This window comes from Puma concolor, chromosome C1 (genome assembly GCF_028749965.1).
Source record: "Puma concolor isolate L17-30 chromosome C1, mPumCon1.1.hap2, whole genome shotgun sequence".
In the NCBI taxonomy this organism is placed as follows: domain Eukaryota; kingdom Metazoa; phylum Chordata; class Mammalia; order Carnivora; family Felidae; genus Puma; species Puma concolor.
In genome coordinates, this window is record NC_141674.1 from 120,011,488 (window position 1) to 120,082,727 (window position 71,240).

Below are 71,240 nucleotides of genomic sequence, written 5' to 3' on the forward strand. Positions count from 1 at the left end.
GGGGCGCCCAGAGGATGGTGACGCTGCAGGGGTGGACGAGGGGCCGGCAGCAGGGTCCTCACCAGAGGGACAGAGCGGTGGCGGTGCAGGGAGGGGAGGGGCCACAGCGACCGGGCTGCACGTGCATGCGTAGCACCCCGCTCCTGCTCACCTCACTACCATAGAAATAGCAAAGTCCTCTAAGATGATTCAAGCTTTACTGAAGGATGACAACACACACACGTCACTCACTCGCATTTTCTCTCTTCCTCTTCCCCCTCCTCTTCTTCATCTGCTTTGGAGGTGGCTTTGGGAGGACGCAGATAGAGTTGGGGTGATCACCCCCAGCCACCACGTGGCACCATTCCTACCAAAGAACGTATGGACAGTGAAGCAAGAGGGAGTGAATATCAGTTTTTCAGGGCCAAACAGAAGAGAAAGAAGCTGGGGAGGAAGGCTGAAGGGGGGGCGGGGGTCAGGGAGACAGCAGGGTAAAGCTCCAAAAAAGTTTGAGAAAATGAAGGAGAGACAATGTTTCGAAAAACACATAATGCATTTTGAATTTAAAACACATTTTTTTTTGAAAGGAGGCAATGGTTAACAGTGTCAGCTATCTCCTCTCTCTCTCTCTCTCTCTCTCTCTCTCTCTCTCACCTATCTATCCATTGATCCATCTGTCTAATCTGTAGATACCTAAGGCATGTCTACTAAGCACAAGGCATTATGGAAGAATCTTTAGGCAACGCTGTTAAAGTACCTATACTCTAGTTGGGTGACAATTGAAAACTAGCCATAAAATATTGAAGTGGCAGCTTACCCCCGAAGCCACAAAGGAAAAGATGGATAAATCTGACTACACACAAAAAATGAAAAGCTTTAGTCCAAAAAAACCCAAAAAAACAAAAAACCAAACCCTTCAGTACACACTGCAGAGGTATTTGGAATGCATGTGACGGTCGGCCCATTTCCCTAATTTACATTGAAAGAATCGTTGAAAGACCCCAAATGAGCAGATGTGAACAGGAAGCTCTTGTAAACGAAAGCCAATAGGAAAAGTAGTCTCAACTTAACTCATAATTAAAAGAACGTGATTTAAAACAGCAAGGAGACTTCAATAATTGCACCTCCAGCTTGGCAAATCTTAAAATGCTCATTACTATCAAGTGTTGTCCAGGGTTGGGGGAAATAGGTACCCTCTCACTCCCGGTGGCAAGTCAACTGGGAAACCATTTTTGGAAGCGCCTTTAGGACTATGTCAGCATTTAGAACACATACCCCATTCGACTCAGCAATTCCACCACCACGTATGCAAGGTATACCAGTAGGAACACTCAGGGAAGCACCGGTTGAAGACCGCAAACTACCTAATATCCATCGACTGGGGACGGGAGGGATAAGTCATTTTGCATCTCTATTGTGGAATATCGTGTTAGCCCTTAGGAAGGATGGGGTATAATAGAGAACAGTGTGTCTAGAATTATGCCATTATGTTGATAAAAAGCTTAGGCAGTAAGCTATATGTGGATTACACTCAATTTGTTTTGGAAGGATACATGTGAAACTGGTAACCGTTTCTGTCTTAAAACACTGTATGAATGGTTACTCCATTGGGCCAGATGAGAAATGCAGGAGCAGGTCTTTGGATGGAAATCATGAGTCTGGCTTTTGACTGTTGAGTTTAAGGCATATTTAGGGGGAAGACAGAGAGGGGCTCAGTGCAGACAGAAAGTCACTGCTATTATCTACTTTATGTTTTCAAGTACTATTTCAACTTTCTACTGTGTGCGTGTATTACTGTTGTCTTGTAACAGATTTTAGGTAAAATTACATAGTAAGGCAATTATGGAGTAGTTGGCCCAAGGCCGCATGTGAGAAACATTCAATTGCTCAGCCAACAGGGGCTGGGATGGGAGGGCTGTCTGGTCACCCCTCTGTGCCATGTTGTTTTTCTGTTTTGTGAAGTCCTTATGTTACTGCATATTGTTCATGGAGACCCTCAGGAAAAGCCCCCGCAAGATGCCCGAGATGTTCCCCCACCACCATTAGCAGCCCCCGCCATCTTGCCCCAAGATACAGACATGGCAGGTTTGTTCTGAGCAACTTCCGTTGCATGGTGATCCTTACATGTCCAAGTATTGTTTCGGCCAAAGACAAAATGAGTCACTAACTTGGGTAACTGTGTGTGTGTGTGTGTGTGTGTGTGTGTGTGTGTGTCCCAAGGTGGCACAGCTCGGTGAGTGGAAGGAGCCCTGAACTGAGGACAAGGAAACTTGGGTTCTAATCCAACTCAGCAGTTAACCCAGCTGTGTCTCAGTGCCGATCTCATTGCCTCTCTGGATCTCCCTCACTTGCCTATAAAATGAAAGAATCCAATTCAAGTCACGCCCTACAAAGCTCCTCATAGCCCAGACATTCTGGTTTTGCCACATTTCTTTCTAGACCCCATTGCAAGCCTTGGTTATATTTTCCTCCATTTCTCTACTTTCCCATAGAGCCTCCTGTAGAGCTGAGCCAACAGAGGGCTGGAGTGGTTGGCATCCTAGGGTGGAGAGTTTGCGCCTCGAGTCAGTCACATGTCCTCGGATTGGGACTCCGTTTCTGCTTCTTACCAGCTGTGTGGCCTGGAATAAGCTGATGATCTTTTCTGAGACTTGGTTTCTCCCTGTATAGAGTACCCTCAAGGTGGTCATGGAGATTAGAGAGGCTTCCTCTCAGGGGCCTGGCACACAGTAGGTGCCCAATAAAAAGGGAAATTCTTATCACTGCACCAGAAAGTAATGACAGGAGAGCACAGAATGTCTACGCCCTCACCTCCTTCAAGGCTTCTCAAATGTCCTTCCTTCAGGCATCTGTGTTGCCTCACCGTTGACTGTATGAGTCATGCCCTATTGGAATTGTCTCTGGATACCCCCATCTTCCTCATTAGACTCTGAACTCCTGGATCATGACACTCGCCCCCCGATCTCTAGTACTTGGCACGGTGGCTAGCACCGAGAACTGCTCTACAAACATTTGTCGAGCTAGTGTACCCACGTGCAGGCCTGTGGGGCCTGCAGGCTTTGGACGGTGGTTTTGACCCTGGCCCACACTTTGGTGTGGACCACCTGTCCCAGCTCGGATTGAGCTGACCCAGGAGGGTTCCTGTACAGATAGGGGTGAGGAGGGCTCTCTGCGCAAATTGATGGAAGCTAACCCAGGGAGGAGACTCATTTTTAATTAATTGCAGCCTCTTTTGTCAATGACAGGAGGGGCCACAATCGGCATCACAGAATTGCTCTAATTACCTCTGAAAACTCTCCACACTTCGGATGCTCTGGGAGGGCCTCCGCAGCGGGCCCAGGCAGCTCTGATGACTCCCTCCTCTCTTCCCCAGTTAGTCAGCTCGTCTGGGGGGGTCCCATAGGTCAAACTCAAGCTTCTCTTTTCCACGACCTGCCCTGTTCCCGAATTCTCCGTGTTGGTGACTGGCACAGCCACATCCCTGGGCACCCCAGCCAGGAATCAGCCTGGAGTCCACCTTCCATTCTGGGCATTGAGGGCCCATCCTGTGCCCAGGCCCCTGTTCCAGCCCTGGTCCTCTCTTGGCTCAGCTGCTGAGCCAGGCCCTTTGCCGGCCTTGCCTGTTGAATGTCCAGCCCCTACAGCCTCCTCACCCAGCTCTCCCTTTCTAGAACACCTTTGCCCCGGCCTCACTCCTGCGGCCAACCTCGATCAGCCTCCCATGAGCTCCGTCACCTCGGGTTCACCATCCTGCTCCGTCCCTGGACCCCATATTGGATCATCTAGTTGTGTGTTGATGGTTCCTCTCCCTGGCTGGACCGAGAGCTCTCTGGGGTCCTGGCTGTGATGGGGCCTCTCTTTCTCCCCGCCCAGCCCCTGCTACAGGGCTCCTGGTGCTTAGAATGTGCCTGGGCAACTTTTGTTGAAATGGAATTAAATCCACCACCCTCAGAGAGAAAGAGGCTGAAGAGAGAGCTGTCTTCAAGGGAAGGGAGGACGGCTGTCAAATGCCGGGGCACCTCCTGATGCCAGAGAGCTCGAGACGTAACCAGCGGCTGCAGACTGGCCGAGACCATGCGTGAGCAGCTGCTTGGGAGTGCATTTGTTCCCCTGCCCACTTCCCAGATGGCACACCCGTGAGATTGTTGGCATGAAGGCCCCTCCTGGTTCTTTGCTGTCCTCACTGGCCAGTCCTTGGATGAAGCCCCTACTTGGGGAGTCCTGCATGCACAGACTATTGGAGATGGTAGGGGGCTTTGCAGTGACCTAGTCTCACCCTTCCTTGTCCGCTAGAGAACCCAAGCTCTTCAGAAGCCCCTCCATCAAACCTGCTGGAGGACCCACCGCCCGCCCAAATTCTTTACCCGGGAGTGTGGGTATGAGAAAAGGATTGCCAGTGCAGGAGAAGAACATGAACTTCTAGGTCAGCTTGTGTTTAGACCATTAGCTCTGTTGCATAGCTGCTTGCTGTGTGGCCCTGGGCAAATAAGGTAACCTCTCTGAGCTTCGGTCTGTCTCCTCAGTAAAATGGGAGTTATAGACGCTCATGGGATTGTTCCGAGGAATTAATGCATATGAAGGACTTCATGGGGCGCCTGGGTTGAGTGCCCAACTTCGGCTCAGGTCACCATCTCACGGTTGGTGAAATTTGAGCCCCGCGTCCGGCTCTGTGCTGACAGCTCAGGGCCTGGAGCCTGTTTCCCCCGCTCGTGTTCTGTCTCTCTCTCAAAAATAAATAAAGATTAAAAAAAAAAAAAAAAAAGAACTTCATATGGTACCAGCACACAGTCAGTGCTTAATAAATGGACGTTTCCTTACATCCTAAGGGAAACGTATCCAAGTACGTGCCTTTTTGAAAGCATTCTGTCCAGGGCCAGCTGTAGATTGGTTATTCCCGGGGAAGGTGAGGAAGGAAGGAGGAAGGACTTTAGTGGAGGCCCGGGCCGGGCACAGATGAAAGGCGTGTGTTTCTTCCGAGGCAGGTGGGTTGAGACCCTCCGGCCAGCCGACCTTGGCCGACCGACCGCAGCGTCTGGAGGTCTGTACACGGGCAGAACCGCGGAGACCGAGGCAGCTGCCTGGCGGGCTGGGCATGGCCTGCAGCGCCCCCTCGTGCCCACAGCGAGAAGGCAACCTCCCAAACCACCACCACCGGATCTGCTTGTCCCCAGGCCTTGCGCCCTGAAGGGAGAGCAGGGTCCCGTCAGCAGGCCCTGAAATCAGAGGCAGGATATGTTTAGAGGAAAGGAGAGGCCTGAAACCCACCCTTTTCCAGACTGCTCCTCAACAGCAGCTCTGCCATCACCTGCAATGGTCAGTCATTGCCCAGCATATACCAGATTCTTGCTCCGGGGACAGACAGCCTGTGTGCATTAAGCCCCTGTTATGCCCCTTGTTGTATTCTTCCCAGTCCTGGCCATAAGGGCCAGAGGGCCAGAGAAGAGCTTTCATCAGCTTATCAAAGGACTGCAATAAGAAATCCAGATAAAAAATGCCATTTAATGTGTATCTTAAACTTGGAAAGTTCTTATGTTATCTTTTGCATGATTTTGACGTGCACTTACTGGGGAGACACCATAAAGCTGTTTCCCATGTGTTATGAAGACTTTACTACAGAGGGGCACCTGGGGGCTCAGCGGGTTAAGCGTCAGGACTCTTGGTTTTTTTTGGCTCAGGTCATGATCTCTTTGTGGGTTTGAGCCCCGCGCCCGGCTCTGCGCTGACAATGCAGAGCTTGCTTGGGATCCTCTCTCTCTCCACCTGCCTCTCTCTCTGCTCCTCCCCACCTCGACACACACACACTCTCTCTCAAAAATAAATAGGGGCACCTGGGTGGCTCAGTCGGTTAAGCGTCTGACTTCGGCTCAGGTCGTGATCTCGCGGTCCGTGAGTTCCAGCCTGGTGTCGCGCTCTGGGCTGACAGCTCAGAGCCTGGAATCTGCTTCGGATTCTGTGTCTCCCTCTCTCTCTGCCCCTCCCCCACTTGTGCTCTGTCTCTCTCTCCCTCCAAAAATAAATAGACATTAATAATAAATAAATAAATAAATAAATAAATACAAGATTTTACTATGTAGATTTGGGAAGCAGGGCTGAAGGAAGGAATTCCAATTGGGCCCTGGGTCTGGCTGGGGTTCAGAGCAAAGACCCCCCACATTCCTGGGCCGGCCCAGTCCATTGCTCTGTCCTGAGAATGTATTCACTTGTGGCTTCCCCCATGGACCCTGACCGCAGGGGACAGGAACTGGGCCGTTTATCTTTGTGTCAGTGACTCCCTCGTAGAAGGCACAGGTGAATGAATGTGTGACACATTACAGGGGAACGTGCAAATGCGAGATGGTGAGATTGGGAACAGGGTGGCTCCCAGTGGAAAGGGAAACAGAGGTGCAGCACGGTGTTAAGTAAGAGGGGCCCTCGCCAAAAACACCTTTGAGTTCTCATTAAGGCGTCGGCAGCCATCGATACATGAGACCCCCCCCCCCAAATCTGTTGGGTTCTCGGGCAACAGGACTTGACTGGGAGGTGAGCAGTGGCGTGGGGTGAGGCCCAGAGGGGCAGAAAAGGAGGCCGGGGCGTGAGGCTCAGCAAAGGCATCTTCAGCAGAGTGCACGGAGGGCCACTTGACCCTGGCATCAGACATGCCTGGGTTCGATTCTGGCCTCAATTCTGGGCACGTTGTGTGTGACCTTGAACACAGACCTCCTCAGCTCTAGAACGGTTTCAGGAATCTTCACCCTGTAGGGTTTGTTTTTTTTTTTTTAAGTGAAGGCTAGTTGACACACAATGTCACATCATTTCCGGACGTACAGCGTAGTGATTCGACAAGTCTATTAACGTGGTGCTATGTTCACAAGTGTAACTGCCATCGGTCGCCATACAACAGAATCCCCGTTCCGTCGACCATATTCCCTAGGCTGTGCCGTTCACCCCCACGACTTATTCATTCCACACCCGGAAGCCTGAGCCTCCTACTCCCTTTCACCCATTTTGCCCATCCCCCACCCCCCACCAATTATCAATTTGTTTTCTGTACTTAGGGTCTGTCTCTCGCAGGTTGTTTTGAAGATCAAATGAGAGGATGAGTGTCTGGCCCAGGGTAAGCCTCAGTGGATGGCAGCATTTCCAGTAAAGGCAGCAGTGGGCAGCATGCCCCCCCTCCCCCGCCCCCCGCCCAAACCCCAGAGTCAGATCCTTCTCCCTTGACACTTCCGGCACCCGTCCCTCCCCACGTTCAGCCGCTGACCTTGGTTCATGCCCTTTGAGAACGTAGAAGCAATCAAATGAGAACTCCACCCGTCCCTCATCTTCCCAATACCCAATGCACGGCTTCTGCGTCTTTATTCGGATTTTCACCTTCCTTCCTCCTGCCATGGAAGAGCTCTCCTGCTCCCACCAATTGCTCTGAACCCCTCTGACCTCTAGCCCTTGTAAGGACGTAGCTGCTGAAATTCTGCCCTGTCTCCCGATTTACTACTTTCTCCCTACCTACTGGGTCCTTCCCATCAACATACAAACAGGACTTAGTATATCTTGTTGTAAAATACAAAGTCCTCCCCTGCACGCCTCGTCTCCTCCAGCTGCGGTCCCCTTCCCCGTCACAGCCCAGCGCACCCTAGGTGTTCTCTGGACCCCATGCCTCATGTCCTCCAAGGGGCTTGTGCTCCAGGACACACAGAGAGGGGGACCAGGACTGAAAGTCTGAGCCCAGGATGGGGAAGACGCTGGACCCTTTGATGATGCATCGTGTGCTTTTACCGTCCACTTTAAATAACAATCTCTCTTCTGCTTACAAATATACATTCATGGTATATATTTATTGTCATGGTAGACAACTCCCAATGCATAGAAAAATAGAAAAAATACAATAAAAACCAATGCTAAAATAAGTCAAAAATAAATGAAATCCATCAGGATCCTGCCAAAGAGAAACATTTCGGTGCGTTTCTTTCCAATTTTTTTCCCAAAGCATATACATTTAAAAATTTATTGGGGCGCCTGGGTGGCTCAGTCGGTTGAGCGTCCGACTTCGCTCAGGTCACGATCTCACGGTCCATGAGTTCGAGCCCCGCATCAGGCTCTGTGCCGACAGCTCAGAGCCTGGAGCCTGCTTCAGATTCTGTGTCTCCCTCTCTCTCTGGCCCTCCCCCCATTCATGCTCTGTCTCTCTCTGTCTCAAAAATAAATAAATGTTAAAAAAAATTTTATTTATTACATATACATACACCTTACATACACACACACACATGATATATACACACTAGGTGCCGGGCACTATGCTGAATAATTAGAGGACACTACTAAAAACACAGTTCCTGCATACACAGCAGAGAGAGGCAATGAACAGTTTTTTTTTGTTTTTTTGTTTTTTTTTGGAGAGAGAGAGAGACAGAGAGACAGAGCGTGATCAGGGGAGGGGCAGAGAAAGAAGGAGACATAGAATCTAAGGCAGACTCCAGGCTCTGAGCTGTCAGCATAGAGCCCAACATGGGGCTCGAACTCATGAACCATGAGATCATGACCTGAGCTAAAGTCAGACGCTTAACTGACTGGGCCATCCCGGCGCCCAGAACGGTTCCGAAATATGCTGAGTGCCATGTTACTGACTGGATCTGGGCATATGGGGATCAGAGGAGATGGGGCGGGAGGAAAAGTGTGGGGGGGAGGAGGGATGAATGGCCACGGCTGTTCTGAGGGACTGTGTGGAACTCCTCAGGCTGGAGAGTAAATTTGGACCAAGTGACAGGAAGCGGTTCAAAGGCCAAGAGGTCAGTGGGGCCAGATGACAGAGGGCTCCTTCTACCACGGATGGGAGAGGGGACCTTCTTATAATGGCAGTGGATGTTCTTCGAAGGGTGCGAAGCAAGGAGAGTGACCAGATGTAAGGCCACTCTGGCCGCTTGGGGACAATGGCTAGGAAGAGGCCAGACTGAAGGGAGAGAGACCAGCTGGGAGGTGAGCATCACATAGGCCCCTGACGGGAGCTCGGGCTGTGGTAGAGGCAGGGGTGGGAGGTGGGGGGACCGGCGGACACACTCAAGAAGCATCTGAGGGAGAACTCAGACATCTGCGGCATGTGATCGACTCTTGGTTAGGGGTGGTGAGAAGGAGAAAACTGATTTTATTAAATTGTGGTCCTTCTGTACATACTGTTTTACAGCGAGGGAGACACAGAATCCGAAGCAGGCTCCAGGCTCTGAGCTGTCAGCACAGAGCCCGACACGGGGCTCGAACCCACGAACTGCAAGATCGTGACCTGAGCCGAAGTCGGACGCTCAACCGACTGAGCCACGCAGGCGCCCCTAGATTCCCATTTAAATTGCCATTTCTCTTTTGATTGTTCTGAACACCTTTAACATAAGTTAAAGGTGCATCTGCGTGGCTCTGTAGCATTACGCACAGTGCTCCACGGATATACTTCTGTGGGTTTGTAGATGCCTAATTGGCCCAGTTCCACCCCCTCTCCCATACATGCCTTTTGTCCCTTTGCCATCCTCCTACTGAAGGTGGAGGGAACATTCCTGCCCAAGGACTTTGGGCTTGGCCATGTGACTTGCTCTGGCCAGCAAAATGTGGCCAGAGGTGACAACGTGCCGGGGCTTTAAGAAGTATCCTGTATTCTTGCTTATCCTTTGACGTTGCTGCCTTTACCAGGAGACAAGTTGTGGAGGGAATACAGGTGGCACAGCTGGGCCTGATCCACAGCGAAGAGCTTAACCCAGCTGGCCCTGCAGCTTGAAGCAGCGCCCCCTAGTGGAGCCCAGCCTGGATCCGCCAATTTCCCCCAACCTGCAGGTGCACGAATCAGGATAAATAAGAATTCTAACCTACCAAATCTTGGTGTGATTTGTTGTGCAGCAATAACGAACCAATACAGGGGGCATTTCTGATTCGTTCCTTTTTCTGTTTCAAAAAGCTCAAGTCACATCTCGCCAAATTCCCCTCCCCCACACCCGGAAGATCCATCTGTATTTCTATTTGCAGTGGTTAATGGTGTTCTTTTCCTTCCTCTTTGACCAACACCAAAGATTTTTTTTTAATTGCCAATTTGACATTCCAATAAATGACCTCATGGGTTGTTGTTGCTGCTGCTGTTTTTTGCATTTCTTTTATTGAATGTAACGATGAACTTAAATGATTATTGGACCATGATCTCTTGTGAATTGATGGCTTATATTCCTGGGACTTGATCTAATTGGCCTCTGATTGCTCCACTACAAAGGGGAACTGAAGAGTGTTTAAATGAAAGAATTCCTCGAGTTCTGATCCCCTCCTCAGTCCCAAAGACTTAGAACATCCCTATCAGGGGAGTGTTGTTTGCATATTATTTTAATGCAGCCTCCCATATGGCAACAATACACATTTCCTGAATGGTTCCCGAGTCCAACACGGTGCAAAGGAAAAAGTGCAGAAGTAGAAGACCTGGGGATGAGTTTTACTGAGCAAAGGAAAGTCGCCTTATGTCTCCCAGCCTCAGTTTTTCCATCTGCAAAATGGAGATATTAATGAAACATTCCGTCCGATGTGGCCGCGAAGGATAATCGGCACAAAAACATAACGCATCCAGCATAGTGCATATCACACAGTTGGCTCTCAGAAAATCTTAGGTTCTGTGCTTTTGCTTTCCTTACATGGATGGGCCATTGGGATTGAGTGAAAGGAAAGATTTGTCTGCAGCAAGAGTCGTCAGAAAAGGTTTCCTAAAGGAAGTACAATGTCAACTGGGCCATAGAGGGTGGAAAGGATTCTGGAGTGGTGGGTGGAAGAAGATACAATATTCTAGGCATGGAGACAGGTTACAGTGGAAGCTTGGAGTCAAGCTGTTCTCATAACTGCTGTTATTCAGTTCCCAGTATGTGCCAAGAGCACAGCAGTTAATCCATGTGAGGCACTATATTATATTTTTATCATCATCATCGTCATTTTTCCCCCTTTACAGATGGGAAAACAGAAACTCAGAGAGGGTATGTGACTTCCCCAAAGCCACACAATCGGTCATTGGTGCTGGGATTTAAATTTGATCCCAAACCCCCCACGCTTTCCCCCAAACCACCCCCAGCGGCCACGCAGGAGAGAAGCTATCCTTCAGCTGCGGGAGCACAGGAGCCTCCGGCCTCTGGGCGGCGACTTCTGGATGCACCTCCACTTCCGGGTCAAGTCCGCGCACTTCCGGGGCAGCCTGGCCAGGGACTGAATGGGGCAGAGGACGGTGTAGGGCCTGACTATTCCTGCCCAGCAGGGGACTCCTAGAGGGGACCGAGTCATGTCTGCATGTGGGTCTGCGTCTCTAGTGCCTTTTGTCTTTCACAGGCCTGACCCCCAGTAAACATCTCCCACTGCCAGCTCTGTCTGTGTGGGGCCCTGGAGGACCCATGGACCCCCATCTTAGTGCATCCTACCCCGCAAGCGTGGCGCGGATGGGAGGGCTCTGAGAACACCCTCTTGCCTGGGGCACAGGGCCCAGCAGGGCAGTGGGGGGGAGGCAAGGGTCGAGGGGTGGACTGTGGAGGGTGTTGAAGGATCATAGTAAGGAGCACTGAGCATTTACCATGTGCCGGGCACCATGCGAAATGCTTTCTTTTTAGCTATCATTTTGATTAATCCTCACAAGAACTCTGAGAGGGAGGAATTCTTACTATATTTTATAGACAAGGAAACCAGGGCCCAGAGAATTTTTTTTTTAAATTTTTAATGTTTATATTTGAGAGAGAGAGAGAGAGAACAAGCGGAGGAGGGGCAGAAAGAGAGGGAGACGGGGCAGGCTCCATGCTGATAGCAGAGAGCTCCATGCGGGCTTGAACTCACAAACTGCGAAATAATGTCCCCAGCCAAAGTCCTACGTTTTACCGACTGAACACCCAGGTGCCCCCCGGGGCCCAGAGAATTTCAACACCTTGATTGTCCAGGTAAAAGCCTGTTATAGGCTGCCCAGCCCAGGCAGCCTGGCTCCGGAACCTTCCCTCCTAGGTGCATCTCTATGGCTGGATGCCAGGGAGCTCTCTGGGCTTTCTCTGCTGGGCAGGGGAGTGATGGGGGCGGGGGGTGCAGATTGTGCACAGAGGGCCATCTCTGTCCTGCTGGGCCGGGGGGGCCCCGTGCTGGTTTGTGACCTGCGGGCCTCAGCCAGGCCACAGCATTTCCAGGAAGAGGAAGCAGGAGGGAGGAGGATTACTGCACATGAACAGCAGAGGTTAGGCAGTCATGCCCAACATTCAGCAGCCCCGGCCCAGCCTAGTCCGCTCTCGGGCAGTTGAGGATGCAGTCATGCTAATTTTACCCACTTCCCCTCCTGCCCCACAACCAGCTCTCCGTCAGCCGCAGAACCAGCGTGCCCACGCTGCGGCCATGTGCCCCGCCCCGCCCTGCCCGGCGGAGGTTCTGGAAGGGAGGTTTTCTCAGCTTAGCTTGGTCTGAGAGCTTATGAGGGCAGCTGCCTGGCCGAGGTGCGGGCGGCAGCAACTTTCCTTGGTCTCTTAATGTTCCTGGTGCCAGACAGACCTGGGTTCAAATCTCTCTGCCTCTTACTGGCTGGGTGTCCTTAGTCGAGTTAATTGTGTTAGGGGGTTACTGCTACATAGCAAACCACCCCCAAAGTCAGTGGCTTTAAGCCACAGCCATCTGTGATTGCCCATGCGTTTATGGCTTGGTTGGACAGTTAGTCCCTCCAGCGTGGGCCAGGCTTGACCAGCCTTGGCTGGACTCCCTCATGTGACTGGGGCCAGCTGTAGGCTGGCTGGTGGAGGCTGGCCCCAGCCGGGGTGACCGGACCCTGCTCCACATGCTCATTCATCCCCCAGTGGGCTAACCTGGACTAGTTTTCATCACATGATGAGAATTCCCAGAGAGAGAGAGAGAGAGAGAGTGTGTAAGAGAAGAGAACTGGCCTCTGTTGACGAGCTGCAGGGTCACGTTGTGAAGGCCACGGATGGAAGGGCGATGAATTGGGAGCCACGTGCCGCGGGTTTATAAGATGAGAATAGTATCACTTGCATCGCGTGATGCTCTCGGCTCCCTGTCCTTTTCGGGGATGTCACTCACGTGCTGCCACAAGACGGGGCACAGGAGAGGTGCAGGGAAAGGAAGTGTGCTATGCTCACAGGTCCTAGTGAGACAGAGTCACCGCAGGCCGGGGGGCCGCCACATGGGGGGGAGTGTTCAGGTTCAGGGAACAGGTTGAGCCATGCAGGTGGGGAGCAGAGAGACCGAGGACCCACGGGCAAGGGCCTTTATGGGGGGTCAGGGCGGGTGCACAAGCAAAGGGCGTGAGGGGTCTTCACGGGTCCCCTTTGGTGTTTGACTATCACCAGGTCATAGTCGTGGGAGGTGGGAAGGGGCACCTGTGGCAGGGGGCCACCTTACCATACCGGTACACCTGGTCCCCTGGGCTGGGTGCTCACAGCGTGTTTTGTGGGGATGTTGATGCAGCAGGGAGATAGGAGGTTTTAAAATTTACAACGCACCTAGTAAACCATGAGCTCAATGAGTTTGTTTTGAAAGCTACCCTTATAAAATGTAAACGACCGAGGATTAGACTCACCTTTGGAGAAAGCCGTTCCTTCCTTTCCTTGGGAAGGGGTTTCAGTGGGGAGGTCCTCTGTCACAATAATTAGAGTACAATGCACAACATTTGAGGGAAGACGGTGACGCCATCCCAGGGCAGAAAAAGCTGAGTGCTGGGTTTAGCCTGCCTTCTTCCTTCCTTCCTTCCTTCAGGGAGTCGATCAGAAAACAGATAGCAAGAGCCCGTCGTGTGATGTGTCGGAGATAGATCGATCGTCAGGGGCACTTCCTTGTAAGCCATGTGATGCGTGTGGCCCACTGCCTCGGGGAATGGGGAGCCTTTGAAGGCCTTAGGTGGGCATCAGCATGGTTTCTTTGTCATTTCTAAAGATCTCTCAGGCTGCTGCCCGGAGAATGAAGAGGTGGCTGATGGGGTGTGGTGCAGGGAAGAGACTGATTAGGAGATGTTCCAAGCGTCTGGACTGGTGCTGTGGCCTGAACCGTCGTGGTTGCAGAGAAGGAGCCAGCTGGATGGGCTGGAGAGATGTTTTGGAGGCAGGGCGGTAGAATTAGTGGGACTGGGTGCCTGGTGCTTGAGGGGTAAGGGATGGGGAGGCATGGACTTTGGCATTCAGTTTCTGTCTTGGGCCCCGATGGAGGGAGCCATTGGCTGAGATGGGGACGCAGGAATGGCAGACGATGAGTCAGACCTTAGCTTCCTGACCTTGAGACACCCACATGGAGGTGGCTGGTAGGCAGATCTGTATGACTAGGGCTCGGGAGAGAGCTCTGCACTTGGAGTATAAGCTAGGGAGTCAATAGCTCAGGGATGGAAACCAAGGCCATGGATGGGAAGTGACTGTGAACCTAGGCCTTAAGGAGCATCGTGGGTGCCTGCTTACATTTTTATGCTGCTGCCTTCACCAGGAGACAAGTTCTGGATGGCACGGCTAGCCTGACCCTCAGTGAAGAGCCAAACCCAGCTGGCCCTGCAGCTTGAAGCAGCGCCCCCTCGTGGAGCCCAGCCTGGATGGGCCAGTCTCCAGCCGACCTGCAGGTGCACGAATGAGTAAAAATAAGAGTTCTAACCTACCCATACTTGGTGTGATTTGTCGTGCAGCAATAACTGACCAACACAGTGGGTGTTTCTGATTTGTTCCTTTTTCGGTTTCGGAAAGTTCGGCTCACATCTCACCAAATTCCAACTTCTCCATCCTGCAGAGATCCACCTATGTGTTTATTCGCGGTGGGTAACTCCTAGGCCCGGGCCTTCCATTGCCCCTCTGTGGGTTCTAACCTTGGCTCCCCTGTTTACAAGTGACCCTGGGCGTTTTTTCCGAATGCCCTGAGGCTGAGCTCCCCATGGGTCCGGTGCAAATGATGATACCTCAGAGTCCTATCACACGTGCATCTCACTCTCCCAGATTTACCATTTACCCAAAGCATATATAATGGAGAGAGAGAGAGAGAGAGAGAGAGAGAGAAAATACTCGTGAGAGTGCACTCAGAAAATATATAACCCAGGGGAAGCCTGAAAAGGGAGTCAGAAGCCAAGTTGCGCAAAGCATGAGCCGCTCCACCCTCTTGGTTTAATTCAGTTCATTCAGTACATGTTTACTGAGCCCCTACATGGGTGAATAAAACAGACAAAAGTCCTTTTATTTATGGAGCTCACATCCCAAGGAAACTAATTTTCATGCTTAAAGGCAACATTCCTATTTATCATGCACCATGATGTCAACCACATGCCAACGTCCTCACTCGCTGGCGAACGGCTCCAGTGCTGGGGCTGAATGATGGTCATGCCTCACACTGACTTTGGGCACTCTTCGGTTTCCCCATCGCGTTTAGATCCCCCAAGTTGAGACGCCACTGTCTCCCCGGGAGAACTCAGTGAAATGTGTGCGTGGAGTGGGCTCATCCGTAAGGGATGAGAGGTAGGAACGAGTGATTTCGGCCCCAGCCAATGACATTACCAGGTAGTGCTTTGAGCTTTATTAGTGACCCCGCCCCAGAGGGACCCCTCGGAGAGCAGCGGCCCTCCCCCAGGTGAGCTGAGTGTCCATGCCTGCAAACACTTGGGGAGCGGAAGTGGAGGGGCTGTGGGGGGTCAGCTGCATTCCACGCCTGCATCCTCATTGTGGTTGCAGTTGTGAGAGCCCCAGCTATTCTTGTTGCAATTCCACAGGGTCCCTTCTGTCCCTTGACATGCAACGTTATCCAGCCAGATCTGCCCAGTGCCTGGAGATACGGAAGGCGAGGAGAGAGAGGAAAGCACAATTAGGGTCAAACTTCCATTTGGGGGTAGACTGCCAATTTCCCTCGCATCCACTCAGGCCCAGGGTGCTGACAGCTGGTCTATTCTCTCTCTCTCTTTTTTTTTTTTTTTTTTTTTTACTTTTTTAAAATGTTTATTTATTTTTGAGAAAGAGACACAGTGCGAGTGGGGGAGGGACAGAAAGAGAGAGAGAGGGAGACACAGAATCCGAAACAGGCTCCAGGTTCTGAGCTGTCAGCACACAGCCCAATGCGGGGCTCGAACGCACAAACCGTGAGATCATGACCAGAGCCGAAGTCAGACGCTTAACTGACTAAGCCACCCAGGCACCTCTCGTCCACTCTCTTATGTTAACTCTGCTTCTATTCTGCTTTCTACCCTTTGGCAAAGGTCTCACCCAAAGATTAAATGAGATAGATTAAGATACATTATGATATTCAATCTATTATTAATTATTATTACTTAAGCTATGCACTGTTTGAAATTTCCTCCTAGGGGCTCCCAGTGTTTACCGCTTTCCTGCTGATTCACAGCAGCCATACCTACCTTCTCCAAATCGCCTTTTATTACCAGGCCATTCTCTGGCTGGAAAGCATCATTCTTCAAAATACCCCTAACTTCTGATATAATTGATTTCAGATCAATAGCACAGGGAAAAACAGCAGGATGACCGTCCCCACTTACGATGGTCTGATTTATGACTTTTCAACTTCACGATGGTTCAAGAGTGACCCACGTTCAGTAGAAATCATACCTGAGAATTGTGAATTGTGATCTTTTCCTAGGCTAGAGACATGCGGGACGGTGCTCTTGTGGTGCGAGCCAGCACGAGCTCCCAGTCAGCTAGGCGACCACGAGGGTCAACAACCGATAGACTTAGAGCCCTTCAGTACCCAGACGGCCATTCCGTTCGTCGCTTTCAGTATGGTAGTCAATCAATTACAGGGGCAAGTTGACAACATTATAAGTAGGTTTCGTGTTAAATAATTCTGCCCAACTGTGGGCTCCTGTAAGTGTTCTGAGTATGCTTAAGGTAGATGAGGCTAGGCTATGATGTGTAAGTGAGGTGTATTAGTCGCATTTTCTGCACAATGTTTTCAAATTAGGATGAGTGTGTTGAGATGTAACCCCATCGTAAATCGGAGAAGATGTGTATTCAGTTACAGTAATTTATACTACAGTGTGGCCATCTATATAAGGGTAATCTATATGAGGAAAATATATCCTTTAAAGTAGTGTCACAATCCAACTGGAACTCAGATTAAAAAGCAGGTGGGTGCTGGGGCGCCTGGGGGTCTCAGTCGGTTGAGCGTCCGACTTCGGCTCAGGTCATGATCTCACGTCTCGTGGGTTCGAGCCCCGCATCAGGCTCTGTGCTGACAGCTCAGAAACTAAAGCCTGCTTCAGATTCTGTGTCTCGCTCTCTCTCTGCTCCTCCCCCATTCACGATCCCTCTCTCTCTCAAAAAATGAATAAACATTAAAAAAAAAGAGGAGGCATTTTGGAGTAGAGTAAGGGCAGAGAGTATTTGGAAGTGTGGGCAGGAGAAGCCAGCCTACTGTCCCTGCCAGGTCAGCTCTTGTGGCCAAAGAAATGATCTCAGCCTGGATTCTTCACTCTTTTGTTGAAAGTTTGGACCTTTTGCTGAAAGACACAGGACATCTTTCCAAAACGAACTTTAGGAAGTCCCTGCCCCAATTTATTTTCTCTTCCTTTTGCACCTTCTCCTTAAAGACAATCACAATATGGAATGTTCTGGTGTCTAGTTCCCAGAAGACTGAGAGGAACCCCTGTGTTTGCCTGTCCTGCAACTTCTCTGTCCTTCCAGGGCCAGCGCCTCAGCTGTCCTTCAGAGAGCCATGCCTCGGCCACGGAGCGACCTGGCTTCAGGGAGGCGTGGACCGCGATCTAGGCCAGGTCAGCCAGAGCCCCGACCAAGCCTTTGCCATCACCGTTGTGGAAGACAAGTCCTCTCTCTCCTGGGGCCGCCAACCTGGAAGGCTGGCAGCCAGGGGCACTTTTCAGATGCTTAAACCAATCCTTCTCTTTTAACCCAAATTCTCTGAGTCACTTGCAACCGAAGGGAAGGCCTCAAGGAAAGACGCACTCACCAGGTGTCACATTGACAAGGGCCCTTCCCCTGGAGTAGCCCAGCATGCGGCAGAAGACAGTGGCATCTGAATGGTCCCAGTCGTCGTCACAAATTGTCCCCCAGATGCCGTTATAGTAAACTTCAGCCCGGCCTCGGCTGCTAGTGCCGATAATCCTGACGGACACCAGGGATTCACCTGGGTGAAAGACATACGTGGGAGAGGTGAGGAGAGCAGTCTAGGGCTTTGCATGGATGCGCGCTCTGCCTTTCCGTTCTTGGAAGTTCTGTCGTTAGGGAAGAGCCAGCCCCCCGCTTGGCCGTCACCAGAGCCGGGAAGATCCCACATACGGCACAGGTACGACCCGGCCGGCAGCCTCCATGCACCTGCAGCTGGCCTGGCCTGGCCTTGTGGGGAGAAGAAAAGGAAAAGTTGAGGGGGTAACGGGAGGGAGGAAGAGAAGGGAGGGGGAGACAAAGGGAAGGGGGGAAGAAGAGAGAAAGAGAAGGAGTCGGGGGGAGAGGACGGGAGCTGTGGCTCTCCGCCATGGGCAGGCCTAGCTGAGGGATAAGCCTGTTAGCTTTTCCCAAACCGAGGGATTTCTCCGAGAACCAGGGCCTCTCCCCACCGCACCTGCAGTTTTCAAGTGCAGAGTTTCCTCTAAACCACAAATTAAAGAGACTAGAAATCGGGGCGCCTGGGTGGCACAGTCGGTTAAGCGTCCGACTTCAGCCAGGTCACGATCTCGCGGTCCGTGAGTTTGAGCCCCGCGTCAGGCTCTGGGCTGATGGCTCGGAGCCTGGAGCCTGTTTCCGATTCTGTGTCTCCCTCTTTCTCTGCCCCTCCCCTGTTCATGCTTTGTCTCTCTCTGTCCCCCCAAAAATAAATAAATGTTGAAAAAAAATTAAAAAAAAAACAAAAATAAAAAAAAAAAATAAAGAGACTAGAAATAGTGATTACCTTTTTGACCTTTTTGTCCCTGTATTCCTTGCTGTCCAGAGGATCCTGTCACAAGGACAAAAAAAAAAAAGCCCCCCCCCCCCAACACACACAATTTGAAGGAAACCAAGAAGCCAGGATCCCCTCACACCTCTTTGCCAGCAGTGGGAGGAGGGTGGGGAGGTCAGATGGTCTCCTCCAGGTTTGCAGGTGACCTGGCATCATGAGGGCTGGATGGACCACGGGCACCCATGGTTGAGCCAAATGAAATAGGCTTACACTACAGCATGAGGGATTTGAGCTCGACCAGAAAGGAGCATTTAACAGGTGAGAAACATGTGACCCCATCATGTGACATGTGGGAAGTACATGTGACAGACAGGGGAGGCATCTCCTTTGTGGAAAGGTGCAGCGGCCGGGGCATTGGCCGGGCGTCACGCGAACACACGTTCACATGTTTGCCTCTCTGAAACACCCACAACGTGCCTTCTTCACTTCTGTGTGCTCAGGGCCAAGGGCAATCCCAGCACAGAACTTGTCCGGGGTGGAGCGGGGGGAAGCCAGTAAACCTCTACACCTCTGGTTCTGGAAACTCCCAAACCCCTGACAACAGGGACTCTCCTCAGAACCCACAAATCAGAGACCGAGGCCTGACCTTTCACTCCTGGCTCTCCCTTTTGGCCTTTTAGTCCCGGTGCACCCTTGAGGCCTGCCAGGCCTGGGCTTCCCTGGCTTCCCTTCATGCCTGCAGGGCCTGGAGAGGAGAGAAACCATGTTAGTCAGATGCTTTGCTCTGCTTTCTGAGGGGGGCCAAGGGCCTTGGTCCTCAATGACTGAGTTGTCCTCTCCCACCTCCGTGAATGGGCTGTTAGGATGTTCAGCCCATGTCTTTGGTCCACCTTGGAGGGACAGTAGCGTTCAGGGTGTTGTTCTGATCTCCCCACTGACTCTCCTACGAATGCCGGCTGGGAGCACACAGGTAAAAACAGCGGACGGGATCCTGGAGGGCCTCACCGAGCGACATAATTGTGTGGAAGGTGTGGCCATTCTGAGAGAACTTGCCGTCGTGTTTCTAGGTCTCGAGTTCTCCTTTAGTAAGTTCAAACAGGAACCGAATACCCAGATCACGAGGCAGAAAGAGGGTTCAAGAGATGTGTCTGAGAAGTTTTGCGTTGGCGCCCTTTGGGGCAGGGGCTGTGGAGAAGGCTAGAAGCGAGTGCTCTGTGGGAAGTGCCATGCGCAGTGACCGACCACGGGCTTGGGCTTGGGAGGTGATCATAATAGGCTAGCGGGCAGCAGCAGGAGGAGGGGAGGAGCTTGAGGGGCCAAAGGGAAGACAGAGATGGACCAGCGCAGGTACGGGGAAGCAGATGAGGCCTCGCAGCCCACTGGGGAGGTGGAGAGGAAGGCCGCACAGCTCCATGGTGGGCGCACGGCCTGAAGCCACCAGCCGGCCCCGGCTCTCCAGGCGCTTCTTTACCCCTTCTCTACCCTCAGCGCGGCCCCTCTCCCTACCCGCCCAGGTCACTGAGTTCTGTCGCTCTCCAGGTTTTCCAGGGGCAGGAATCTGAGACTTGAAGGACAGAGCCCTGGAGTCTTAGCCTCAAACAGGCTTGGGCCCTAGCCCCTTTGGGGGAAGGTCACAGCAGCATGTTCAAAGTCAACAAAACCTGTCCTCCAAGCACGAGGTTTTCCAGACATCATTCTGAGAAATTAAAATGAAGCCGGCCCTTTACCTGGAAATCCTGATTCTCCTTTTGTTCCTTTCTGTCCTTGAAGTCCTAAGATCGAAATACAAAAAAGAGGGGAAGATAATAAAACTTAGATATTAGACACTTTTAATCTTAGACAACCTCTACCTTTTGTCTGATTAATGCAGACGGAAAGATACATTGGTTCTCCACGATTGTTTAAAGCCTCCCGAGCAGAGCATAAAAGGAGACAGACTGCAGATAAATGGGGACACGTGTTGGGGACAAATAGAGATGGAGTGGAGGAAAGTCTGCGTTAGACAGACAGACAGACTCTGGATTTACTGGCTGGCTTTCTTTGTCCGATTATAACCTGACTTGATGGCTAACTCCAATCCCGTTTCTTCCTGATGCATTTGATTGGAAAGAAGTTGAGGGATATTTTGAAAACAAAGCTCTCTTTATTTCCAAAAGCCCGTGGAGGGGACTCACTGGCCACCAGGAGTGCTTGGGGGCTCTCACCCATAGCAGATGCTCCACAGAATTGGTGGGTTCATTTCATTGTGGCCCTAATGTGGCTAAAGATTTATGTGGCTAAAGGGTCTCGTGTCCAGAAGATGGAAGAATTATCACTGCAATCATTGGTGATGATCGTATTTGTGGCTCTAATGTGAAAGATCCTTCCTTCCCCCCTCCTTTCCTCCCTCCCTCCCTCCTTTCCTTCCTTCCTTCCTTCCTTCCTTCCTTCCTTCCTTCCACGCACCCCGTTATTCACTGACTCATGGAAGGCCCACTGTCCCCAGCACCATGCTGGGTCACAGGGAGATAATACTTTGTTGGTTTAGCAACATTGTGGTTTCCTTTTTTTTTTTTTTGTATAAACTTTTTTTTAAGTTTATTTATTTTAAGAGAGAGAGAGAGAGAGCAAGCCAGTGGGGGAGAGGCAGAGAGAGAGAGGGAGAGCATGAGAATCTCAAGCAGACTCCATGGTGTCAGTGCAGAGCCGGATGAGGGGCTCAGCCCCCAAATCGTGAGATCGTGACCCGAGCTGATATCAAGAGTCGGACGCTTAACCGACTGAGCCACCCACGTGCCCTGCAACATCATGGTTTCTGGATTTTAAGTGCCTGTACCGATTTGATTTCAGAGAAACAAGACTCTCCAAGACCCACAAACTTGGGGAAACGAAAGCTCAGAATTGACTGTGAAGTACCAGTTACTAGAGGGTAACCAGAGGAACACTGTGCTCACCACCACACCCTCGACTGGTGTCCTTCCCATGGCACAAGCCCACCGGTGACAATCCCCAGCAGCCACAGGGAACTCAGTTCCCCAGCTTGCCCACGGCCTGGGGGGAGTTCCTACCTGGGGAACTTCCTGCTTCTGACTTCAGTTTCTGACTTTCCTAACCACCTACTATGTGTTGGTCAATGGAGGGCAGGCAACGGGTCCGGCGGGCCTCTTTGGGACCCCTTTCTGGAATAATGAGCAAGGGAATTCCTGGCTCCCAGCAGCCCTTCAGATGATTCTCCTGAGGCCGGGAGCTGCCTGGAGGTAGATCAGAAGCCCCAGGAGCTCAGACCTTGGCACCACAGAGGCAGGAAGCCCTGGAACGATCTGAGAGGGCAACTAGTTCAGCTCCTCGTGTTAGGGATGGGACAGAACTGAGGCTCAGGAAGCTTCTTCTAAGGGCTAAAGGAACCTCAGAGGTCAGACCCTGGCAGGCAGACCCCAGCTCACTCCGGGGTCATTTGCTCATGCCCCAGCCCCCTTTGTAGAATGCCCCACTCCCTTCATCCCCCAGAGAACTCGGATCAAGCCTATGAAATCTGCTAAGATGTCAGATGTCCCCGACTGCAAAGCCTTCTCTGGCCTCGCCCATGGATGGCATACTTCCTTTCAAGGCGGCAAAGTGGCCAGAGTCAGAGAGCCTGGGCTTACATCCGCCTCTGTGACCTTGAGCTAGGTGCTGCCCTCTGGGAACCTCACTTTCCTCCTCTGAGTCTCCTGGCTGCCTCGGGGGCACTTGGGAGACTGAAACGGAGTCGTCTGTGTCATGTGCTGAGCCTCATGTCTGGCGTGGGCTCAGTAGACCCTGTCACAGGGACCCCACGGACCCCGTTTGCACGGGTCTGTCTCCCCTCTCGGTGGGGAGTGCCTCGGACGCTGGCCCACGTGAGTTCCGGGCTCACTGCCCAACAAGTCCCATAAATGTTTGCTGGTGACCTGAGGTCACCCAGCAGAGGTGGCAGATGCTTCCTGTCCTCTCACCTACAGCTGAATTGCATGCGTCCAGATGAGAGAGGAGAAGCCACGCTCAGAAACACGTTATTAAATAGGAAAACGGGTCATACATTGACTCTTGGCTCTTTGCATCCTAGAGGGCACCGTATGGCAAAACTCTCTACCTTAAGAGTCTGCCCCTGGAAGCAAAGTTCAGGGACCCCGGGCCTTGTGACTTCCCTAACTGTCCCCTCCTGAAGAAGTGCCCATCTCCAGCTGTCCCCAAAGCACCAAACGACAAACACCCTGTACAGACAGGAACCATAGGGAATCCCCTCTTCTCTAGACCTATGGTCCCTGCGGCCTGACCCCCCCGGCTCATTTCTCACACCCTCCTTCCCAGCCCGTCACCCCCTGGGGACTCTGTCTGCGGCTGCCTGCTCTCTGCCAGGCACCGCGCCAGGGGCTTCACAGACACCGCCTCATTCCATCTTTCAGCTGCCCTGCAAGGTAGTGCCATTGTCCTTCTTACAGGGGAGGAAGAAGTCCACAGTCACAGACGCTAGGTGATTTATCCAAGGTCACGCAGGGAGTGAGCAGTGAACTTGAGTTGTAACCCAGGTTTGGCCTCCCACTGGGTGCCATAGCTCCCTGTGTCCTGTTCGCAAGGCAGCTCACACCTTCCTGAAGTTTCCCTCTCGGGCTGCCTACCTGGTTCCAAAGACACTCCCGGCCCCACCGGGGGCCATCTCGTTCCCCTAAAGGAGTAGTCAAACTCAGGGTGCATCGGAATCACCAGCACAGGGCTTGCCGAACAAAGCAGCTTGTTAGGCTCTACTCCGGGATTGCTGATTCAGTGGATCCGGGGTGGGGATCTGAGACTCTGCATTTCTAGCAAGCTCCCAGGTGATTTTAATGCTGCTGGTCCAGAGGCCACACTTTGAGGAGCAAGGCCTTAAACAATCCTTAAACTCATAGCCCACCTTCTCCAAACAGCCTTCCTGTCTCTGAGGCAAATAAATGCTGGGTTTCTCCTCTTAACCACGACTTCCTGAGTCTTCCTGGATATTGCACATGTCTCAAGCTGAGGGGACCCCAAAATATTTATTTGCAAGGTGTTTATTTAGAGAAATGATTTTCTCCCAAGAAAATCGTGTAGTTAGAAAGCACACGTCGTCTTATTGTTCAGTGTTTAGCTAGTATTTTGCCTAAAAGCTTAGGTTCCTGCTTTGAGGGGAAACTGCCAACTTCAAACCCAGAGTTATCAAACTAGCAGGGATCTGGATACTATTGTAGACGATTCCTCGCATTCCACAGGGGAAGAAACTCAGGCCCGGGGCAAGTTGGGGAGCAAGTCTCCCAACTCTGATTTAATGTAGAAATTTCCAGTACATTAGGAAACTTCCTTCAATACTTTCCTGACATACAGACTAAGTGCAGGTTAGGCATTAACCTATGGCAGGTTGAGGATAAGTTTAATAACTGACAGATTGAGCTTTGTAGCAAGAAGGGGACCAAAAACTTGGATGCATGTAGAATTCTACAGATACCTCTGAGAAATTTAGAGGAAAATGAGAAAAGTTTTACAAGCGACAATTTAGTAATGTGATTTGGTAGAATTTAATAAGTTCTGGGGCTAACCCAGTCCTTAGATATGGTGGCTGGAATGAACTGAGAAATTATATTCACAATATAGGGCTTAATTGCTATTATGACGAATTCTTTGTTGCTTGCCTTCAAAGTAAAATGTCCTAAAACACAGATGAGAAAATGGATTGCAGGTTATTTGCATTTTGGCTTTGCCTCGAGAGGAAAATCAAAGAACGTAGAAAATTCAGATGCTTGTTATATTTTAGACAGGAAGGCTGCTGAGATGCAGAACTTCTGATCCGATTGGTGTTTTGGAGCTTAAATGTTTTGGCTGCTTCTAACACCATTTTATGAGGTGGAATGATAGAAAGAGAAATGCCACGATCACAAGACGAAGTGAGTTCTTCCTCGTGTCCAAACAAACTTCAAAATGGCTACGGGATTTTGAGCTAAAATTAATTTTTGTGTGGGGTTTTCGTGTTTTGCAATTCTCCCCACTTCAAAGTCAAGTGATTTTGTAATCCTTTGAAAGCTCAAAGGTTAGAAAAAAACAGGGGCGCCTGGGTGGCTTAGGCGGTTAAGCGTCCGACTTCGGCTCAGGTCATGATCTGGTGCTTTGTGAGCTCAAGCCCCGCATCAGGCTCTGTGCTGACATCTCAGAGCTCACAGCCTGCTTCAGATTCTGTGTCTCCCTCTCTCTCCGACCCTCCCCTGCTTGTCCTCTGCCTCTCTCAAAAATAAATAAACATCAAAGGTTAGAAAAAAACCAAGTTTGGGGAGTTACGTAAAATGCCGTTCGGTGAATGGATGAAGGAAATGACCATTAGAGAAAGTTCTGCTGAGTGATAATGCCCTACTTAATAACTGTGCACCTTCCCTTCCCAGCAGAAGGAAAAGAACTTCCTCCTCACTGTCTTTAATCTGAGACGGCTCCTTTCTCGCAAGAGGTGTCAATGAGGGGAAACATTTCACTTGGGTGGGCTGGGGTGTGGTTAGTGGCTGTTCACAGCGGCAGGGGGATCTGGTGATGGGACCAGGATTTACCCATCTGCTGTGGAATGGGAATACAGGCGATTCTGACTTCTCTGGAGTTCTACACTCTATGTTATTCTATGTGACAAAATCTGGAACAGCATAACGTTGGAATCTGACTTTGGGATCAACTCCTGGATTTAGAGTATATTAACTGTAAGCCCCCCGCCTGCCTACCCCAGGAGAGGTTTTGCCTTCGGGGAGTCTTTGCTTCTCCTGCTGTAAGGTAGTGAAACTCAGGAGTGTGGGCAGGGGAACTAAGATGATGGGAGTAAATCCCAAGCACAGTGCTTGGCCCAGAGGCATTGTTAATCATAAACAAATTTATTATATATATAATATAATATATTAATATATAATAATATATATATTATATATATGTATGCATACTATAATATATTAATATATAATAATATATATATTATATATGTATATATACATATATGTACATGTATATATGTACATACATATATGTATACATATGTATATATGTATGTACATATATACATGTATATACATGTATATACGTATACATATACATATATGTATATATACATATATATGTATATATACGTATATATAATATATTAATATATATAATATATATTATATATACGTATATATACATATATGTACATGTATGTATGTATATGCATATATGTATACATATTATATATGTATGTACATATATACATGTATATACATGTATATACGTATACATATACATATATGTATATATACATATATATGTATATATACGTATATATAATATATTAATATATAATAATATTATATATTATATATGTATATTATATTATATATATAATATTATATATTAATATATTATATAATATATATAAATGTATATTATATATAATTAATGCACGATAATGGGATCTAGCTGTCACTTAGGTCAAGCGAAGGCGCTGTAATGTCTCTGTTTTCATCTAGGGAGGCTAGATATTCTCTTGAGAGATTAATGATTTTATTTACAAAATGGGAAATGCATTGGTTTGAAAAACTGGCTTGATAGAATCAAAACTGGACAAACACCGTGGTGCCTCCGGTCTGGGGAATACCGATGTCCTCACATGGAAAAGCATGCGTTATCTTCCATGGTGAGAAGGTCTGGCCCTTGGGTGGGAGCCCAACCTTCCTTTTCCCACTTCAGAAATCTAACTTCTCCAAGAATTCATTAACCTCTGACCCCGGGATGGTATGGAGACCTGCCTATGGGCCGCCAGACTGTGGACCTATGGCAATTCCCTCCTGAGATGTTCATGTGGGCCATTAGCTCCTAGATCAAGACAAGCATTTGGATTTGTGTGGGAAATCTGTGCAATTTTACATAAGCTGTAATTATCACATGCTCCGCTTTGGAAACATAATCACCATGTTTACTTGGGGAGCCAGAACTAAGGAAGAACCCTTAGAATTTGCCCGGTTGGTATTCACCAGTAGGCCTGATCGATGGAAATCCCCAAAAAGGTGCTCAGCAAAAATACAGGAACTTGATAATGGGGTTAAAATGATCCCCAGGCTAAGGGCCAACCGTCTCTGTGCTGTAAGGGAGGTGGGTTTGGGGGTAAATAACGAACAGGGCCTGAGAACTTCATGTTTCCTTCTCAGAGTGGAAGAAGCTGCTGGAGCCTCAGCTCTAATCTTCCCTGGACTGGGATGGAGAGAGAAGGTGTTGCTCATCAGAGCGCCTGATGGGGGGCAAGGGGCACGTTCAGGCTGCCTGGGCAGGGAGACAGCATGATGGAGTGCAGTGGGTAAGTCCATGGGCATTGGGTCGGCCAGGCTTGGGTTCTGACCCTGGCTGTGTCTTCTCCTGGCCCCTCGAGTCTGGGCAAGTTCCTGTGAAATCGCACTCACAAGATTGCCGCTCCCACTGCGTTGTCACGCAAAAGCTCATTATCAAGAGGTGCTTTTACTATGTAAACCCTCCCAGGACGTGGACTACAGGGCAGAATTCCCTACCCTCAGACAGTGGGAGACACAAGTTGGGGGCTGGGGAGTGGGCACAGTGTTCCCTGTGCGTAAAACCATGCTTTACCCCTAATACCCTTGCTTAGTTAAGACCCGTTGGTCTGGCAGTGGGGGAAGGGTGTGGACAGGTGGGGACAGAGACTCATTGCTTATAGCCGAGGGATAAAAGCCATCACCACTATGAGGCCAAACAAAAACCTCAGGGATAGGGCAGCCTCAGGCCCTAAATTCAGACCCCCTAAAATCTGGGACCAGGGAAGATGAAAATATATATGATCAGGAGGAAACAGCCAACAAGTCAGGGGCATCTGACCCCCACACCCAGATGGAGCCTTTCCAGAAGGTGAAACCTTGCTGGCTGCCTTCAGGTGGCATCTATATGGCATCCTGGAGCAGGTCCCCTGCCCACACTGACACATAGTCCATAAACAAGAAATTGACTCCGGGGCTGGATGGACTGGAAGGGCAGTGGGTGTTACAGCGGCCTGCGCCATGGCTCGTATTAATCTTCAGAAAAGCCCAGATGGTTGAAGGCCCAGAGTCCAGGGCCAGCCAGGAGGTGGCCCCGCTTATCCCTCTGGCCAGAGCTCCTGACCCTCTCTCACATCTCAACCCTAAATGCCAGGGACATCAGCCTACAGAGCCCTCCCTCATTCTTCTGTGACTTCGCCTGCTCTGTTCCTGCTCTCTAGATTTCCCATCCCCTCCTCACCACGGCCAAGCTCACTCATTCCATGAGACTCAGCTCAAGCTCTTACATCACTCCCGGACTGTGCTGCCTTTCACCACCCCTGCCAGGCAGGGGACACTGTGAGACTGAAGCAGTTAGCTGAGTGAAGTCACATTTGTTTAAGGAATCAATCCATTCATCAGTCAACCACTTGATCAGCGAGCACGGAGAGGACGTGCCCCTGGTGTGGGTCTGTGCACCACTCTGGCTGAGGGCATCGGGCTGTCTAACCCGGCAGGACCTTCTCCTCGGGCGGAGGATGGAGCCACGGAAGGCTGTCCACAGCCATAACCTTGAGCTGCTACCACATTCCAGGCTGCGCTTGGCTTTCTAAAGGGCATTTGTCACGTCTCACTTCTCCGTGCAAAAGCCCACAACACAGTGTGCCTGGCACACCCTGGCAACAGTCTGTGTGCCTGTCTCCTGCCCCAGCCTGTATGTGTGAGGCCAGGAAGCAGGTCTTACGCATCACGGTGACCCAGCGCCCAACACAGTGGCCCACACTTTCTAGACCACTGTAGGCGCTCAGACTTAGGGACGCGACAAAATCGGCGTGGGGGTTCGCAAAGCAGACCACACTGGTTTGATGCTTTGTAACCTAGACGAATTTGGCATGAAGGTTCATCCTGTAGTCACTGTGAGTTTGATTACGCGGGTCCCTCCTCCCAGCCCGAGTCCCTCTGGGACAACGTGCAGAAAGGGGTTTCTTGACACCCCCTGCCCACATTCAGAGCCCTGACCCTGGGGGCCCCCCTGCAGGTCAGCAGGAGAGAATAGAAACTACGCACACAGCCGGAAGGCAGTCCAGGGGACAACGAGGGCCAGCTGCCCTTCTCTTCTCTTTAATGGTGGAGGTTTGGTCATGGCATTGAGGCCTTTCAGGGATGCTGGGCAGAGAGAGGACAGCCCTAGGGCTCTGAGCTAAAAGGGCCCCGACAGAGGGAAGTGTCCTTAATCGGGGTGCCTCAGGGGCCAGAGCACAGGAGACTCTGTGCCTCCTTCTGGGGGGCCCCCTGAGGCAGTGCTCCTCCCTATGCACCCAGCACCCCGTCCACCCCCTACCCACACTCTCCATTACCTGAGTCCCCCTTGCTTCCCTTCATGCCGTCGGCTCCTGGCATCCCGGGTATCCCTGGTGGTCCTGTACAACAGATGCCCGGAGAGCATGAGGGCTGGGCTCTGTGGCTCTTCAGACACCACTCCCCATGCCCACGGCAGGGCCGAGGACCTCACCTGTCAGCCCGGGGGGGCCAGCGCTGCCGGGCTCACCCTTGGCACCTGGGGATCCCGCTGCGCCCGGAGAGCCGGGAAGACCCTGCGCTCCAGGTTGTCCTGCAAGTTAAGTGACAGTTGCAAGGTTGGGGGTGGTCGGCAGAGAGCTGGCTGCCCGCCCCTCGGCTCGTCTGTCTTCTCGGCTGTGACACGTGTACCTCCTACCAGCGTGCATGTTCCCTGGGCAGTTTTCCACATCTCCCTTTAGAAGCCACGAGCGAGCCCAGTTAGTAGGAGAAAAGTTACAGCCTGACCCGTGTGTTCATCGTTGCCATCACTCTGCAGTGCCTGGGGCTCGCGGACTCCCTAGGCACCCCGGTCGTGGGTGTGGGCTCCACACCCCTGCGTGGCAGACTGCGGCGAAGGTCTAAGGGGAATGCCAATCAAGCCTGTTCCTCCCAGGCGGGGCCCGGTTTTCAGAGAGCCCCCACGCGCTCTGGGTTAACACTACAATGAATCTAAAGACAGTGGAGTCGTGTCCCGGACTTGACTTTGCCCAGGGACAGTAGCAGCTCGAATGATGTCTGGATCCCCAGAGTTCTTACCTTGGTCTCCTTTCATTCCAGGAGATCCAGCCACACCTAAAATGAAGAAGGACTTTTAGGGATTTTGTTCCCCTCTAGCTCAGCCTGCCAGAGGGAAAGGGAATATGGACAGGCCGGTGGACGGTCTCTTACCTGGGGGGCCTGGCTTCCCTGAGTCACCTTTGCTCCCCTGGGCTCCGGGGGGCCCCATGACCCCTGTATCTCCTTTCATGCCCATGTCTCCCTTACTTCCTGAAAAACCAAGGAGTTGTGGTCAGGCACGGAGGAGGACGCAGCCAGCCGCCAGGTCCCAATGACGCTGTCCCACCCAAAATCCAAACTCAAACTCCTTGGGCTCCGCCTACCTGGTTCCCAGAAGTGGAAGATACAATGGTTGGCCTCAAGGAGCACACCATCTTGCCCCAGAGACCAGATGGAAACGCGTGAGAAATAGACGAGGTCATGGGGCCCGGCTGGCGTGCAGCCGAAGGCCCAGAAGCCAGGCTCTCAGGACCCTGGTCAGCACGCTGGTCCCCTCGGGAGGGACCACAGCCCAGGCTGAGCTAAGCGCTGCCCGGCTCATTTTAGTGTCTGCATTTGGGGAATTTTTTTTTTTTTCAAGCCTCCCCAACTGAAACCTGAATATTCCAGAATGCCGATCCCAAGTGCCGAGAATAGAAACGTGAAGGCACGAGTGGAGAGGAAAACATTGCAGCAGCTCGGACTCCTGCCAGTGCTCCAGCCACAGCCTTTCCTGGTGCCCAAGGTTTCAAATTTTCCACTTGTCATCAGCATTCAAGGCTTGTCCCAGCCTGTCCTCTCCTCGGTCCTCCATTGCTCCCTCCTCCTTTCTGCGGCTGCATGGCGCATATCAATTGAGGGAGGCTCCTCGCATGGGGCCTGCCAACCTCTTCCCAGTCTGCGGGCTTGGCTCCCGAGCGGGCTGCACACCCTCGCTAGCCGTGCCAGGCTGGGTCTGTTCACCAGCGGCCCCCTGGCTTGGCTGGTGTTCCCGGAGCTAGTCAAAGTCCCATCCCGGCAGCTCCCTCAGCCCTGGGACAGGCTTATTGGGATGGAATTTGGTTAAAAGGCTCTACTCCACTATCTTCCCAATATCAGAGCTGGGAGGACTCAGAGGGATAGCAGCCTTCCCTCCTGTGCGTTGGGAAAGGAGACAGAGAGGTCTGAAGCAGCGGGGGGTGGGAAGTGGGCGGGAGGAGAGTCACGGGTCACGCGAAGCTTTCTGGTCTAAGCGTGGGGTGACGTTAGGGGCAAGGCTCAGGAAGCAGATTCTTTCAGGTGGTTTAGATACTTGAAGGATGACTATTCCCTGATGGGAAACAAAACAATCAGAAAGAACTCGGTTCTAGCTGAGATCGCTTATGGCCTCAGGGGCAAGCCCCAAAGAAGGCGATCCTTGCTCATTCAAGGTGTGCGCTTCGTCAGAAGGGACAAATGGCATTCAGCAGATGGGACTAGGAATTACTTCCCTGGAGGAATATGTTGGTGCCCGACTGCCCCGGGCCGGCTGGAACCACCGTGTTATGGGAATCCCTAGGCTGCCCGAGGATTCGGGAGCGTGCTCTGGGCCCGAGTCTGTGTGTGGCTGTGTGTGGCTATGACTGCCGTGTCTCCACCAAAGGGGGCAGCCTGGGGAAGCAGGGCGTTCTCGGTGAAAGGCCCAGAGTCTAGCCCCACCAGACGAACATCAGCTGTCGTCTGGTGTCAGAACTTTGCCATCACAGCTCAAGGCAAGGTGAGGAAAACGCACCTGTCCCCTGGCCCTTCCCCAGGGACATTACCCCTTGGCGGGGACAAAGACCACAAAGCCTCAGGACCACTGGAGCGGGGCCCCTCGTGCCAGCCCTGTCTGCCAGCAGGGGCTTAGGAAAACAGCGGGTGAAAGAGACCTTGCGATCTTGGGAGAGGAAATTTGGGAAGAGGATGGGTGGGTCGGAGTCCTGATTTGTGAAGAATTGAAACTTTCGCATTTCCCCTCGCCAACCACAGCTTTTCCAGGCCTAGTGCGGGCGGGGGGGGGCCCCACCCTGGTGTCGGGTATCTGCAAATATGGGGCACTGGATGAGTGTGGGAGGGAAAACAGTAGGGCGCAGACTCCACAGGCAAAAGTGCTGGCTGTCACCCCCTCCCCTGGGGCTGGCAGGGCCACCTTGAGAAAGTCTAGGCCTCCCTTTCCTGTTACATAGAGAGCTACGGCGAGCAGCCTTTGGAATCGCCGTCAGAGGTCAACTGTCTAACCATCCGCCGGGTGCACAGATGCCCCCCCCCCCCAACCCTCCCGGTCATCTCAGCACAACTGGCTCTCCTGAAACCTTTGATCACGGCTCCTCATTCTTCAGGATGGCTGACACCTGCCTGTAAGGGCCCTCTTCCTGATGCATGCACCCCAGTATCTGATAATGTGAATAACTCCTATTTGCAGGTACAGTGCCACGCATCTTATGTCTTCTACTCCAGTTGTAACTCAATCCTTATTAAAGGTTGCTTTTATTATCCCCCTCTTACAGCTGAGTAAGTTGTGGATCAGAGAGGTCAAGTCATTTGCCCAAGGTTGCCCAGCTAGTGAGCCATACGAGGACCCAGATGTGTCTGACCTTAGAACTGAAGTCCTTCCCTTTCTACCTTAAGGGATCCCTAACACCATTAATACGGACGGTTATCATTTGTTTAGTGTTTAACGATGTGGCAGAGAGTTTGAACACATGATCTCTAGGGACTGCCCTACAAAGTATGCATAATTTCATTATTATATATATGTTTATTTATTCCTGAGAGAGCACGACTGGAGGAGGGGCGGGGGGTGGGGCGGGGGGACGGAGGACCCGAAGCAGGCTTTGCGCTGACGGCAGCCAGCCCGATGAGGGGCTCGAACTCACAGACCGTGAGAGCGTGACCTGAGCTGAAGTTGGAGGCTCAACTTCAACAATCAGGCGCCCCTGATTATTATCATTTTAATAGCCATTCTTTTCGGAAATGAAGACACTAAGCCTCCGCTGGTTAAGTCACCTGCCTAGGGGCACACGTGGACAGGTGCAGAGCAGGGGCGACGTCAAGCCTTCTAGCCGCACGGCCCTCATCCCCCCCTACTGCACCCCACAACCACCCGAGGGGGCTTCCAGAGGCCAAGCGACAAGGGGCGCGAAAAGTGCTCTGTCGTGGCCATAGCCCCTGGGGTAGCGCTTCTCAGAGCGTGCCCCCCAGACTTCCGGTGTCAGAATGATCCAGGCCTTTGAAACACAGACTCTTTCACTTTGAGCAAGGGCCCCAAATGGTTCTGACGTAACACCTGCTTCTGGAATCAACCCCTTCACCCTCCCTGCCAGCCGTCTCCCCTCCTGCCCTGTGCCCACCTCACGTCCCACTGCCGCCCCTCGCCGTCCTCTCCTCAGAGCTTGTCGCATGGCCTGTGTCCTCACTTGTCACCGGTTGTGCCTGGCATCACGTTGTGTCTCCCCCCACCCATGCTATTCTCAGCTCTCACATTCCTGGCCTCTGCTCACCTGGACGGATGGGACCATACGTGTGCTCCTGGGGGAAGCAGAGCACAGCCCTGCCCTCAGGGGGACCAAACAGACATGCTTACAGAGGGTCGGGGCCCAGCTCCCCCTCAGCCCCTCCCCCACAAGCACCAACACCCCCACCCGGCCTTTACCTGGGAGGCCCAGGTCTCCTTTGTCTCCTTTAGCCCCAGGTTCGCCTTTCAGGCCAACGAGTCCCCCATCACCTTTGCTGCCCTTCTCTCCTTGCCGTCCTGGGGTGCCTGGGCAGAGAATGGCCAACAAGATGGGCTCCCGCCGCCCTCCCAAGGAGGACTCAGGAGCCGCCCACGGGCTGTTCAGCAGCGGAGCAGGGGGCGTTTTGAAAAGAAAAGAAAGGGGCCTCTGGAAGAAGTCCAGGGGATGTTAGGTCATAAGACTCCAGAGCAGAGGACTGTGGGAGGGCACCAACCCCCTGGGGCTGTGGGTGGGGATGTGGGGAGGGGGGACCTGGGCAACTGGCTCAGCACCTCAGCCAAGGCAGGGCTGAGCCCAGGCAGGGGAAACACGCGTTACCAGGGGCTCCTTGTTTCCCTGGAGCGCCGCTGGGTCCTTGGAGGCCTGCGGAGAAGGAAAAGAAGAATTAGTCACAGTGTTCCAGGCTCTTCCGTCAGCTGACGTTCTAGAACCTGTAGGAGGGGACGAGGGCCCAGCATGAGGGGAGGGACTTCGGTCTGTCTCATTCTCTGTCTCTCACACACACACAGACACCCCAACGGTATCAACATTCACCCTTCACAACAGCAAGAGAAAGAGAGATTGAGAGAGAGAGAGAGAGAGAGGAAAGAAAAGGCTGAGTTGTTAGACACAAGGGTGTAAACGAGCCAGGCCCCTGCCTCCTGACTCCCCCCGCCCGCGCACTCACCCAGCCCCTGCCCACCTGCCTCTCCCTTGATTCCAGGTGGACCTTGGAGTCCCGGGAGGCCTGGAAAGGAAAAGGAATTCAGAACGTGGCCTGTACAAGGAGGAGAAAAAGGATTACGGGGCCAGTAGACAGACGCCCGTATCTGTGGCTCCTTGGCATGCCTCGGTCCCCTCAGTCCCCCCTCTCAGCCGGTGGCCTGGGCAGGCCGGGGATGCCAGATGTGCCCTGGGCCCCTTTTGACCTGGAGGACCTGAAGAAGAGGGGCACAGACACCAAGGGGCCAACCCACGAGGTGGGGTGACAAGGCCACTTATCACACCTTTATGTATTCAACGAACTGTCGCTGAGCACCGAGAACGGGCCAAACGGTGTGGGGAAGAAAAGGAAAGGCAGGGCTCCTTCCTACAAGAAGCTCAGGGCCTAACAGGCGAAACGCAGGCGTATCGATGACGTCACCCGAGGGAGGCTGCGTCACACAGACCTCGCTCGAATCACTCCCCCATTTTGAGCCTCAGCTTGCTCGTCAGTGAAATGGGGCTAATATGCCAGCTCTGCAGGGCTGTCCCGGAGGCAGGCTCTGGATAAACGGAACCTGCTTTTGCTGCACCTTGCGCGCGGTTCTGTCCCTTTCCCAGGGCTGTGTTGCAGGCTCGAGACGCACAGCACCCCGGGAGCGCGGGACGTCCTGTCCTAGTCCGTTCGGGCTGCCATAGCAAAACACCGCAGGGCGGGTGGCTTTGAAACGACAGACATTCATTTCTCCCTGTCCTGCAGGCGGGAAGCGCAAGGTCCTAGATCCAAGAGCTGGTGTGGTCGGGTTCTGGTGAGGGCCCTCTTCTGGGTTGCAGACCACTAACTTCTCCCTGTGTCCTCACGCGATGGTGGTGAGCTGAGGGAGCTCGTTGGGGTCCCTTTGATAAGGGCACGAATCCCATTCAGGAGGGCCCCGCCTTCAGGACTGAATCCCCTTCTAAAGACCCCACCTCCTAACACTGTCGCTTCGGATGTTAGGTTTTCAACGCATGAATTTTCATGAGAGAAAAACACTCAGGCCGTGGCTCGTCCCCCACATCTCCACGAGGGGGGGTGACTTTCTGAGAGGCGTGGCTTTGCCTGAGCTCACACATGTGGAGAGAGGCCGGCAGATTCCAGGTCTCCCGATGGCAAAGCCTATCCCCGTGTCAGGGCACCACGATGACAAGGCCTCTGACATGCTTTCTACTTCAGGGTAGAACCCCAGTCTGATTGGTGGGACCCATGATGCCATATCTCTCCCACGTGCACAAGACGGGGGGTGGGGCGGGCAGAAGCAAGGAAGCAGAGCAGGGGACTAGGGTCCCTCTCACACAAATCTCAGGGAAGAACACTGGAGAATCAGCTCAGGCTCTGACCGCTGGCCCCCACTGACCAGCCTTTCACATGGCCTAGCCCGTTTTCCCGTGTCACATAGGAATGCCACCACCTGCCTCACAGGGTCCTCAGGGGACCACATGGGGTCATGGGACACGGTAAAAACCCAGGGAAAGTGGGCTTTGGCTACACTTACCAGCCAAAGGAAAGAGGCAAGAACTCCAGAGACCCTGCGAGTACAGGGCTCAAGGCCAGAGGCTCCGGCCCCTGGCCCTTGAGGAGTAGTGCCCCACTTGTTGATAGGACAGGTCCAGTCCCTCAGGGGAATTTTCGAGGTGAGTCCCTAGGATCCTATGCCTGTCAATATGGCTCCTTCCCACCACAGGCTACACAAGCTGTAGCAGCTCTGCTGCGGTGGCCTGGCCCCCGGGGCGGGAACGGGACTCAGGCTGCGGAGTCCGACTCTGCCCCTCCAACTGTGCCTGAGTTAGCTTGAGTAAGTCAACGTCCCTCTGAGCCTGCTTCCTCACCTGTGAAACGGGGGTAATAGCAGCAGCCACTTGGGGTTAGCGTGAGGAGTCAACAAAAATACGTAGCTAGGGGTGCCCCCTTCACCTCCCCTGACCCAGGCCGGCCTAGTCCCCACCACTCCCATCCTGTCTTCCAACTCTGCTCCTCTCTTGCACTCCAGCACGTGGGTCTGCCTTCTTTGCCTTCCTACGCTCACCAAACCCCCTTCCTACCTCAGGGCCTTTGCACATGTGGGTCTCTGTCTGGAACCCATATTTCCTGACACCTTCTGCTCATACTCAGGTCAAGGCCACTAGGTGTCTCTGGGAAACCCCTTCACGTGCCGGGGTTAGGCTCTTTCTGTGCCCTCCTTACCTAGGGAGTTGTCCCAGTCTATCAGAACAGAAGGGGCTGGAACAAAATCATGCTTCCCTGGGGGCAGGGGTTCTGTCTGTCTTCTTATGTCTGCGTTCCCAGTGGCTGGACGTTGCCTGGTCCTTAAGAGGCTTTCAGTAAATAATTGTTGGAAAGTCCGGAACACACAGGGGAGGGAAAGAGGTGTGGGTGGGTTCCACATCACCCTTTCCCCAAACTTGACTTAGGTGCAGCTCCCCTCTCCATCCCCGCTGTTCTGGAAGCTTGGGCCAGAGTGCAGTTTCTCTGCAGGCTGCCTCAGGGCCAAACCGGTCATCCTGAGCCCTGCACCCAAACGTCCTCTGGGATCCACCTATTGGTCACCAGGGGCCTTTGCAGGAAAATGTGCCTTTGGGGAGCCCTAGCCAGGCGAGGCAGGCCATGCGGGAGGGGAGAGAGATTGCAGCCTCCCCTGGGTGGGCCAGGGTGGTGGGGGACGCTGGGAAGGTATTGGTGGTGGGGGCGTTGCTGAGCTCCAGCTGCTAGAATCAGTTTCCAGCCTCTGGTTTCTGGGCTCCAGAAGAGAGAGAAAGGGACAAAGAGGTAGTCAGAGACAGAGAGAGGCTTCGAGAGACACGGAGAGAGAGTACTGGAGATTATATACATACATACACGTACAGAGTCTTCCTTGACTCGCAATGGGCTTAGGTCCCGATATACACAACGTAAACTGAAAATATGCTAAGTCGAAAATGCATTTAATGCGCCTAAACTACGGCCCGTGACAGCTCAGCCTCACCCACCGTAAACATACTCGGAACACTGACATCAGCCTACAGTTGGGCAAAGTCATCTCACGCAAGCCCACTTTATAACACGGTGTCGGCCCTGTCATGTAACTTCCTGACTAGGGTACTGAAAGTGAGGGTCAGGATGGCTGTCTGGGGACAGAGTGGTTGCCAGCAGCGTGGTTGTTTGCGACCAGGAGCTGCCCCGCCCAGCTTCGCGAGAGAGCGTCGTCCTGCCTGTCGCAACCCAGGAAAAGATCCAAATCCAAAATTCAAGGTACAGTACCTGCTGAATGTGTATCACTTTGGCACCGTGGTAAAGTCAAGAAATCGTAACTGGAGCCACTGTATGTCAGCGACTGTGTGTACGTTCACACAGAGAGAGAGACAGAGGGACAGAAGGGAGGCCGCTCTCCACCCTGAGGGTGAGCTGGGCTCTGTGTCTTGTTCCTGGAGCACTGGGCCTGGGGCGGGTGATGGAGCAGATTTTAAACGTCAGACTAAACCCACTGGGTTGACAAGAGGTGTAAGCCCCCATCGTGTTGGCTACGGCGGTAGAAGCTGTTGGAACAGCATCTCCTTGGAGGGGAGGAGACGACGTTCAATCAGGCCGGGACTGCCCCGGAATTAGCGCATTCAATCTGCCCCAGAAAATAACAAAGCAAATAGTAACAACAGATAACAGCAACGACACTATCGAATGCTTCCTCTGAGCTGGGCGTTGGGCTAAGCATGTTTACCTTCGTCATTTTAATTCTCGCACCAATCCCGGGAGGTCCTGGGATTATACCCTGCTTCGAGGGGAGAACACAGAACTCAGAAATGTTAAGTGACTGGTTCAAGGCCACCCAGCTCCAGAGGGAGCCACTGTTTGTCCCGGTGCGATAGTCACACAGTGCACACTCCTGCTGCTGCCTCAAAACTCTTCCTGGCCAGCTGGGGCGCCCAAGTGGCTCAAATAGTTAAGCGTCCGACTCTTGGTTTCGGCTCAAGTCATGATCTCACGGTTCGTGGGTTCAAGCCCCGCATCCGGCTCTGCACTGGTGGTACAGAGCCTGCTTGGAATTCTCTCTCTCCCTTTCTCCCCTGTGCGCACGCGCGAGCTCTCTCTCTCTCTCAATATCTCTATCAAAAATAAGTAAATAAACACTAAAAAATAAACAACACGGGGCGCCTGGGTGGCGCAGTCGGTTAAGCGTCCGACGTCAGCCAGGTCACGATCTCGCGGTCCGTGAGTTCAAGCCCCACGTCAGGCTCTGGGCTGATGGCTCGGAGCCTGGAGCCTGTTTCCGATTCTGTGTCTCCCTCTCTCTCTGCCCCTCCCCCGTTCATGCTCTGTCTCTCTCTGTCCCAAAAATAAATAAAAAACATTGAAAAAAAAATTTTTTAAAATAAATAAATAAATAAACAACACAACTCTTCCTGGCCAGCAGCGTGATCTGGGCCATTATGTGAAAAATTCTGAAGCCAAGGAGTTCTGTCCCAAGAAGACCGTGTACCCTTATCTTCCGGGTGGAATTTCAACCGCTCAGGTGACAGAAAGGAGTAGGACGTGAATGAAGCGTGTGCGCACGTGTGCAACGAAACCCGCATGTGTTCAAGGAGAAAGAGAAAGCAGCCGAGGGGGTTGTCCTCAGAAAGCACTTGCCATTGTCAGACATTCGTGGCCCACCCCTTCCCGTGAATCTTCCAGCATCCCTGTGGAGTGAGCCCAATTGTCTCCCTTAGTTTTGACACCGGTGAGCGGCTGGGGGTCCAGAAAAGTTAAGTACCTGGCCCCAAGTCACACAGCTGGTAAGCAGCAGACCTGGGATTAGAGGCTGCCCCTCCCGTTACAGTCCACCCCTTCCCCCATGTCATTACGGTGCTCTAGGAGACGCGAGTTGTGCGGCCCTGTCAACAATCACGGCAAGGTGGGGAGACAAGCTAGGTGTTGGGTAATCAGCCCTGGAAACAGTGCTTATGGGAGACAGAGGGGGAGTCCTGCATGGGCAGCAGGGACACCAGTAGGAGAGGGAGCAGGGGGGATACACGTGGGCTGGCCTTGGAAGGTGGCTTAGAATCGGCTGGGCTCGGTGGATGGAGAGGTCACTTCTCATTTCAGGCAAGGAGCAGGGTAGAGGCCCAGAGGCTGGGAGTCCCAGCACGGTCAGGGAACAGAGAGCAGACCCGACTGAGGACCAGTGAGTTTGTAGGGGGGCTCTGGAGGCCAGTGGGAGGTAAGCTGGGGTTGAGGCCCAGAAAGGCACAGGCCCAGGAGCCCCTGGGGGAAGGCTGTGGGGAGCAGGCGACGTGGGTCAGAGCGGAAACAAACGTACCTGGAGCGCCTCGGTCCCCTTTGATCCCGAACAGCTCTGCAAGGGGAGAAGAGAGGATTGTAGGCTTGGCCAGGCGGGCGCACCCAGCTCAGAGCTGGAAGGTTGTGTGCCCTCGGGGCTGAGGAGCAGGGGCTTCGGGCAAACGGGGGATTTGGACAACAGGGGCCCAACGCTCGGGTATTTTCCAGGAATGAATGTTTTCGAGAAAGCTGGATGTTTGGTTGCAGGTAGTGGTCTGCACCGGAGAGCTGTAGATCCCTGGGAGCTGCAGAGGTGTGGGGAGAAGGTTGAGACCCCCGGAGTCTCCCCTGTATGGTCAGAAGACCTTGGAGCCAAACCCATGAAGGAAGAGCCTCAGGTTAAAGGCAGGGACCCTCGTGCGGATCACCACCTTCATATGTCACGTAGAGAGGGCTGGTCCTGGTGTCTGAGCGGCTAAGCCTGGACTCCGCCCGTCTACCACGGCCGTCACCTCTCCTCACATCAGGGCTCAGCGTCTGTCTGTGCTCATGATGCAGCCTCGGAGGGATTTGCCCACTTGGACACTGAGTCCTTTCAGCACGTGCTCCCCTGGGCACAGAGCCACCGTCATGGAACCAGCCCCCAAGGCCGAGCCCGTCCCAGAGGCAGAAGAGCTGGAGCTCCGGGCCACAGTGTGAACCCTGCAAACAGTCAGATCACACCTAGGAGCCGGTTTGGCCCAGATCAGCTCTTCCTGTGCGGGCACAGCCAGAGGCTGGCAGGTGCAATGGCGGACAGCCTCGCCTGGCCCAGGGAAGACCGAGGGAAGGCGGAGGGCACTGGCATCTCCACCGTCCGCTCTGTTTTCTCCTGTGTGCAGCCCTATCTTCCAAGCCACCACACTTCCCCAGCAGGCCCACTGCCCCCTCCCTCCAGGGTTCCCACGTGACCTGGACCAGCTTGGTGCCTTCCATGATGCTCTCTCCAGCCACGTGCCAGTATTAGTTGGCTGCACGGGAGTGGTCTTGGGAATCGTCCCAGGCTCTGTGTTTTACCCACCTTCCCAAACATTCTAGATCCATCTGTGGGCTTTGTGACTAAGACCTGGCCTTGGGCCGATTGCTCTGGTCCCTGGCTCTCGGAGGTCATACTCTACTTGGATAGGGCACTTGCAACCTAGGTTCTTGACCCACCTGTCTGCAGCCCCCGATGGGGCTGTAACCTCATGCCCGTCCATTTGGCTCTCACCCCTTGTCTTGGGCCCCAGGGTCTCATACGCTGGGTTCTGGAATGCTCTCTTTGCCAGGGAAGGAGTTTCAGGCCCAAAGATCCCCTTGCCCATGAACCAGCAGCCCCTACTTTCCATCCTCTGAAGGGTCCCGGTGCAAGGGGAGGGGGCCAAACCTGGGTTTCGAGTGAAGTTGTCCACCTTCCGCAGCAGATGCTCCTGCCTGGTGCGGACCTGGGTGATCTGGGCCTGTAAGACTTGTAGCCCCAGCGTGCCCCCAGGGAGGTGCGGGATGGACATTGACTGGAGCAGAGAGAAGGATGGGCTGTCCTCGGTGGCCAGAGTTCCATTGGTGAAGTTCATCTCCAGGGCCCAGAGCCGCTCCTGAAGATTCAGAACTGGACACCCCACCCCAACCCCACAACACTCTCTTAGGGACCTCATTAAAGCCCCGGGCATGTGAGCATGTCCCTGACATTCCTGTGTCATATGTGCATGGCTTCTGTGGGTCCTGAATACTAAACACACATGTCTTGTGCTGTGAGGACCTAACGTGAGCACAGAGCTCTTTCCATATCTTGCACATGTGTGCTTTATACCGGGCATGACGTTACATGTCATAGAATATTCCTGCGTGGCCTAGGGATGTACCCACAGCATTACGATCAACCTTCAGCCTTCCTGGATATTCTGGGTGTAAACATATGATGACTAATGTACTGGTGTGATCTAATCATGTGTGACCTTAATATGTGAGTGACACATGTTTATGACAGCTGAGCACACCATGTTCTTGCGTGACTTCAGTGTCTGCGGGTGGAATTGCTTCATGACCTTAACATTTGGACTGGGGACACTTTGAAGGTAAGGTCATATTAAAATGAACAATCAGGGGTCCCCCGGGGGGCTCAGTTGATGAAGCGTCTGACTTCCGCTCAGGCCATGATCTCGCGGTTCACAAGTTTGAGCCCCGCATGGGGCTCTGTGCTGACAGCTTGGAGTCTGGAGCCTGTTTCGGATTCTGTCTCTCTCTCTCTCTCTCTCTCTCTCTGCCCCTTCGAACTCATGCTCTGTCTCTCTCTCTCTCTCAAAAATAAATAAAAAACATTTAAAAAATTTAAAAAATAATAAAAATAAAATGAACAATCCGCTCAATAGAGCCCTTTCACACCCAGACGCTGGGATCCTTGATGAAAGACGCACATGACATCCTGGGTGAAGTTATCGCACTGTTCACCGTTCTAGACACACACAGGTTCACATGTGCTTTCTCTCTCTGTCTCTCTCTCAATCTGTCTCTGTGTCTGTCTCTTTCTCTCATACACACACACACACACACACACACACACACACACACACTCCTTCCTGGCCACTCCCCACCCCCTCCATCAATGTAGCTGCCCAGGGACTAAGAACTCTCTCTCCACAGGTGACCCCAGGGCTCTTTGCTCAAACCTGAGCCCTTTGTCAGCCCAGGAAGCACCAGACAGCACCAGATCTCTTTACCTTTTACCACCAGCAGCCCGGCACCTGCGGTGAGGAGAACCAGGTAGATGGCCACCATGACCGTGAAGCAGTTAACCGCCTTTCTCTTCCTGGACTTCGGATCTGAAACACAAACCCGGTAGAAGGTGGCTATTGTAGAAGGCAAAGAACAGGGAGCCCCAAACTGCGTCCGATTCCTCTCTGTGTGAGCAGAGGGCTCCCCGTGAGGTCGAGGGTAAAGACACAATGTCTCACTACCCCCAAGTCTTCCCCCGATCCTCCTCTTCCCACAAGCCAGGAGATGTCATCATCGGTCACTCACTGGTGTGCTGGGCACACAAACACCCATGCCGCACGTCATCAGTTGGAAGACTACAGTCCTTAAACCAGGCTCACTGCCGAAGCCCCTTCCAGTGCCTGGAAGTAGAGAGCTCTCAAGAGACGTTTGGCAGATGAGTTAATGAGTGAACATACTTAAATTTCAAAACTTTGGGAGGAGGATGCTTGTTGCCTCTTTATAAACTGTGGGTGAGGTTCGGAGAAGTTGAAAAACCTATTAGGTCATGAGATGCAGATCTGGAAATCAGGTTCAGGCTTTGGCTTTCTTTGTCTTTAGATTATGTAATTATAAAAACACAACCTGCTTAATATAATTTATCAAACAATATAGAGAGCATTGCAAAGGTTAATGATCTTGTCATCGGGGACTTCAGGGGACCTGAGTTCCTTGGCGTCCTAACCCACTGACATAAGCTTTGCTGGCGTTCTGGGGTGTGGCCTTCGCCCTGCTTGTTCGTGGAAACTGACAAACCCGTACCCTGCTGAATGGACTTGTTTTTTCCTTCGATTTTACGCAGATGATGTCATATTACATATAATACAGCACGTTGCTTTCTGCGATGAATGATTTTCTACGGACATTCCTCCAGTCTTTTGTTTGTTTGTCTTTTGTCTTTTTCTAGAGAGAGATTGGGCCATTCTTTTAACAGCTGCCTGATATTCTTTAAAGACAAGAGCCACAATTCTTGCAGATAATGTCCCCGTTGACAAGCTGTTTCCAGTTTGGGGTGTTACAAAAAGAGGCCACGGTGGTTCTAACTCCAGTGTTTTCCCCATTCCAGCTGTCTCCCCACTTTGGGGCACCCAAAGGTGGGGAGCCGGCCTACTCGGTGCCAGGCACTGTCCTCTATTATCTCTAATGCTTCCCGCAATCCTGCAAGGTAGGTGTGATTATCCCTTTGTACAGACCTGGTGTTCAGAGAAGTCAGGGCAACACAACAGGCATGTGTCCCTGGGTCCGTCTAACCCCAAGGCCTGAGCTTCCCTCATCAACCTACACTGACAGTCGCCCTTGGGAAAATGCATTTGCAATGAACTCCAAGGGCAGGTGTGAAGGCAAAAGGGATCATAGGTGAGCCTCCCAGGGGAAGGAGGCAGGGGTGGTGAACACATTTTTTTTTTTTGCTTTGTGGTAGGTGACGGTGTACAGGAACCTCGCGTCTAGTTTCCATCACCTGTGGAACCGTTACTATTCTGCTGATGATCCTTCCAGCCACCTGCAGAGCACATGCCTCTGCGTTGGCATCGTCTAATGCATGGTGGTCTCAAGATGGCTCTGGCAGAGGCAAGAGGAGTGGTTATTTGATTGGGTGGTTTTTAAAATTTTTTTTTTTCAACGTTTATTTATTTTTGGGACAGAGGGAGACAGAGCATGAACGGGGGAGGGGCAGAGAGAGAGGGAGACACAGAATCGGAAACAGGCTCCAGGCTCCGAGCCATCAGCCCAGAGCCCGACGCGGGGCTCGAACTCACGGACCGCGAGATCGTGACCTGGCTGAAGTCGGACGCTTAACCGACTGCGCCACCCAGGCGCCCCATTGGGTGGTTTTTTAGTTAGTGGCACTTGGTTACGCTTCGTCTAGCACAGAGTGTCCCCCGCACTGCCCCTCCCAAAAGGGGGGCCCACACGGCGGCCTCGGTGAGCACTCTAACACACAACTTGGCCAAGTCGTTTCCCTATCTTCAGCCCTCCAGTGGCTGTTCACTGCCCACTGTCCTGTTCACCTCCTGCCAGCCAGTTGTCCCGTGGCTACACCTCCACACCACACCCCACGTGGACCCTGACCAAGAGTCAGGCCGGACCACTCGTGGTGACACCCTTCTGATTCCAGGCCACGTATCTCCTCTGAATACATGGCCCTGCCTCCTCCCTTCTCCCTGACTAATTCCCCCTCATCTTTGGGGAGCACGGCAGAGCTCCTCCTGCTCCAGGACGCATTCTCCGCCTCCCCTGGGTTAGGTGGGATCCCACTATGCCTCCCCACATCGCCCTAGGTTTCCGCTTGAATGAGGCATCCATCTCCCTGAACCGTCTCTTGTTTATGTCTCAGTTTCCCCCCAATAGCCCGGAAGCTTCTCGGGCTGCCTTCTGGCACCGATGTGGTGTAGACCACACGCGACGTGCCGGAAGATGAATATTCGACGGATGAATGAGTGGCCGCAGAGGTTGGGTGCTGAGCACGTGCAGAGTGGAGCACTGCCAGGTTAGAAGTGTTGGGGAAGCATCAGGAACGCAACTGCAGACCTCAGGTAAGCGTGTCATTGTGGCAAGGATGGGCAACGCACAAGGGGGGGCCTCGCGTTTAACAGAAGATGGCGGATGATGAATACAATCTTGTAGACAGCACTACACCTTGTAAAAAAATGTTTGTTTTAAGATATATATAGAGAGAGAGGCAGAGAGAAAGAGAGAGAGAGAGAGAGAGAATCCCAAGCAACCCCATACGGTTAGCACAGAGCCCGATGCGGGGCTCGAACTCACAAACCAGACAGCACTAAAGCCAAGGAAACAATGGGAATAGAAAGATAGTGTGCTTCAGAGACACGGTGTTAGAGAGATCAGAGGTGGCAATGAGGGCCAGCATGGAAAATATAGATATTTTCTTTTTTTTTAATTCACATTTTAGTATAATTAAATTGGCAAGGGGACACATAGCTTTCTTTAACGGCTTTAAAACATATTTAGATTCAAGTTAGTTAACATATGAAAATACGAGTATGTTCAAACCAGATGGTCGGAGGGGTGGAAGGCATTTGAGTAAGGATGATGAAAGGAAAACCAGACATGATAGTATGATGGGAGTAATTCAGGGGTGTTCACTCAGGCCCAGGATGCTTTTATTTTCTTTTAATGTTTACTTATTTTTGAGAGAGAGAGAGAGAGAGAGAGAGAGACAGAGCATGAGTGGGGGAGGGGCGGAGAGAGGGAGACAGAACCCGAAGCAGGCTCCAGGCTCTGAGCTGTCCACACAGAGCCCGACGTGGGGTTCGAACCCACAAGCTGTGGGATCACGACTGGAGTTGAAGTCGGACACTCAACCGCTTAACTAACTGAGCTACCCAGGTGCCCCAACGAGGGTGCTTTTTTAAGCCAGAGCTATCATGTAACACAGAGGCAAGGTATTTTAGAAACTGGGAATGGCATTTCTCTAACTGACTTTGTACAGAGCTGATAATCTGATAAAGTTTTCTTTTTTTTTAAATAAGATTCGGGATGAATCTTCTTAAAGTTTTTATTTATTTATTGTGAGAGAGAGAGTTACGGAAGGGGCAGAGAGAGGGGAGGAGGGAGAGAGAGAGAGAGAGAATCCCAAGCAGGCTCCGGGCTGTCAATGCCGAGCTCAAGGTGGGGCTCGAACTCACGAACGGTTGGGGTCATGATCTGAGCTGAAATCAAGAGACGGACACTTAACCGACTGAGCCACCCAAGCACCCCAATCTGATAAATTCTTTACCGTCTATGCCGATCATTTAAGCTCTAAAGGAGTAAAAGAAACTGCGAAGGAGTTTCTCCTCCAGACTGGATCTCCCCAACGAGGAAGAGCTGTCTGAGACGAGAGAATGAAAGAAGCCGCTGGCGAACTAGAAAGAGCTTCCCCGGAGCAAACCGTGGTGAGTCTGGCTGAAGAGTTTAGGGAAACAGTTTTCAGAAATGGGGCAGCTCTATTGTTTGACTCCCAATGAAAATGTGGCTCCAGAGGCAAATAAAATTTCAATTCTATACAAGATCTCCATGAAGAAAAAAAATAAAATCCGTACACAGACTCTAGGGTTCCCAGGCTTGCCCTCTCCCAGCTCCTTGTGCTGTGGTAGATTTGGCTTTGGTGGGTGCAGAAGGCCCCCTCCCCACCCCACCTTGAACCCAGCACTAGGCTGCTGGTGGGCAGGCCCAGGAAAGTGGCTTCTGCCCTATTGGCTTGATGTCTCCACCCCCCACCTAGCACCACTGGACAGTCTGAGGAAGTACCTTCTGCCCCTGCAGGTGGCACCAGAAGGGAACCAACAAGGATACCCATAGCATCAGGGGAACAACGTAGACCAGAACAGCGTAGTGAGGGCTCTGAAAACTAAGTTGATGTTGGAACCGCAGCCCACAACATGGGCCAGAATGCATGTGATACCAGCGATGTGATTTTCTACCAAAACCGAAGATTTGAAAGGATCCAGCGTCTCCTAACATACTACACAACATGTCCACGATACAATGGAAAACCACTCATCATACCAAGAACAGAGAAAATGGCAACCTGAATGAGAGAAGATAATTGGCAGGTGTCAAAAACATTGGACTTATTTGATAAGGACTTGAGAGCGGGTAAAACAAAAAGGCTTTAATGCTCAATTACAAATACTCTTGAAACAATAAAATCAAGAAAAATATTAGCGTTTATTTCTTTTTGAGAGAGAAAGAGAGAGAGAGAGAGAGAGAAAGGTAGCATGAGCAGGGTAGGGGCAGAGAGAGAGGGAGACACAGAAACTGAAGCAGGCTCCAGGCGCTGAGCTGCCAGCACAGAGCCCGACGCGGGGGCTCGAACCCATGAGCCGTGAGATCATGACCTGAGCCAAAGTCGGACGCTTAACCGATGCTTAACCCAGGCGCCCCAAACATATTTTTTAATATACGAAAAAATAGAGAATATAAAAAAGAACCAAATGGAAATTGTAGAACTTCAAACTACCAATTAAAAAAAGAATCTCACTGGATGGGCTCAACAGTGCAATAAATGTGATCAAGGAAAGAATCAATGAACTAAATGATAGAACAATAGAAATTACCCTTTCTGGAAAACAGAGTAAATTGACTAAAAGAATAAATAAAGAGACTTAGAGACCTATGTATCAATAACAAAACACATAACATTCATATCAGTAAAGTCCCAGAGTGTGAAGCTGAAAAAAATAGTTAAAGAAATAATGGTGGCTGAAAACTTCTCAAATCTGGCGAAAGTCACAAACCTACCAATTCAAGAAGCGGAGCAAACCCCAAACATGATAAATTCAAAGCACTCAATAACAAGACACATCACAAGTAAAAAAGCTGGGGGAAAAACAGCCCTACATACCAAGAAAATTAAAAATCTAAAGAAAAAGAAAAAATCTTGAAGGGAGCCAAGAAAAAATGACTCATGACCTATAGACATACCGATTTGAATGATAGCAGATTTCTCATCTGAAAGCGGAAGTGACATGACATTTTTCATGTGCTCAACAAATGAATTATCAACTGTATCCAGTGAAAATATCCCTGGATATTGAACAGGAAATAAAGATATTCTCAGATGAAGGAAAACTACACGAAGTTATTGCTGCTAGATCTACCTTTACAGAATGGCTAACAGAGGGCGCCTGTCTGGCTGTCAGTGGAGCTTGTGACTCTTAATCTCGGGGTTATGGGTTGGGTGTAGAGATTACTTAAAAATAAAATCTTGGGGCGCCTGGGTGGTTCAGTTGCTTAAGCGTCCAACTTCGGCCCAGATCATGATCTCACAGTTTGTGAGTTTGAGCCCCACGTCAGGCTCTGTGCTGACAGCTCGGAGCCTGGACCCTGCTTCAGATTCTGTGTCTCCTTCTCTCTCTGCCCCTACCCTGCTCATGCTAACTCTCTCTCTCTCTGTCTCTGTCTCTCTCTTAAAAATAAACATTAAAAAAAATTTTTTTAATACAAATAAAATCTTAAAAAAAAAAAAAGAAAGGAAGAATGGCTGAAGGAAGTTCTTCAGACAGAAGGGTAATGATAACAGCAGAAAGCATAGCACTTGCAAAAGGAAAGAAGAAGAAAAAAGAATGAGTAAACCTGGAGATGTGTTTAGGCCATCTCTCTCATGATTTTTTAATTTTTTTTTTTAACATTTATTTAGTTTTGAGACAGAGAGAAACAGAGCATGAACGGGGGAGGGTCACAGAGAGAGGGAGACCCAGAATCTGAAACAGGCTCCAGGCTCTGAGCCGTCAGCACAGAGCCCGACGCGGGGCTCGAACCCACGGACCGTGAGATCATGACCTGAGCCGAAGTCGGCCGCTTAACCGACTGAGCCACCCAGGCGCCCCTCTCATGATTTTTTAAAATCACAATTTTTTTTATCGATTTCTTAACAATTTTTTTAAATGTTTATTTATTTTTGACAGAGAGAGAGAGAGAGACAGAGCGTGAGCACTGGAGGGGCAGAGAGAGAGAGGGAGACACAGAACTGGAAGCAGGCTCCAGGCTCTAGGCTGTCAGCTCAGAGCCCAATGTGGGGCTCGAACTCACGAACTATGAGATTACGACCTGAGCCAAAGTCGGAGGCTTCACTGGCTGAGCCACCCGGGCGCCCCTTTAAAATCACATTTGAGGGGCGCCTGGGTGGCACAGTCGGTTGAGCGTCCGACTTCAGCCAGGTCACGATCTCGCAGTCTGTGAGTTCGAGCCCCGCGTCAGGCTCTGGGCTGATGGCTCAGAGCCTGGAGCCTGTTTCGATTCTGTGTCTCCCTCTCTCTCTGCCCCTCCCCCGTTCATGCTCTGTCCCCCCAAAAAAATAAATAATAAAAACGTTGAAAAAAAAATTTAAAAAAATAATAATAAAATAAAATCACATTTGATGTTTGAAAAAAAAATCATAATTATGTGATACCTAGTGCATGTAGAGGAAATGTTTAAGATGATTACATTTCAAAACTGGAAAGGCTCAAAAGACATAAATGGAAATAAGATTTCTACACTTGACTGAAGGTGGTAGAATGTTGATGTCCGTAGACTGTGATAAATTATATATGTACAGTGTCAGTGTAGTGCTCAGAAAAAAAAATTAAGAAAACTATTTCAAATGATAAACTAAAAACAAACAAAAAAATATAAATAAGTTGGGGCACCTGGGTGGCGCAGTCGGTTAAGCGTCCGACTTCAGCCAGGTCACGATCTCGTGGTCCGTGAGTTTGAGCCCCGTGTCGGGCTCTGGGCTGATGGCTCGGAGCCTGGAGCCTGTTTCCGATTCTGTGTCTCCCTCTCACTCTGCCCCTCCCCCGTTCATGCTCTGTCTCTCTCTGTCCCCCCAAAAAATAAATAAACGTTGAAAAAAAAATTTAAAAAAATATAAATAAGTCAAAATGGAATTCTAAAACATGTTCAAGCAACTCATAGGAAAGTAAGATAAGAAAAACTGGTAATGGGAACCAGAGGAACAAACAGAAAATGCATAATAACATGGCAGATTTAAGCCCTAACACATCAATAATTACTTTAATGTAAATGGTTTAAAGATGTCAGTTAGGAGGCACCTGGGTGGCTTAGTCAGTTGGGCGTCTGACTCTTGATTTTGGCTCAGGTCTTGGTCTCACGGTCGTGGGATCGAGCCCCATGTCAGGCTCAGCATGGAGCATGGAGCCTGCTTGTGATTCTCTCTCTCTCCCTCTACCCCTCTCCTGATCGTGTGCACGTGCTCTCTCTCTCTCTCTCTCTCAAAATAAATAAATAAACTTTAAAAAACAAACAAACCAATGAGAAGGCAGATAATGACAAAGTGGATTAAAAAGCATGACTCAACCATGTGCTATCTCCAAGAAAGTAAACAACAGAGCTCCCATTGGTATGAAGCAAAAATTGATATAACTGAAGGAGAAATCAATATATCCACGATAATACTGGGGATATTAGCATCCCACTCTCAGAAACTGATCAAAAATCAGCAAAGCTCTAGAAGAAATGAACAACAGCATAAACCAATAGAATCTAAAGAACAGTTATAGAATATCCCATGCAACAATAGCAGGATACACATTCTTTCCATGCACACATGAGATATTCACCAAGATAGGCTATCTCATGGGTCCTAAAACAAACCCCAACAAAATGGAAAAGAAATGAAGTTGCACAGAGTATGGTTCCTGACAATCAAATCAAAACAGAAATCAATAACAGACAGACAAGGAAAACCTCTAAACACTTGGAAATTTTTTAAAAAATTAAATAATGTATGAGCTATAAGGTCATAAATATTTTTTTTTTTGAGAGAGAGAGAAGGAGAGCAGAGGAAGGACAGAGAGAGGGGGGAGACATAGAACCCCATGCAGGCACCGTGCTGTCAGTGCAGAGCCTGACATGGGGCTTGAACCGATGATCTGTGAAATCATGCCATGAACCAAAATCAGGAGTTGGATGCTTAACTGACTGAGCCACCCAGGTACCCCTTAAATAAAAATTTTTAAAAATACAACTGATTGAGGGGCGCCTGGGTGGCGCAGTCGGTTAAGCGTCCGACTTCAACCAGGTCAAGATCTCACGGTCCGTGAGTTCGAGCCCCGCGTCGGGCTCTGGGCTGATGGCTCAGAGCCTGGAGCCTGTTTCCGATTCTGTGTCTCCCTCTCTCTCTGCCCCTCCCCCATTCATGCTCTGTCTCTCTCTGTCCCAAAAATAAATAAACGTTGAAAAAAAAAATTTTTAAAAATACAACTGATTGAAAGTGAGAATACAACATATCAAATTATTGGATTCAGCTACAGTAGCACTGAGAAGGAAATTCATAGCAGCACTAAAGGCTGACATTACAAATAAGGAATGGTCTCAATCCAATAAGCTAAGGTCTTAGCTCAAGAAATTGGAAGAGAGCAGCAAAATAAACCCTAAGCAACCAGAAACAAACAAACAAACAAAATAACAGAGATCAGAGCAGAAATCAATGAGATTTAAAATAGGAAAACAAAAGAGAGCATCAAAAGAACAAAACACTGGTTCCATGAATCAAATCAATAAAATCGATAAGGCTCTGGCAAGACTCACAAAGTTAAAAGAGGAAAAGACACAAATCATCAATATAAGGACTCAAATAGGAGTTATCACCACAGTTCCTGCAGCCCGGAACAAGAAAATAAGAAAATCCTGTCACTGACTTTATGCTCACAACTTGGAAGAAATGAATCAATTTCTCAAAAACTACAAACTACCAAAACTCAGCCAATAGGAAATACATAATATGAATGTCCATATATATTAAATAAACTTAATTCGTACTGAAAAAGCACCTGAAAAAGAAATGTCAAGGCCCAGATAATTTTATTGGAACATCCTATCAAATCTTTAAGAGAATTAACACTAGCTTTACATACTCTCTTACAAGATAATGGAAGAGTAGAGAACAGTTCCTAACTCATTTTAGGAGGTCGGGATTATCTTGAAAATGCAAACCAAAGATAACATAAAAAAAGAGAACTGAAGATCAGTACCTTTCATGAAATGTGACATAAGAATCCTCCACAAAATATTAGTAAACCATGTTAAACAATGTATAAAAAGAATTTATATACCATGACTAAATGGGATTTCTAGGTATATAACTCTGATTTGATATCCAGAAATCAATCAGTATGATCCACCATATCAATGAGCTAAAGAAGAAAAATCAGATAACCATATAATGGACACAGAAAAAGCACTTGACAAAATCAAATTCATACTGAAACTCTCATAATTATAATTCATAATTCTAACTCTCTTTATAAATAATAAATTCACAAGTAAAAACTCTCAACAAACTAGAAATAAAATAGAATTTCCTTAACTTAAAAAAAAAGGAGCATCTAATGGGGTGCCTGGGTGGCTCAGTCAGTTAAGCGTTCAACTCTTGATTAGGGCTCAGGTCATCGTCTCACAGTTTGTGAGTTCAAGCCCCGCTTTGGGCTCCACTCTGACAGTGCAAAGCCTGCTTGGGATTCTCTCTCTTCCTGTCTCTCTGCCCTTCCTGTGTGCACGCGTGTGCTTCTTTTCTCTCTCTCTCAAAAATAAATAAAACTTGAAAAAAAAAAGGAGCATCTAAAAATATCTAAAGCTAACATGATACATAATAATGAAACAGGATCATTTGCTCTAAAGATTGGGAAGAAGGCACGGATGTCTGTTCTCACTCTCTTATTCAGTCACATGCTGATATACTCGTGACGAATAGGTGGAAATCGCAATTAAAACTGATCTAGAAGTGTAACACAATTCCGATAAAATCCCAGAAAGGTTTTTTTTTTTTTTTTTTAGGTATCAGTAAGCTTATGCTAAAATTTACATGGAAAGGTACAAACTGTAGAATAGCTAAAATCACCTTGAAAAAGAATAAAATGTGAGGAATAGCTACTTGATGTTTCGACATCGACAAGTATGGTGTAGTATTGGTTACAGGAGTAGAATTTAGTGATTCATCACTTACATATAACACCCGGTGCCCATCCCCAAAAGTGCCCTCCTTAATACTTATCACCCGTGTAGCCCATCCCCTCACCCACCTCCCCTATAAAACTTTTAGAATTAAACATAAGAGAAAACTTGTGGGCCCTCAGGCCAGGTGAAGAGGGCTTAGACTGTAAATCTGTAAATCTGTAAATCTATAAATCTGTAAATCTGCAAAAGGGGAAATTAGACTGTAAATCTGTAAAAGGGAAAATTGCTAGGTAGGGCCTCCCCCATAGAATTAAATACTGTTGCTTTGTAAAAGACTGTTCAGAGGATGAAAAGACACGTTACAGACTGGGAGAGAATATTTGCAGACATTAGCAGCCGTTAGGAAAATGCAAATCAAAATTACAATAGGATATCGCGATCAGGCACCCATTGGAATGGCTAAAATAAAAATAGTAAAAATACCAATTGCCAGCAAGGACTCAGAGAAACTGAGTCAGCTGTACGTCACTGGTGGGAACGTAACATGACACAGCCACGCTGGAAGAATAGATCAGCCGCTTCTTAAAAAACCAAACCCACACTTAGAATGCAGCCGCTGCACTTGGAGGCGTTTATCCCGGAGACATGAAAACTTAGGCTTACACAAAAACTTTTTCGTAAATGATCATAGCACCTGTATTCGTAGTAGCTCCACGCTGGCAACAGTGTGTTATGTCTTTCAAGGGGTGCGTGGTGAGACACGCTGCGGTACATTCATATCACGGAGTAATACTCACGAAAAACACCCCTTAATAAAAAGAGCTGTTGATACATACACCAACTTGGATGGATCTCGAGGGAATCGTGCTAGGTGGAAAAAAAGCCAATCTTAAAAAAGTTACATACTGTGTGATTCCGTTTATACACCATTCTTTAAATGGCAAAACTGTAGAATTGGGGAACTGATTGATGATTGCCAGGGGACGCGGATCGCCGGTGGGGGGCGGTGAGGGGTATGTATGTGTGGCTATAAAGATAACATGACACAGAGTCTTGTGATGCAACAGTTCGGTATTCTGATGCTGGTGATCGTTACACAAATATGCACATAGGATAAACTCGTAGAGAACTATTCACACACACACACACACACACACACACACACACACACACACACGAATGCCTGAGCTCTATAAGTTATACCAATATCCATTTCCCGGTTGTGATATTGTAGCTACGCAAGATGTTCTCACCGGGAGAAACCGGGTGGGGGGTCACAGAGACTTCCCTACACATGTTGTTGCAACTTTCTGTGAGTCTGTAATGGTTTCATAATAAAAAGCTAGGAAAAAAAGAACTCAAGGGTGGAGCTGGATGTCTAAAAGATGCTGAGAAATAGTGACGTGACAAAAACCAAAGTCAGAACAAGGACCAGGAGTGACAGCAATCTCATCAGCAGGGCTGACCCCGAATAGAGCCCAGTGTTCAGGTCTATTTGGAGAATATTTAAAATCATCTTTAGAGCAGGAAGAAGAGACAGCTAAACCCACCCGGGGAGGGGGCGGGGGGCAGTGCTTCCTGTTAAGCAGAACAAACAACTTTTCCACCCGTGTGTTTGGGGGTTTTCTCTGTCAAGAAGTATGTTCTGAAATTGGTGGGAAGGCGTACAAGAAGCAAGACATGAGGCCCGAAATAGTGGAGGGCTCCAGGTGAGAGGTCCAGACAGATTCCATCCCACGGACCGCAAGAGCTTCCTGATGTGCTAACAGAGCTCCTTCTTGAGAAACCAGACACTCTGGGGGAAAGACAGGAAGCTCAATAAAGAAAAATGTCCGTAATTTTCCAAAAGGTGCACAGGAGTGCATCCCAGAAGGATACTGACACAGGGGACAAGGGGAGAGTTTCTTGTTCAAGGCCAGACGCTCCGCCGTTGAGGGAGAGGGTGAAGCTTGTACTGGTCCCCGAGGAAACACCGGGGGTTTTGGTGGGCCTTCTGCACAGCAAGACCAGCGGTAGGTTGAGTCTCTTCAGAAAACGAAAGCCATCTTCAGGAGACATAAGGAAAGGGAGGGAGCGAGGGAGGAAGAAAGAAAGGAAGATGCTTGGAGCCATTTAGTGCTGAAGCAAGGAGTTTTATTCATTTCAGTAAGCCCTGAGGGGGTCACTATGTTACAGAGCCTCACAGTGATTACTGTTCATAACGGCATTCATCTGGAAAGTTCCATATGGCCCGCGATCTTTGTATGAGAAGACAGGAAGTTGTCAGTGCATTTAGAAAAATGTTCCTTCCAACGAAGCTGGAGGGTTTTGTTTGCTCGTTCGGTTTTTGGTCAGAATTTTAGTTAGCGGCCTCCGTAAACCAAGTCAGAAAGCTGGAATCCCTCCTTGAAGCTGGCCTCCCCCCTCACTTGCGTTGCCCCGCCATTAGAGTCCTACTGACGTGACTTCTAATATCTTTCCAGAGCATTCTCCCTTTCCCTTCCTCATAACCATTGCCTCTTATTGCCATGCTTCTCTCTGTCCTCAGAGCTACTCTTTGTAGCTCGTCCCGTGTTTACATCAAGTAATCTCAAATGCAAACCAATGCCTCTTTGCCCAATGTCAAACGTTCAACGCTCCCCATTGCCTTCAGGACAAAGTCTAAATTAATTGGTCCTAGTCTCAGTCCCCTCTGAACTTCCCCACTCAGTGTTGACCCCACCTCATGGAACCATTTGTATTTCTCTAAATATCCCCTATGAATAGATCATAAACGTGTGGTCCTCTATTCCTGCTCCAGCCAGCATCTTCTGTCACTAATTCCCTTTATTCTTTAAACTTTAGAAGAGTTCCCACCTCTGACCTTCATATGAGACCAGGTTGGATCTGTCCATAGATCTGTCCTGTGCTGGTGACAAATTGTACAGAAATAGTTTACGGGTGGCCTCATCCTGCCATCCTCCTGCCACCACCAACGTGACTGAAGACTCCCCATTTACTCTTGCTTCTTCCCTCGGTGCCGAGAACAGTGCCCCGCAGGTGCTGAATATGTTTGATCAGCTGACTTTGCTTGCACATTTTCAGTACCTTAAAAGGCACATATCGGCAATGCTGCATTCCCCCAAGTTCTGAATAGCCAACAATTACTAAAGGCATTTGCGTGCATGCATTCTCTGTTACCACACTGTAAATTCCTAAAGACAGAACACCCAGCCCCTCATCTTTGTACCCCCTTAAATCCCAGCCGGTGACCGCAGGAACAAATGCTGGATGGGAGAGACAAATCAGGCCAGGGGACAGAACTTCGCTTGCTCTGAACATACAACTTCCAGAAAAGACTGGGAGCGGGAATGACTCATTAGTTCAGAAGGCAATTCCGAAAGGATATTCTGGAATGGAAAACCAGAGATCCCCTGTGGAAAACACTCCCTGGTGACTTTACTTTAAAGTCTAGAAGATTTAAAAAATGCACCACCTGTATAACAATGAGGGAGAAAATAAAGACGACAGAGTTGCCTGAATTTTTAAAACCTGAAGCGAATCTAAGACAAACTAATTATGAAGCTACAAACATAGCCTAGCCCACACGAAATGGAGAAAGCACTCCCTGATCAACACATCAGTTATTATGGAAGTCACCTTAAAGAATTTTCAAGGAATTACATTAAATAACTACGTGGCACTGGCTTCAGTTTTGTGGAAACTTTTCATCCCTCTTGTTTTGTTTTGCCATTTCATCGCACAATCTGTGTGTCCAAATAAGACGCTAATAAAAAGGAGGAGCGTATGGTAACTGCATTAATCTGGGGAAATTATTTGAATACAATTTATTGCGAAGCTAAAAAAAGCAACCCCAACTATATGCTAACGATACAGCATCTATTACTAGCATTCTACGAATTCCAGATTGAAGCATTCCAGAAATGGATTAGTGAGAGTCAATGGTACAAACCTAGGCTTCCTATCACCTTGTCCATTCTCATGTTGCCAACAGAAAAAGTACATCACCAGGCAATGTCATTACTGGGAAGGAATACTTTACCGTTGATTTCAAAGGTCTCCATTGCAGGGAACATGGTTTGGTTGATAGTTTCTCTTTCTCCAGTGCTAGCCAAGAACTCGTCCTCCTTGAGAATTTCTTTATTTTCCATTGTGAAGCTTTATAGGTGGCCAAAAAGTCCTGGAGCCAGCAGAAACGTTCCCCTCAAGAGGAACCACTTGGGGGAAAGATTGTTCCTATTTAACTACTGCAGCTAATTGTAGGACACACGGCACTTCCCTTTGGCTCTGACTTCTGAATCTGCAAAATGTTTCCTGACATGATCAGAATGGGACATTTCTCAAAAACAGGCTATTCACACGTGGAGCTCCTGCTCCGTGCAGCTGCTTGTTAAGGGGGGATGGGGTGTCAAGGTGGCTTTAGGGCATAAGTCACAGGTCCTTGGAACCACCCCTCGCTCCAGGCTCCTGAGAGCAGGGTGGTGGATGACCCCAAGGAGGATGTTTCCCTCCCTTCCCTCTGCCCACCAGAGCCCCGCCATCATCACAGACCCAGGACACTGTCCCAGGGCCTCCGCAGCTTACACTGAAATCTCCCTCCTTTGGCCTACTTTGGCCTCAGGGTTCATCTTTGCTCCTTAAAGTGTGGACCCGGGACCAGCAGCATCAGCATCACCTGGGAACTTGTTAGAAATGCAGTCTTAGGCCCCGTCCCCATGTGAATCCAAATCTACAGTTTCACTAGATTTCCGGGTGAGGTACATACACGCTGGAGAAGCGCTTCTCTGTAGCACACATTGTGGCTTTTGATTCTGCTTCCCCTCGTATCTTCCCATGCTCTGTGTGGGTCCGCCCGCGTGCTTGCTCTGGCCCCAGTAAGACCTGGACTCCTGGAAGGGAGAAACCCCTTCCTTAGCTCCCTCTTGTCAGGCATTCCCCATCCTTCCTGGATGGATAGCCGGGTGGTGAAGCCACAGACCCTACAAGTTCAAGTGTTCGGGTTCGAATTCCACCTGCTCCTCAGAGGAGCTGTATGATCACGGGGACATCATGCGGGCTCCGAGCGCCTCGCTTTCCTCAATCGTAAACTACGTAGGATGGTGATATTCGTTTGGCTGTTGGCTAAAAGGATGAGACCGTGAATAATGGCCAGGATGGCACCTGGCAGGCAGTGGGTGCTTGGGGGCATGGCTATGATCGCTAGAGACGTGAGCTTCCTGGTTTCCGGGGAGATTAAGGGAACGGCTTTTGCCTCAAAAGGAGCTCACAGTCCAGTATGCGGGGAGAAAGTGGATACAACCGAATTCTAGAAAACTGCTGTGAAAGGAGGCAGTCCCTGAAGCCCCTGACAGAATGGCCTGGAGGCAGCGGGGCCACCAGAGAGCTTGCTGATCAGCTCCGGGTTCGAGGGCTGACCGGGGCTTTGCCTGGAGAGCGAGATGGGTGGGGGGTTCCCAGGTCAGAAGGGTGGCGAGTACAGAGCACAGGCCGGGCGGCCTCAGGGCCGAGGCGCCACGAGACTTTGGGGCTGATTGGAACCCGAGAGGTGAGGAGGAGAGGTGGCCGGAGATGAGGCTGGGCCCCGCCGAGTCACTTTCTTTGGCCTGTGGCGTGTGACAGAAAGCCAAACGGGAAAGGAACTCGGGAAAGTGAGTTACTGGCAGTGCCCGCAAGGCAGAGGTCCCCAGTGGTGCCTGCGGTTTCAGTAATCAGGAAGTCCCTGGCTGGGGCTGAGGTGCGGGGAGCCGAAGCCAGCACAGGAAAGGTTAAAGGCGAGGAAAGGGAAGCAGCTGTCAGCTCTAGTCAGAAGCCTGGGCCACGGAAGATAGTAGATGCTGCGGGGGGCGGGGGGGGGGTTTCCCCTGCAGGAGGGCAATCCTCCAGGGACAGGAACCTGCTCATTTCGGCTCCCCCTGCCTGGTCAGCTCCTCTCTGGCCAAGCGTAACCCTCATTCCCGGTGGGCTAGTTGCCGAGTGCATCATCCTTGGAGGGAGCATTTAGTGGATCTCAAACGTGGTTCTTTTGGCTCTAGATACGGGGCCAGAAAGACCTGGGCCACAAACCCAACCCTTTCATGAACTTGCCGGGTGACCTTGGGTGACTTTCACTTCTCTGGGCCTCAGCACCAAGTAATAGTGCATCGAACCATTAACGGGTGTCCAGGGTTTCTCAGGGCCCAGCACTGCGCTAAACACATGTGTCACTCAACACTCTCTACGACGTGCAACTAGCCTCAACTCTTGTGCTTAGAAAGTGAGGCCGCCAGAATTGGAATCCAGGGTATTTTCTCTCTCTCTAGCCTCGTCTAGACCGAGTTTGATCCAGAAGCTGTAATCCAGTAGTCCACGCTGGAGGAGTTTTTTGGGAACACACATACCGTTTCTCCCCGCCCCCCCCTCCCCCAGCCTGAGATTCTGGTTATAACACAAGCCCCATGGCTGGATCTATGTGCAGCCAGGCTGAGGACCTTTGCACGCCCAAAAATAAAACAGTCACACGTAGCACAGAGACGCATGGGACTCCTTCCTGGAAGCATCCATTAGGGGGACCCATACGAAATTATTGCTATTTAGCCCTTTCTGACACGTAGTAAATGGATACTTCATAGGATTCAAGCTAATCCTCTCGGCCTGCAGGGCGGGGCCTAGAATAAGGTCATTGAGGCACCAGCTTCCGGTGCAAAGAGATTCAGTAATCAAGGTCGTTAACATTTTAACACGATATTTTAAAAGTCACTTAAATGCAAAAAGCCCGTGATGAACAAAATGTCAGCATCTTAAAAAAAAAGACAGGATCCCACGCTGCATTTGCAATGATCCATCGCTTACCCTCCCGGGTCCCAGGGCTGCTCTTTACTAAGTTTAGGCGACCTCATTTGCAAAAGGGGACACGGGTAGTTGCCCTGTTTGCCCACAGGGTGGGCATGAGGGTCCGACAGAACAATAATAGCGTAAGCTTATTTATCAATGGAAGGGCCCTCAGGAGAGTGGCATCTCCTGTCAAGCCAGCATGTGATGTGAAACTCCTGCACTGTTAATAGGACCCTTAAAAATCCCTTATGTCTCCCATAAAGTACAAAACACGCAATTTGGGAAATACTGTACAGTCTCTTCTTAAGTGTCTTCCACTCAGACACTTTTATCTTTGGGAACAAGGATCGGGCTGTTTTTTTCTCTCGAGCACCGGATGAAATGGTTAACTTGCCTTTGGGACCGTGTTGTTCAAGAAATGCGGGGTTTGGCTTTATTTTTCCAGTGCGTATAATTGGATTGGAGAATTTTTTTTTACATTTATTTATTTTGGGGAGACAGAGTGAAACAAAGTGAGAGCGGTGGGGGGGCAGAGAGAGAAGGAGACCCAGGATCAGAAGCAGGCTCCAGGCTCTGAGCTGTCAGCACAGAGCCCGATGCAGGGCTCGAACTCACAGACCGTGAGGTGGTGACTTGAGCTGAAGTCGGACGCCCAACTGACTGAGCCACCCAGGCGCCCCCCCCCCTTATTTTTTACAAGGACTGGAGAATTTAAATGTGTGTTCAGAGTGGCTCTGATGTAGCTACTTCAAGTTCTGTTGTTCTCCAAAGTGACAGCCAAGTGCTCTTATCAGACAGGGGTAATGCGGCTGCAGTCCCAGGCAAGTGGGACCCCATGCCTGGTGGTCTCTGTCAGCTGGGCTTTCTATGAACTAGTGTATCCCCAACTAGTTTAGCTGGTGGGTCAGCCGGCAGATGAAGAACTCCTGAGCAGCCTCGTTCCAGCTGAACACTGGGGCAACCATGTTAATGCATGATGTAAAAATCGCCAGCACAAACCCAAGTGTTCAAAACAGGCAGACAAAACCCCACAGCAAGCAGGCAAGCCCAGTCTCCAGTGGTGGTCCCAGAGTTTCCGTCGTACCTCCCTGGCTGTTTGACCACTTGTTCTGTCGTCTGCCTGACCTCATCAGCAGAGACAATGGAAAGGGGGATCCAGGCAATGTATAAAGCATACCAAAGAAAAATGTTAAAAGTTCTTTGACTTTATGTTTCTTTCTAGCTGTGCGGGATGGTGGTGGTCGGGGTCCCCCCCGCCGCCTAGCTCATCGCCTGGTGCTTAGTGAAGCTTGGTAACTGCTGATTGCAAATCGGGCTCCTGGGTGGCTCAAATGGGTGAGCATCCGAGTCTTGATTTCGGCTCAGGTCATGATCTCACGGTTTATGAGTTTGAGCCCCGTGTCTGTCTCTGCGCGGCTGGCATCGAGCCTGCTTGGGATTCTCTGTCTCTCTCTCTTCCCCTGCACGCACACTCTCTCTTTCTCTCTCTCTCAAAAACAAAACAAACAAAAAAAAATTAAAAAAACATTTTAAAATAACTGCTGATTAATTAAAAAAAAAAAAAAACCCAGCAACACAAACAGCCATCATTGGGTGAATAGGTACATAGATTGTGGTATGCCCATTCAATGGGATATTAATCAGCAGTGGAAAATAATAAGCAAAAGTATGAGCAAAAGAAGCCAGACCTGAAAGAGGACATCTTGTAGGACTGCATTTATATTAGGCTTCATAACAAGCAACATTCATCTGTGGTGTCAAAAAACGGAACCATGGTTTCCTGGGTTGGGGCTAGGGGGCAACTGATCGCACAGGAGCACAGAGGAATTTCTGGGGTGATAGCAATATTCTGTATCTTGATTGGCACATTACTTCCAAAACATACTGAACTTCATACTTGAAAGGTGTATACAGTTTCCAAAATATATCTCAATAAAGCTAATTGGATATAGTATATAAATTATACCTCCGTAAAGTTAATTAAAATAGCAATTAAAGGCCTCACTGAGCCACCCACACCCTCTCCTCCCTGAGTGGGGAAACTTACCCACGCTTTGGGACTGCCACGTCAGGACTGCAGCCTGTGCTTTCAGAACAAAGAAAAAAAAAGTGAAGTAAACAGGTCTATGGTGAGATTTTCCCACTGACCCAATGCTACTTCCCCCACCCACAGCCCACCCAGGGCAAAGGTCTGATTTCAAGAACATGAGGGTTCGAGCCCCGCGTCGGGTTCTGTGCTGACAGCTCAAAGCCTAGAGCCTGCTTCCGATTCTGTGTCTCCCTCTCTCTCTGTCCCTCCCCTCCTTACACTGTCTCTGTCTCTCTCTCAAAAATAAACAAACATTAAAAAAATTTTTTTTTAATGTGTCCTTCCAGGGGTGCCTGGGTGGCTCAGTCGATTAAGTGTCTGATTCTTGATTTCAGCTCGGGTCATGATCTCACAGTTCATGAGATCAAGACCCGCGTTGGACTCTGTCCTGATGCATAAAGCTTATTTGGGATTCTCTCTCTCCCTCTATCTCTGCCCTCCCTGCCCATGCTCTCTCTCTCTCTCTCTCTCTCTCTCTCTCTCTCAAAATAAATAAATTAACATTAAAAATAACTTCAATGTGCCCTCCCAAGAGAGGAAACATTTACTTATCCATTCTGAGGTATAAACAGGCAATATTATTCTGTTCCCAGAGCAGGTTTCGGGGGTTGGAGGTGATGCAGCAACAGGAAACAGTGGAACCACCCAGGTCCCTCGCAGTCTCTGAATAAGAAGATGTTAAATATGCACTGAAAGAGAAGCAAGAGCCACTGTTAGGAATTTTGGTGTCATAGTTGTGCCAAGGGTCACCTGTGCTAACTCTCATTGATCTGAGACAAATTGTGCCCAAGCAATCCGGGGCTAAGAGCAAAGGGGATGGAACAGAGAAGGTAGGAAACACATCAGAACTGCTGTGGAAGCCAGTTGGTAGTCACCCCCCATTCGTTGAACTGATGATTATTCAATGCCTACTTGTCCCAAGCTCTATGCTGGTGGGAAAAGAAAAGAGAGCCCTATCTTCCTTGATAGGTAAAAAATCAGTAAAAATCTTCAGTAAAAAATCTTCACCCTCCCAGGGTCACATGCTCCTAGGGGCATCTCTACCTCGTCATTTTTCATGATTGTAAATCCTTCATAATCCCCCCTGTCTTTGTAGCTCATTCCTCTGAGAGAGTACTTCCAATAATCCTTTGCCTCAAGTACTTCTGCTCTGCTGTTCTGCCATCTTCCACTGTCCCTTACCCCTTTCCTGTCCTCTCTCTCCTACTCAATCAACTTAAATTTATGTTCCTTATAAGCACCCCCTCGCCCACATGCTCAATCCCCAACCCACTCTTGCTTCACTGTACTCACTTGACAAAAACCCCAATGTGGATTGGATCCAACCCTTCGCACAACCGAACGTGACTGGAGAAAAGGATGCTTATGGTCTTTTTTTAAATCTTTTAACCCGCACTGAAAATGAACCTGAATCCCATCTGGCCATTGTAGTATGGTTCGTTTGTTGGTTCGTCTGCAGTATACTTTTCAACCTCCTCTCCCATTCAACCCTCATTTCAACCTTATTCAACCTCCTCTCCCATTCCCCAGTCTCCCAACCAACTCTTCCACGCTTGTCTTCACTCACCTTGGCTTTGTCCCCATCATCACTCTCAGCTTATGACTTTGCTCCCCTCTTTAGTAAGAAAACATGAGCAACCTGGAGAGAAATTCTCCAGACTTCCATCACTAGCATCTGCTCCCAAGATCCAGCCTGTGTTCCTGTGACATAAATGAACTTTCCAAGCTCCTGTCAAGAGCCAAGCCTTCAACCTGTGCACTGAATCCGGTCGCCACTCACCTACTCAAGGGTACCTTCCCCGGGGTCATTCTTCCTTCTCTCTTTATAGCATCGATTGTATTGTGTCTCCTGGATTATCCTCAACTGCTGAACCTACGTAACCATTGTTTCTCCCATAAACTGTTATTTTTCCCCTTCAAAAACACTGGCACTTGACCCACTTCCCTACAACCTACTGCTCAATTTTTTGCTTTCTTTTGTAGCAAACTTCCTCAAAATTATTGTCTGTACCCTCTGTCTGTAATCCTTCTCCTCCCACGTTCTCGTAAATCCACTCCAATGAGGCTTTTATTCCCAGTGCTCAACCAAAACTACCCTTGTTAACCTCACCAATGGACTCTACATGGTGCCATCCTACGGTCAAGTTTTTGTCCTTATCATACTAATCAGAAGCACTTCAGAGGGATGCTCACTCTCTTCTCCATGAAAAATATCTTCAGGTTTTTCTTTTTAAGACATGACACTCTCCTGATAGTTTTTCTGCCTCACTGGTCACTCTTGGCTTATTTTAGTGATTCCTTCTCTTTCCCCCACCTCTCAGTGTTGAGCACCTCAGGGCTCTATCCTTTGTTGGCTTTTCCACTTACACTCACTTCCTTGGTGATGCTGTCTCATCTCATGGTTTTAAATTCCACCTATGTGTGATTACTGACAAATTTATATTTCTAGCTCAGACTTCTCTCTTGAACTTCAGGCTCATATCTCTGCGTATACGTCATATAGACATCTCAGGCTGGCTGCTGACACTGCCCTCCATCTTAGTTGACGGCAGCTTCGTCTCTCCAGTTGTTTCAGTAAAAAATCTTGAAGTCAACCTTCACCCCGTTGTCTCCCTCTTTCTCTTGCCACATTCAACCTATTTGGAAATCTTTTGCCTTTACCTTCAAAATACACCCAGACTATGAAACTTCTGAGTGTCTCCCTTTTACCACTCTCGTTCAAGTCACCATGATCTCTCACCTGAATTACTTCAGTCGATTTAAATGGTGTCTGTACTTCTGTCCTCGGTACCACATAGCCCACATTCAATATGGTAGCCAGAGTTATCCTTTAAAAATATAAATCATGAGGGGTGTCTGGGTGGTTCAGTCAGTTAAGCATCTGACTCTGGATTTGGGCTCAGGTCATGATCTCACAGTTAAGAGATCAAGCTCTGAGTTGGGCTCTGTGCTGACAGCAAGGCCTACTACAGGGCTTCTCTCTCTCTGTCCCCCTCAAAATAAATAAATAAACTTTACAATATAAATCATGAGTGATGTTAGGGAAAATAGTGGAGAAGAAAGTAGCAGGAATGGCTCTCTCCAGCTGGACAACAATTATACTGGTAGAAACCGTCTGAAGTGACTATGTTGTAACTGTGGAGTTTATTTGAATATTTGTCATTTCCAGGAAACAGCTTAGCTGATAAATGGCAGTTAATTTCTATTGATTTCAGCCATCAGTATGGTGGCAACTACTCATTTCCCACCCATGGCAGACAAATGTGGGGACAGCAGCCCACGTTCCTGACATGACTTGCTAGAGCCAGAATGGGCAAGAAGGACCTTGTCTTTCAAATAATATTGGAGTTCTGTGTTCTGAGCATGCATTGCCGCTTCAGGCTACTGAGGGGAAGGCATGGAGGCTATGCCATTTTTTTCATTCCCCACCAACTGATTCAGCTCCCAAGAGACTTAAAGGAGTATCACTTGTTTTGGGCATTCAAAAATAACCCTACATATGGTGGAATTTAGAAGGTAAACCCAGGCGTAAAGGGAAACATTCAGTTTTCCACCTGTGGAGTAGGGGAAATCCCCATTCTTTCTAATTGTCATTCTCTTCCCTGTGTTTCTCTGTTACTACTTACACAAAAACCTTCGCTTATGACATTTCTGGTCACCAAATGTATGGAGGTTATTCACTACATTGAACAACTTGACACCAGCTGGGTATCCGACAATTTAACTCATTCCAAAACTATCTACCTGCAGATGACATCAGATCCCACAGGTTTAGGACTCAGTCTCACAAGACTGTCCCCTGTCCCCACACAGACACTTCAGATCCCATTTGCAAGGCCAGGCTCTCACTTATGCTTCTGACCAACTGGTGGCAGATCAGAGGGCCCAATGATCCCTTCTTTGGGTTTAATTAATTTGCTAGAGTAACTCACAGAACCCAGGGAAATGATTACTTATATTCACCAGCTTATTAAAGGAAAAGACAAAGGTTACATATGAACAGCCAGATGAAGAGATACATAGGGTGGGGTATGGGAGAGTCCCAAGCACAGGAGCTCCCATCCCTGGGGGGTCGGGGTGCATTATTCTTCTGCTGTGGATGTGTTCACCAACCTAGAAGCTCTCTGAACCCCATACTTTTGGTATTTTATGGAGACTTCCTCACATGGGCATTGTCAGTTATTAAGCCTGTTTTTAGCACTCTTCTCTCTGAAGGATGAGGGCTGTGGCTGAAAATTCCAAGCTTCTAATCATGGCTTGGTCTTTCTGGTTACCGGTCCCCATCCAGGAGTCATACAGGAGCACTTTCAGAATCACTTCAATAGGACAAAAGATGCTCCTAGTGTTCTCATTACTTGGAAATTTACAAAGGTTTGGGGTGCCTGGGTGGCTCAATTGGTTGAGCATCCAACTCTTGGCTTCAGCTCAGATCATCATCTCATGGTTTGTGGGTTCAAGCCCTATGTCGGGCTCTGCACTGATGGCGTGGAGCCTGTTTGGGATTCTCTCCTCCCTCTCTCTCTCTGCCCCTCCCCTGCTTGCACCCCCCCTCTCTTTCTCCTAAAACAAATAAATAAAACTTAAAAAAAGAGAAATTTACAAAGGTTTCAGGAGTCTTGTGTCAAGGATGGGATCAAATACGAATATTAGAACAAAAGATGTTCTTAGCATTCTCATCACTTAGGAAATTACAAGGATTTGGGGGCTCTGTGCCAGGAACCAGGGACAAAGACCATTTTATATGTATCTATCTATCTATCTATCTATCTATCATCTATCTCCTATTAACTCACACTAAGGGACTAAGGGGAAAAGGCAGGTTCAGAAAAGAATTGAGAAAACATTAGCTTTTACCTTAGGCTGATTTCCAGCACAGAGACACTCTACAACAATAACAAACAAACAAATAAACAAAAACTAAGAAAATTTTGTGGAAGATGGAGAATTTGATTTACAGATTGACCACATTATAAGATTCAAATATTCATCTTTCAACAACAAAAAATCACAAGGCATATGACAAAATAGGAAAGAATGGGTCCTTCAAAGAAACAAATTAAATGGACAGAAAATATACTTGAGGAAGTTCAGATGTTGAATTTAGTATAGAAAGACTTTAAAACAATTGTCTTAAAGATGCTCAAAGAGCTGAAGGAAGACAGAAATAAATATAGGGGAGAAATGTATGGACAAAATGTGAATATCAGTAGATAGAAAATATAAAAACAGACCAAAAATAAATTCTGGAGTGGAAGAGTACAATAAATGAAGTAAAAAATACACTATAAGGGTTCAAAAGCAGATTTGAACAAGCTGAAGAAAGAATCCGAACACACGAAGATCTGATCATTGAGATGACTGAATCTCAACAGAAAGAAAAACAGAAGGAAGAAAATAAGCAGCATTTTGGGAATCTGTGGGGTACCATCAAGTGGATGAATATACACATTGTGGGAATCCCCAGAAGGAGAGGAACGACAGAAAGAATATTTGAAGAAATAATGGCTGAAAACTTCCCAAATTTGGTGAAATTCATGAATCTGCAAATCCAAGAAGGTCAACAAACAAGTAGGATAAACTCAAAAGAGACCCATAGTGATGAACATTATAATCAAGTTGTCAAGTGACAGAGAATCTTAAGGGCAACAAGGCAGAAGTGACTTGTCACATACAAGGGACCCTCAATAAGATTTCACCTGATTTCTCATCAGAAACCTTGGATGCTAGAAGGCAGTGGGTTGGTATATTCAAAGTACTGTCAACTGGGAATTCAACATCCAGCAAAACTGAACTGCAGAAATGAGGGAGGAATCAAGACATTCACAGATAGACAGACAAACAAAAGCTGGAGGATGTTTTTTTCATTGTTTTTGTTTTTGCCACTAGACCTGTCCTGCAAGAAACGTTAAAGGGAGTTAGTTTTTCAGGTTGAAATGAAGCTAGACAATAACTTGAAGCCATATGAAGAGATTAAGATCTCCAATACAGTAAATACAGGGGCTATTACAAAAATTAGTATTGTTGTAGTTTTAGTTTATATCTCCACTTTACATTTTCTATGTAATGACAAAGGCATAAAATTGAGTAAACTCTGTTGTTGAGCACACAACGTGAGAGACGTAATCTGTGACACTGATAACAGAAAGAGGGGACAGAGCATCACAGGAATAGAGCTTTTGTGTGCTATTGAAGTGAAGTTAGTGTAAATTCAAATTACGTTGTTATAACTTTAGGATGTTAAATGTAATCCCCACAGTAACCACGAAAGAAATATCGATAAAATTTACACAGTAGGAAATAATGAAAGAATCAAAATGTTTCACTACAAAAAATCAACTAAGTGCAAAGCAAGCAGTAATGGAGGAAATGAGGGGCAACCAAAGGCTATAACTCATGTAGAAAACAAATAGCAAATTGGCAGCAATAAATTCCTCCTTATCAGTAATAACTTTCAATGCCAACGGATTGAAGTCTCCATTCAGAAGACAGAGTTTGGCAGGATGGAGTTTAAAAACCCACAATTCCACTATATGCTGTCTACAAGAGACTTATTTTAGATTCAAAGACCCAAACAGATTGAAAGTGAAAGGCTGGAAGAAGACATTTGATGTAAATAGTAACCAGGAGAGAAGTGCCGTGGGCATACCAATATTAGACAAAATAGACCATAAATTCAAAAAGATTATAAGAGGGGTGTCTGGCTGGCTCTGTCAGTGGACCATTCGACTCTTGATCTTGGGTTGTGAGTTCAAGCCCCACATTGCGTGTAGAGAATGCTTAAAAATAAAATCTTTTGAAAAAATTACAAGAGACAGGGAAGGACGTTATATATTAATAAGAGTTTCAATCCAACAAAAAAATATAACAATAACAGACATTTACAGACCTAATAACAGACTTGCAAAGTGTATGAAACAAAAAGTGGCAGAATTGAAGGGAGAAATAGTTCTACAAGATGTAGTGGTTGGAGATTTCAACGCCCCACTTTCCACAATGGAGAGACCATATGGAAGAAAGATAAGTAAGGGCTTGGACAACATGGTCACCAATTAGATTGAACAGATATGCAGAGACTATATCCAACAGCAGCACCCAACGTTCATCTCAAGTGCATGTGGGACCTTCTTGAGGATGCATCATATACTAGGCCATTAAACAAGTCTTGATAGATAGAAAATAGGAAAAATATATATCATACAAAGCATTTTCTCCAACCATGGTGAAATGAAGTTAGAAACCAATGACAGGGGGGTGGGAGGGAGGGGAAAGTGGGTGATGGGCACTGAGGAGGGCACATGTTGGGATGAGCACTGGGTGTTGTATGGAAACCAGCTTGAAAATAAATTTCATATTAAAAAAAAAAAGAAATCAATGACAGAAGGAATACTGGAAAATTCATAAGTACAAAGAAATTAAATTTTTTTTAACTTTTTATTTATTTTTGAGACACAGAGAGACAGAGCATGAACAGGGGAGGGGCAGAGAGAGAGGGAGACACAGAATCTGAAACAGGCTCCAGACTCTGAGCTGTCAGCACAGAGCCCGATGTGGGCCTCGAACTCACGGACCGTGAGATCATGACCTGAGCAGAAGTCGGACGCTTAACTGACCAAGCCACCCAGGTGCCCCAGTATAAAGAAATTAAACAACGTACCGTTAAATAACCAATGGGTCAAAGAAGAAATCAGAAGGGAAATTAGAAAGCCCTTAGAGGTGAATGAAACCAAAAGCAAAGCATACTAAAACTTATGTACACTTATGAATGGTTAAAAGAAATGTTATATTATGTATATTTTTACCACAATAAAAAAAAATGTAAGCCATATTGGTTATAATGGCCTAATTCCACCCCTGCTGGATAACAGGCCTTCCACACAATAAACCTGAAGGATGGACATCTATTTTCCCCTCCTTTCCACCGTCAAGCCTTGTTCCTGCCCCACTGTCCCCAAGAAGTCTGGGTTCAGAGGGACACCGCCTTTGGGGAGAATCACGATTTATTCGCTAGCTATTCAGTGTCATATGACTGCAGGAATGAATGGAGTGATCTGAACCTAAAAACAGAAGTGGGTGCTTGTGAAAGAAGCTCCAGGGCTGGGATTATTGCTTAGGTTTCTCTTCTTCTGACTTTCAGTTCTGGACATCACTAGCATTGGACCTCTGACATTTAGAGGGGCTGAATGGTCATGTGGTCTGGAAACGCAGGGTGAAGAATGTTTCGTGGTAACTTCATGGCATTCCGGAGAGCACATCAGGAGCTTTGGGAAAGAGGGGAGTAGTGAGTTGCAGTTTGAGGTAACTGACCGATGGGCAGATAGCTGATACCTGATTGCTGCATCATGGTGGACAGCTGGCTGCACAGATCCAAACAGAATTCTGTATCACACCATCTCCATGCTGGCTGCAGCCGGGGCCCAGGTGCCCCCGGGGGACAGGGTAATACAGTCAGGAGGGGTGAAATCGGTGCTCATTTGACTGTTGGACCCGAGCTAAGCTCAGATGCAAGTGGACGGGGGGTGGGGGGGGGTGGTTTCTGAGGTGACACCAGTCTTCCAGAACTATTGGAGCTGGGCCACACACGTGCTCAGGATTGCTCAACTGCACATTCGTTTGGGGGTTTGGAGCTGTCCAGCATCCATTTTCCCTTCCTCGAGCACCCCAACGTCCTTTATCAATATCACCTCTTCCTTATTGTCATTCAGTCCACTGCAGCAACTCAGCCAAGGGGTAGGCAAGCAAACAGAGCTAAGCCAATGGCACGATCCCCTACTGGTATTTAATTCATAAGCAGAGAGAAAATAGCTCAAAAATAGTTGGGGCTCTGCTCCTTCCTAGCAGTGTTGTCCCAAGCAGGTCAACGGCTACCTGATCTTAGCCCTGCCCTGTCTGCACCCTTTTCAAACTGCCTCAGCTTCTCTCTTTTCTAAGCCCAGTTCTTCCTGTCAAATCTTGAAGTCTTCTACCTTCTTCCCCTAAGTTTCCTCTTGCTAAGTTGGCTAGATTTGCTTTCTACTGCATAGAGCTAAAGAACCCAGACTCCCCTAGCTCTGCACAAAGGGCTTCCAGGCCTTCTTCTGACCCTCATTCTGCTTTCCTCTCAGGTCTGTGTGCCCCGTGATTCTGGGTCCCCACTGTTTTGGGTAAGGTACCTTCTTTCTCAGCCTGAGCTTTGTGGGACTCAACTAGCTCGAACTCAGTCCAGGGGAGGGTAGGCTCACAGATTTCAGAAATGATATGGTTGATTCGTTCTCCAATAACCTAATTCACTCCCTGATTTTTTTTTCCTTTCTTTATGTTTTTACTTAAATTCCAGTCAGTTAACATACAGGGCGACCCTGGTTTCAGGAGTAGAATTTAGTGATTCATCGGTGTTCATCACAAGTGCCCTTCTCAGTATCCATCGCCCATAAAACCGATCCCCCCCCGGCCACCTCCTCTCCAGCAACCCTTTTTGTTCTCTATAGTTAAGAGTCTGTTTTCTGGCTTGCCTCTCGTCCCCCCTGCCCCGTGTTCAGATATAGATAGAATAATTATTGATCCTTTTTTGGCAGTTCTCAATGTTACCGATTTCCGGAGGAAACAATATTTTCAATAGTAAAATAACAGACAAACTTGTTGGACAACAGTGACCCAGAAACAATCACCAACTGGCAGCG

At 49.4% G+C, this 71,240-nt stretch overlaps 1 protein-coding gene across 2 annotated transcripts; it reads right to left on the reverse strand.

Moving 5' to 3' along the window:
- Positions 1–15,445: 15,445 nt before the first annotated feature.
- Positions 15,446–56,923, reverse strand: MARCO (macrophage receptor with collagenous structure). Of its 2 annotated transcripts, none has more exons than XM_086718439.1 (16): positions 56,728–56,923; positions 42,272–42,373; positions 40,942–41,163; positions 39,577–39,612; positions 34,272–34,316; positions 33,908–33,952; positions 33,508–33,615; positions 29,988–30,086; positions 29,856–29,891; positions 29,272–29,370; positions 29,117–29,179; positions 20,517–20,561; positions 19,436–19,534; positions 18,802–18,846; positions 17,863–18,039; positions 15,446–15,714 (listed from the first exon to the last, which is right to left on the reverse strand). In XM_086718439.1, exons 1-16 carry the CDS (start codon positions 56,834–56,836, stop codon positions 15,584–15,586), a joined length of 1,461 nt encoding a protein of 486 aa, XP_086574565.1. In that variant the 5' UTR covers positions 56,837–56,923; the 3' UTR covers positions 15,446–15,583. The 2 variants fall into 2 exon arrangements, with proteins under 2 accessions (XP_086574565.1, XP_086574566.1); XM_086718440.1 differs by having other exon boundaries at positions 56,638–56,757.
- Between the last annotated feature and the right edge of the window lie 14,317 nt (positions 56,924–71,240).

Excerpts from the sequence above, each read along its gene's own strand:
- MARCO (XM_086718439.1), bottom strand. The coding sequence starts at position 56,836 with ATGGAAAATAAAGAAATTCTCAAGGAGGACGAGTTCTTGGCTAGCACT. Across the intron at positions 30,087-33,507 it reads AGGAGACCTGGGCCTCCCAG|GAAGTAAGGGAGACATGGGC; the intron begins GTAAAGGCCGGG and ends TTGGTTTTTCAG. Across the intron at positions 29,371-29,855 it reads TGGAATGAAAGGAGACCAAG|GACAACCTGGAGCGCAGGGT; the intron begins GTAAGAACTCTG and ends CTTAACTTGCAG.